Source organism: Marmota marmota, unplaced genomic scaffold, assembly GCF_001458135.2.
Source record: "Marmota marmota marmota unplaced genomic scaffold, marMar, whole genome shotgun sequence".
In the NCBI taxonomy this organism is placed as follows: Eukaryota; Metazoa; Chordata; class Mammalia; order Rodentia; family Sciuridae; genus Marmota; species Marmota marmota.
Window position 1 is genome coordinate 1,095,213 of NW_026000171.1, and position 72,089 is coordinate 1,167,301.

General features: G+C 37.2%; 2 protein-coding genes and 2 pseudogenes across 2 annotated transcripts; 2 read left to right on the plus strand and 2 right to left on the minus strand.

The window, feature by feature from the left end:
- Positions 1–11,049, plus strand: part of LOC107154876 — a 15,237-nt pseudogene extending 4,188 nt beyond the window's left edge.
- Positions 11,050–13,467: 2,418 nt separating this feature from the next.
- Positions 13,468–54,700, plus strand: LOC107154877 (antigen WC1.1-like). Its single transcript, XM_048787560.1, has 15 exons — positions 13,468–13,542; positions 16,151–16,193; positions 17,513–17,821; positions 17,913–18,230; positions 32,238–32,330; positions 33,757–34,071; positions 39,475–39,516; positions 39,607–39,921; positions 40,139–40,171; positions 40,543–40,680; positions 41,080–41,175; positions 41,636–41,746; positions 42,744–42,890; positions 48,491–48,605; positions 54,502–54,700. Exons 1-15 carry the CDS (start codon positions 13,468–13,470, stop codon positions 54,698–54,700), a joined length of 2,349 nt encoding a protein of 782 aa, XP_048643517.1.
- LOC107154915 (F-box-like/WD repeat-containing protein TBL1XR1) lies at positions 29,562–31,657 on the minus strand. The gene is given in 1 exon segment (XM_048787569.1): positions 29,562–31,657. A coding segment is annotated over 1 exon segment (1,545 nt). The 5' UTR covers positions 31,392–31,657; the 3' UTR covers positions 29,562–29,846.
- A 10,439-nt stretch (positions 54,701–65,139) lies between the features above and the next one.
- Positions 65,140–66,159, minus strand: LOC107154916 (annotated as a pseudogene).
- Between the last annotated feature and the right edge of the window lie 5,930 nt (positions 66,160–72,089).

The following is a 72,089-nucleotide window of genomic DNA, read 5'->3' on the forward strand; positions in this document are numbered from 1 at the left end:
ATATATAATGGATTCTTCATACTCTGTTTATTAGAAATAAAATAATCCCTTAAGAACAACACAAAACAAATTTAAAAACATGCTCAAATCTCTGAATAACTTCTGTTGCTTTTTCTAAATTGCCTTTTTGTCTTCTGTAATGGGAAGTATGATGTGAAGAACCCTGCTTATTTTAGTCACAAGAAGCTGGTTTCATCTCAGCTTCCCAATATTTAGTGAGCTATTTTCTTATCCCTAAATTTATTTTCCTAAATGTGAAATAAATATAAATTGTCAGGTTTTGATACACATTGAACTTTTTCATTCATTAATGTGTTATCTTACTTGGAATTATTATCTGTGAATTGAAGATTTCAGAGCATAAAATAATAAAAATTAATCCTAGTCTTTTTCTACACTGAGTTCACATTCCATGGATAGATATGGATCCTATACAAAACAAAAAAAGGAGGTGGATTGTCACCAAAAGTCATATAAAAAGATACCTTTATAATATGAAGAATAATATGTCCATATAAAAGAAAAAGCATATTACACACAAAAATATATATGTTCATTGGATTACAAAATCCATAGTAATTATAAATTCGACAATAATTGTGAAATTTCTAATTTGACATATTTAAAAATGTAACACTCAAATATAAATTTGCATATCATAAACTTAAAGTAATTTAAAATATATGCCAGGTTTCATGAGTACAATAAAAGCCTATAAAATACAAAAAATTATATATGTATGTATATATGTGTGTGTGTATGTGTGTGTGTGTGTGTGTGTGTGTATATATATATATATATATATACATATATATATAACTCTATATATATATAACTCTATATATATATATATATATATATAGAGAGAGAGAGAGAGAGAGAGAGAGAGAGAGAGATTCATTTCTTGAACACACAAATATACATGCTATGTATATGTGTGTTGGCTGGGGAGTGTGTACATTCATTCATTAATTTCTTTTTTTTCCTAGTACCTTATTTTATCACTTGTTTACTTAGTTTGAATTTTATCATAGGAGCCATTTTATCCTGCAGTAAGTACTGTCTAAAGGCCCTATAATTTATGATTTAATACAAATTCACTTAAGAATATCTTTTTTAATTGCTTTTATTTTTTAAATACATGACAGCAGAATGCATCACAATTCTTATTACACATATAGAACACAAGTTTTCTTATCTATTTGTATATAAAGTATGTTCACACTAATTCATGTTTTCATACATGTACTTTGGATAATGATGTCCATCACATTCCACCATCATTACTAACCCCCTTCCCCCTCCCTTCCCCTCCCTCCCCTCTGCCCAATCTAGAGTATTCCTCCCATGCTCCTTCTCCCTACCCCACTATGAGTCAGTCACCTTATGTCAGAAAAAACATTTGCCATAAGTAGGCCCTGATATTCATCATGTGGAATTAGGCCCCAACTTCCTTAATAAGATTCCTATAGTGCAAGAATTAAAACCAAGAATCAATAAATAGGGGCTGGGGATGTGGCTCAAGCGGTAGCGCACTCGCCTGGCATGCCTGTGGCCCAGGTTCGATCCTCAGCACCACATACAAAGATGTTGTGTCCGCTGAAAAACTAAAAAATAAATATTAAAAAAATTCTCTCTCTCTCTCTCTCTCTCTCTCTCTCTCTCTCTCTCTCTCTCTCTCTTTAAAAAAAAGAATCACTAAATAGGATGGAATCAAACTAAGAAGTTTCTTCTCAGCCAAAGAAACAATCTGTGAGGTGAATAGAGAGCCTACATCCTGGTAGCAAATCTTTACCCCTCACACATCAGATACAGCATTAATCTCTAGGGTATATAAAGAACTCAGAAAGCTAAGCACCAAAAAAACAAATAACCCAATCAATAAATGGGCCAAGGACATGAACAGACACTTCTCAGGAGAGAATATTTAATCAATCAACAAATATATGAAAAAATGTTCATCATCTCTAGCAATTAGATAAATGCAAATCAAAACTACTTTAAGATATCATCTCACTCCAGTCAGAATGGCAGCTGTTATGAAGACAAACAACAATAAATGTTGATGAGAATGTGGGGGGAAAGGCACACTCATACATTGCTGGTGGGATTGCAAATTTTTGCAGCCAATATGGAAAGCAGTATGGAGATTCTTTGGAAAACTGGGAATGGAACCACCATTTGACCGAGCTATCCCTCTCCTCAGTATATACATAAAGGACTTAAAAACAGCATACTACAGGGACACAGCCACATCAACGTACATTCATTTCTTGAATCAGCAATCTAGAACAGACTTTAAAACTTGCTACTCCTAAATTTGTCTTCAGACACTTGCTCAAAAAATTCACATTCTGGCACCATCTGTTAAATCCACTCCACATACCCCAAGACTGAAAAATTAACAGATTTCACAGCGTTACCTGTGAATTGTAGCTTCCTACTTCTATTTCCTGATATTTCTTGTTGATTGTTTCTTTCTCCCATAGGATTTGTGCATCTGGATGGAGGACACAGACCTTGCTCTGGGCAAGTGGAAGTGAATTCTGGAGGAGAGTGGATTTCAGTATCTGATGGGAATTTCACATTACCCACAACCCAGGTCATCTGTGCAGAGCTGGGGTGTGGCAAGGCTGCATCTGTCCTGGGGAACCTGCCCTTCAGAGAGAACAGTGAACAGGTCTGGGCTGAAGAATTCCAGTGTGAGGGGCAGGAGTCTGGCCTCTGGTTCTGCCCCAGAGTGCCTTGTCCTGGAGGAAGTTGTCCCCACGGAGGGGCTGTGCAAGTTGTCTGCTTAGGTGAGACTCACAACAGGATGTTAACCTCCCTATGCACTCTGTTGTGGGGGTAAGAAAAATGTGGGATTATGCTAAAATCCTGTCTTCTACCAGGATATACAGATGTTCAGCTCATGAAAAATGGCAGCTCTCAGTGTGAGCGTCAAGTGGAGATGAAGACCTTTGGAGGCTGGAGGTCACTCTGTGCCTCCCACTGGAATATGGCCAATGCCAATGTTGTTTGCCATCAGCTGGGCTGTGGACTCACCATCTCCACCCCAAAGGGAGAATACTTTGTGGAAGGAGGAGATGAGATCTGGAGAGACCGATTCCACTGCTCAGGAACTGAGTCCTTCTTGTGGAATTGCCCTGTGACTGCCCTGGGTATTCCTGCCTGTGCCCATGGAAACACGGCCTCTGTGGTCTGTTCAGGTAAGAAAGGCCAGGGCTGACTGGTACTTGAGTGGCATGTCTCTAAGAGCAGACAGCATGAAGAGCTGACTTCAAAAGTGAGACATTCTGGGATGGGGTTCTGGCTCAGTGGTAAAGTGCTTGTCTAGCATGTGTGAGGCCATGGGTTTAGTCCTTAGCACCACATATAAATAAATAAAAATAAAAGCTCATCAACAATTAATTTTTTTTTAAATTGAATGTGACATAGGAAACACAGCCTCTGTGGTCTGCTCAGGTAAGAGAGGTCAGGGCTGACTGGCATGACATGTCTCTAAGAGCAATCAGTGTGAAGAGCTGGCTTCAAAAGCAAGGCATTTGTGATAAAATATGATTCTTCTCAATGATAATTCATTTTTCTGGCTCTGTCAAGGAGTATTAAGAGGAATAGTTTTTAGTTAGCATTATTATTTACTGCAATTTATGGAGAACACTGTATAACAGTGAATGGTAGCTCTGTCCATTATCTCAACCTGGACTATCATAGAGCATTAGCAGCTCCCAGGAGTCACCTGCACATCCCTCAAGCCACTGTGCCCTTCTCCCCTCCAAAGGAGACCACTCAAACTTCTGCTGGAAAAGAATATTTTTTCAGGTTTTGAGATTTATGTAAAATCATGCACCGTGTTCTCCTTTTGTGTCTACCTTGACTCAACGTTTAGAATTCACCCATATTTTTATTTTTAGCAGAGCCTCATTTATTTTTATTGCTGTAGAGTTTTCTGCCAAATAACACAGGATCATATATTGATTCATTCAAATGATATGGATATTTGTGTTGTTTGCACTTTTTGAGTACCAAAATAATGGTCCTACAAATCACCATGTCAATATATTTTGGTGCAATTATGGATATATTTGTGTATGGTTTTTAATTCTTGCCTTTTTATATTCCCTTTCTTAATGTAGAGTTCTTTCTGGAGTCAAATTCCTATTCTCATCAAATTCATATCAATATTTACTGTATAGTTAATGTTCTAATGTCCTTTTAAGTAGAAATTTGCTACTATAAGATAACAGCAATATTCCCCAAGAGTATTTTATGCATGTTTAGTTACATTTCTTTTACATATAATTGCATAATCTTTCTGGGGTTGCTATTATATATAGTGTGTTGTGTGAAAAAAAGTTTTACTTTATTGTTTGAACATCCAATTGACTCAGAATCATTACTGAAGAGCCTTTTCCCAACTGCTGTGTCACCTTTGATTTACACAGGGTGCCAATATTTCTGACTCTTGCTCCATGCTCTGTTCTGGTCCATTCTATTATTTTCTTTGCTTGTTGCCATGCACACCTCCTTAATTATTATAACTTTATAGCATGTCTGATTAACTTTTTTCAAGATTACTTTTTTTATCTTTTATTGATTTTATTTTTTTAAATACACGACAGCAGTGGAATACATTACAATTTTTATTATACATATAGAGCACAATTTTTTATATCTCTGTATATAAAGTATGTTCACGCCAATGTATGCCTTTATACATGTACTTTGTTTTTTATTGCATTACAATTCTTAATACACATATGTACCACAATTTTTCACATCTCTGTTTATATATAAAGTATGTTGACATCCAATTAAAGTCTTTATATATGTACTTTGTATAAAGATGTCCATCACATTCCACCATCCTTGCCAATCCCCTGCCTCCTCCCTTTCCCTCCCACCCCTCTTTCCCTATCTAGAATTCCTCTAATCCTCCCGTGCTCTCCCTCCCTACCCCACAATGAGTCAACATTCTTATATCAGAGAAAACATTCAGCATTTGTTTTTGGGGATTGGCTAACTTCACTTAGCATTATCTTCTCCAATGCCATCCATTTACTGCAAAAGCCATGATTTTGTTTTTTTTAATGCTGAGTAAAATTCCATTGTGTATATATGCCACAATTTTTTTATCCATTCTTCCACTGAAGGACATCTAGGTTGGCTCCGCAGTTTAGCTATTGTGAATTGTGCTGCTATAAACATTGATGTGGCCATGTCCCTGTAGTATGCTGTTTTTAAGTCCTTTGTGTATAGTCTGAGGAGAGGAATAGCTGGGTCAAATGGTGGTTCCATTCCCAGATTTCCAAAGAAATACTGCTTTGCAAATTGGCTGCACCAATTTGCAGTCCCACAAGCAATGTCTGAGTGTACCTTTTTCCCCACATCCTCGCCAACACTTGTTATTTGTCTTCATAATAGCTGCCATTCTGACTGGAGTAAGATGATATCTTAGAGTAGTTTTGATTTGCATTTCTCTGATTGCTAGAGATGATGAGCATTTTTTCATGTTTTTGTTGATTGATTGTATATCCTCTTCTGAGAAGTGTCTGTTCAGGTCCTTGGCCCATTTGTTGACTGGGTTATTTGTTTTGTTTAAATAACTGTTCTAATTGTGTTGCTTTTGTTGCCCAGTGCATTGGTCATACATGGTCTTATGCATTTCACATAAATTTTACAAACAACATGATATATTTAAATGAATAATAGCATTTAGATTGAGTTGGATTTAACCTAAACATCAATATAGAGTTAATGACTCTATGTTGTATAGATATAGATATATCTCTAATTTTTCTCAGATTTTACATAATTTTTACTAGATATACTTTTGATGTGTTATGGTTTTGATGCTGTTTTATGTGTTTCTTTCAGTGAAATGTTTGAGGAATTAATTCTATTAGTGTTTTAGTTGGCTTTTTAGCTGCTGTGACAATAGGCCTGACAAGAATAATTTTAGGAGAAAAAGTTTATTTTGAAGCTCAACATTTCAGAGGTCTCAGTACATAGATAGCCTATTCCATTTTTGGGGGTCGGACATAAGGCAGAATATCATGGTAGAAGAGTGAATCAGGGGAAAGGAGGTCAGCATATGGCCACCAGGAAGCAGAAATAGCAAGAACTCTTCTCAACAAAGACAAAACATAAACCCCAAAGGTACACCCCCAGGGTGAATCTCATCCAGCCACAACCTACAAGCTTATACTTACCACCCAGTTACTCTTATCAGAGGATTAATGTACTGATTGGATTAAGGTTCTCATAATCCAATCATTGCACTTCTAAACTTCCTTGCATTGTCTGACACATGAGCTTTTGGGGAACACTCAATATCTCAACCATAACAATTCATTTTCATCTTCGATTTTTTGTGGCTTTGTTCTTTTTTTCTCTTTATTTTATTTTATTTTATTTTGGTAATTTTAGAATTCTTACTAAGCTTCAAAGATAGTATAAAATTCCCAGCTAACCTTAACCCAGATTCCCCAATGCTATTATTTTTGTATATTCTCCCCTCATTCTGCCACATTTATCTCTGAATATATAAAATATTTCTGAGTAACTAGTAACTAGTTAAGAGTGGGTGGATAGAATTATATGTCCCTTTACTTTTAAAATATTAACAAGAATATTTACATAACCACAGTGTCATTGCCAAATTTCATAAACTAACATGATGGCTTCCACATATGATGGAGAACATGTGCTACTTGTCTTTCTGTATATGAGTTATTTAACTTCTATCCATTTTTATGCAAATGGCTGGACTCCATTATTCTTTTTGGCTGTACTTTTTACCCATTTTCTTTATGAATTTCTTTGACAATGGGCACTGATTCCATAATGTAGCTATTGTGAATAGTGCCACAATACACATGGGAACATAGGATTCCTGTTTCACAGTAAATGTAATTGTTCTAGATTCTATTGTTTTGTAATCCATCCCCCATTCCCATAAAAATATAACAACAGAAATAAAAAAAATCCATTTTATTTTGCCCATGATTTCCAGATTCATAAATTTGGAAAGGGCTGTTGGCAGTTGCCTCTTGGAGTCTCTGATGATGTTGCACTTGGATCTCATCTTGCAGCTGAGGTCATTTGTAAAGAAAACAAAAGAAGGCAGAAGTAAGGTGAAGAGGCAGAATGGCAGAATAGCAGGATGGCAGAATGGCATAAAGGCAGAAAACCTTTGTCCAAGCTGCCAGCCTTATTGATATCAATAGGTTATTAGGTCACTGGCATCAGTAATACATTATTGTTCATTGTGTCATTAGGCAGTTTACTGAGTTATCAACATTATGCAGCTTATTTCTCGGTTACATACTATAGTTGCAATATGCAAGGAGATTTGTGTAGCTCTTAAGAAAGTCCATTGTTTAAAGTTAGTGTTATGTGGACAGGGTCAGGTTCAGCAGAGCTTGGTGAAATTTTGTGATTGTCTAACAAGAGAGTTCCTTTATTCACAGGAGCTGAGTGCCTGAGATCAAGGTCAAGGCTGATAAGACTCTAGCACAGAGCCTCCTCATGCAGAGCATTGCCACAGCAGCTAGGCATTGCACATCTATTAGTTATCTTACTAGTTCTTGGAGGAAACTGCAGAATATTCCAAGTGTGAAAAACACAATGCCTGTTACTGCCCCCTCCCCCAGGAGTTTGCTCACCAGAGGAACACTGTCCTCTGCATTTCCACAGCCAGAATCCTTAGAGTCGTTGAAGACTTGATCAAGCTGGAAATCCAGGATAGTTCATTCACATGGCTGATAACTTGAAGTTCAGCTGGGGCTGCTGACAGAACTACCTGCAAATGCTCTCCCCATATGATAGTCTACAGAGTAGATTTCCCATAAAGTAAACATCCTACTAAGTCAAAAGGAGGAGGCATGACTTTCTAAGCTAATTCTGAAGTCAAGCCATGCTAGATTTACCACATTCTATTGCTTATGGGCAACTCACTATAGCCAGCTCAGATTCAACAGAGGAAAAATGCACTGCCCAGGTCAGTGGATAGAGTGTCACAGATTTGGGGGGGGGCGGTATTTTTATAAACTACAGGTGGGTTAAATGTCTCATTTTGTGTATTTTCTAATTTATAATTTTGCACCATCAATTATGGCCTTAATGCCTAAAACTTGTAAAGTATATGGGAATGTTAGGTTCTCTCACCATGTCTGTTGATTCCTTATTATATTTCCTACAGTTTTGTCCTTCTGTTCTTCACTCTGTATTTTCCCATATTCTTCCACTTACTATTTCTTTTTTGTGCAAACCTACAGTGTTGTTAGACTCATATTCTGGTTTTTTTTTTATTTTTAGCTACTGACTTTTTATTGGTTCTTTTTATTTATACATGACTCATAAATATTTATTGGATTTTTTATCATTTCTACCAAAACACATATCATATTATTAAACTTAAAAAAATTAATCACGATTATTGGAATTACCTATTGGTAATTACTACCAATCTGTAAAAATCTTTCTTTTCTTTCTCTTTGTCTCCTTTGTTTTCTACATGATCTCTTTTATAAGTGTGGGGCTTTTTGTTTGACAGACATTGTATATGAAAAAACATCCATCCTACAAAAACTTCAGAAAGGATTTTGTTTTGCTTCTTCAATACACTTTATTTAGGGTATATCACCTTACACACACAAAAGTGAAGTGGCTAGAAACTGGGCACCATCTCCATGATGAAAATTATTTTAATTTACAAAATTTGATACAAGTTTCCTGGTTGGTTAACATGATTCCTCCCCTTTGGTCCAACCTAAATTTTACTTGTGTTCTCCGAGGGATATCTGGCAAACATGCTCATATTTTCATAGTCTAATATACTACCTTTGAAAGGTCAAGTGTCTCCAGAGGAAAATAGCTGATGCTAGTTTTCACTTTTCGCTGAACTTGACTCCTAGGTCTTGCTTCCCTGGGAGCTATGCAATACTCTCAAATACCACTGATATATTCACACTTTACTAAAGTTATTCCTAGGACTTTGTTTAAGAGAGAAGAGTATGTCAGAAGCATAAGCAGAAATCTCTGTTAGAATATCAGCTCTGAATATAGGAAAATATTAATCCTGTGTTACAGCTTTCAGATGCCATCACTAGATTATTGTCTAGTTTAATTCAGTTACCTGGTCTCTAACCCCTTTGATAGGAAACCAGGCCCAGATGCTGCCCCAGTGCAATGACTCCTGGTCTAACACAGCAGGCTCTGCAGCCTCAGAGGGCCATATTGCCAACTGTTCAGGTGAGCAAGGCTCCCAGCACAAGAGCCTTCCCATTCCCTGTGGAAATGCCCACTGACATGACCCTGTCTCTCCTCAGACAGCAGACAGCTCCGCCTGGTGGATGGGGGCAGTCACTGTGCAGGGAGAGTGGAGATCCTGCAGCAAGGCTCCTGGGGCTCCATCTGTGATGACAGCTGGGACCTGAGTGATGCCCATGTGGTGTGCAGACAGCTGGGCTGTGGAGTGGCCCTGGAGGCCACCATCTCTGCTCACTTTTGGAAAGGGATCAGGGCCCATCTGGCTGTACAAGAGAGGAAGCCTATGTGTGGCAGTGCCCTTCCCAGGGCTGGGGGCAACACAACTGCAGTCACAAAGAGGATGTGGGGGTCATCTGCTCAGGTCTGCTCTTCACACTGTGCACAGGTCCGGGAGGGAAGGGTAGGGTTTGCAGGATGGTATCTGAGCCACAGCACAGGGGTTGGAAAAGGGCAGAGGGGAAGGATAGTTTCTGTCTTTCCAGTAGAGATGAGGTACTTCCATTTCCTCCTGCAGGAGCTGAGCTTCTGCTCCTTCCTTCCCAGCACTGTCCCCTGACACAGTCATTCTCTACACCGTCCATTTAAAGCTGTCATTCCTCTTCTCTTACCTGTAGGTGCAACATCATGACCCACCGAATCAATTTTCTATTACTTACCATAGACTGAGTGGCTCAAAACAACACAAAATTATTATCCTACACTGTGTAGGTTAGAATTTGACCTGGGTCTATCTGGGCTATAAGCAAGGTATTAGGAGGCTGCAACCCTGAAGCTCTGGCAAGACTCATTTCCTTCCTTTTGCAGCTTCTAGAAGTTGCCTGAATTCCTTGTCTCATAGCAGCTTCCTTCAAACCAACACCAATACAATTCTCTAACCATCATTCCATGTTCACATTTCCCTCTTGAGGTTACAAAAGAATTACCTGCTTTTGAGGTTAGAGGTCTAAAGATATGACTTGAGAGTGCTTACCTATTAATCCAGGATGATCGATGATAATCCATGAAAGAATCTTTCTTAGTCATGTCTGAAAAGACCTTTTGCAATGAAGTAAAATATTCACAAGCTCCCAAAATCAGGGAGTGGACATATTTGGAGCTCCACTGTTCCGCTACCCCTCTATCCACCCTCCTTTTCTAGTATTTGTCAGATTGTTGGTCAGATAGTAGATAGTGTACTTCCTGCAGACATCCGAGGTCAGTGCTCCTATCTGTTTATTTACTAATATTACATTGTTGTAGAAACAGAGAGGTACAAGTTAACAAACAAGTTAAAGGGACAAAAATTTCAGTATTTCTCCTAGTAGGAACATCCTCAGGAGAGGCGGCGATGAGCACTCACTATTTAGGAATAATGAAAAAACAACAGTAAGAGTTGAATGCTCACTGTGCCCAGTTTTCCTCCTCTTGCTTTCAGAGTTCTTGGCCCTCAGGCTGGTGAGCGAGGACCAGGAGTGTGCTGGGTGGCTGGAGGTTTTCTACAACAACACCTGGGGCAGTGTCTGCCACAGCCCCATGGAACCCATGACCTTGTCCATGATCTGCAGACAGCTTGGCTGTGGGGACACTGGGACTCTGGATTTCTTGGTTCCTTCCAGGGAAGGTTCTAGACCACACTGGGTAGATGGAATCTGCTGTCGGGAAACTGATACCTCTCTCTGGCAGTGTCCTTCTGACTCCTGGAGACACCAATCTTGCTCTGCAAAGGAGGAAGCTCATATCACATGTACAGGTGACCTACTATTTCTGTGTTTGCCCTATTCCTGTAAGTTGTTGTAAAATAGGAAAGTTTCATATTTTCAAATATAATGAATTAGTTGAAATAAGTCTACACAATGAATACTGGATAGAGATTACTTTATCCAACTCTAAGAAAATCTGCAATGATAGCAATTTATGTGAAAATTACCAGAGATTGAACTGAGCATATGGCAGCATGAAGTTTTACTCTGATGAACATTCTTAGCAATTAGGTAATGCTGTCTTAGATTATATTAATCAACATATATTTTGTTAGTGAGAGGGTGAATGGTTGCATCTCAGTAATACTCATTGCTTACTATGTGCTATCACTATTTTCCCACACCCTACCCCACCACATGTAATGTGGCTTAATTATCATAATCAACTAATGATATGTACCATGGTGATAATTTATTTCAGATGAGGAAACTGAGGTTAGAAGTAAACACTTCATTTCCTTCAAACTTTCAAGTGAGTGGGAGGCAATTTGGGGAGTCAAATATATTGAGCTGTTTACTCTGAAATCCAGCTACACCAGACAGACAACCTCTCAGGTCATTTTGTTGATGGAAAGAAATGAAGTGACTTTTGGTAGAAACTTAATTCCAGTAAGAGCACAGACACAAGAAAAAAATCACTGCCCCTGTCCTCATGGAGTTTGCACTCCAGCCTGGAGGCACAACCATGCATAAATTTGAGTGTCATGAAGATGCTGCTGAAATTTGTGCTTTGGGGAAAAGAGAAATCATTTTTAGTTTGAGACCTAAAGGAGGAGTAGAGGTCCAGTGAAAGAAGAAAGTAGACTATTTATCAGTGTAAATACTGAGGAGGGAGGTGAATGGTGACCTTGAGGTAGGGATAAAATACCATTATGAACAGAGCAGGAGGGTAAGGAGAGAGTGATGCATGGTTACCTGGATGGGGAAGAAGAGCTTGAGGCCTTCAAGGCATAGCCTCAGTAACAATCCTGTTGAAAAGCTGTTTGTTAATCTTCTCATCTCTATATTATGGGGAATTACTGGGAGATGAGCAGTGGGTATCCTGTAATTTTTTAAATTTATCTCCTCATAGTCCCAATAGTCTTGGTTGATATTACCTCATCTGAACCCTTATCCACATCCTACTGCAAACTAATATGCCCACTTCATCCCTCTCCCAGAAAACATTCCATGGGGCCTATTGGAAATTGGAGCTTATCATCTTCTAAATTTTAAGGCCTGTAATGTCCCCTTCAGTTTCTTATTCTCATAAAAAAATTAAAAACTGGCTGTCCTCTGAAAACAATGATGTTCTTATCATTTGGAGGAGCTATGCTTCCCTTTCAGCAAAGATTTTTATTTCTAGGTCAAATCTTATAATAAGATTGCAATTATTCACCCTAGTCTTAAAATGTTTCTGCTGTGCTTTGTAATTTTTAACAATTTCTTTTCTTTTTCTCCATGTCCAGCTACTTGAAATTTGCCCCATGAGGTGGCACCAACCTTCACTTCTGTTGTTGTCACTCTGCAGCCTTCCAGTCCTCCTCACCCAGGAAGGCTGCAGTCTCAGGCTCACCAGGCTCCTCTGTCTCCTGTTCCTGGTGCTGCCAACATCCTTGACCACAACTGAGATAACATCCTGGCCTTTCCATTCCTGACTTTCTCCTTTTGAAGCACTCCCTCCCACCCCATCTCCATGTATGGCTACAATTTTGACCATCACTAGCTCTCCAGCTTGAGATCTTGATTGCATTGTTCACTTGTCTACTATTGCCCCTTCTCCTTATGGCACATATTCATGATGCTCCTTTTCCAGATATTTCATTCTCATAATGTTTTCCTTTCTTAGTTTTTTAGATTTCCACTCTCCTCATGATTGCACTTTTTTTAACCCTGATTAGACAACATGGTGCCCTATTATAATCCTCCCCCTTCAAGTTCACTAAACTCCCTGGTCTCTTCCATCAGTCCCCGACAACAATGGTTGTGTCATCTACCTAACTCCTGCCTGCCTGCACAAGAATAGGCAAGGACTGCTACTGTATCTTGGACAAGTACTATATCTTGTTATAATGTGAAATTAACCTGCTAATCTCTGAATTTTTAATCCAGCCTCTGAGGGACCATAGACATTGGTCCTATATTCCAGTGTACTTCTCTCTCTGTAACATGTTAATTTACAAATTCTCAGATCTCCCCCACCATATACTTAAATGATGATCTTGCCTAAAATATCCCTGGAAATAGGAACTTTCAGCTTTCTACTTTGTTTTTGCCTCATATGATCATTCTACCTTATTTGTTCCTCTTATTCTGTCTTACAGCTTTGCAGTTTCTCTGTTCAACTTATAAATTTTAGACAAATTATTGGTTGAACCTCAGACTCTCTATTCTTACTTACCTATACTGCTTCCCCAGATGTGCCTTCTAAAGAACATTGTAGGTTCTTTCTCTGTGCCTTCTTTGTCTCATAATAATGGGTTTTGAAACTCTAGATATTATGTCAGAGCCCAAGACATCTTTCTCTGTAGATTTCATACAAGATATCTCTGTAAGTTCAGGCATGTTGTTATAGACAGCATAGAATGTAGGGAAATCTTTCTGTGGTTATTTTTCCAGTATTGTTTTTAGTGTTTGGACCAAGGGAATATGACAGCAACCTGTGCTGAGGTCCTTCAAGGCACTTTTTCCACTACATTTGAATTATTTCTCTCTGGTGTTATTAAGTTGGAGATTGTCCTAGAGCAGGATTATGCCTACTTATAATTGATTCATCAGCTGTGGATTTCTATCTTCCCTATTCATTAAGTTGAAATATCCATGAAGCTTCAGCAGGAAGGACTAGGTCATGGCTTCATTAAGGTGTAACTTCTCTAGATTGGCTGAAGTTATAGCTCAGTGGCAAAGCACATACCCAATATGTTCAAGGTTCTTTGCCTGATCACCACCATAACTCAGAAAGAAGAAAACAGCAATAAACACAACATAAAACTAAGCCAGACAGGCATAGTGGTGCACACCTATAACCCCAGCAGCTAATGTGGCTTAGGCAGGAGTATTGCAAGTTCAAAGCCAGCCTCATCAATTTAGAGAGGCCCTAAGCAATTCAGTGAGACCTTGTCTCTAAAGAAAATACCAAAAGAATGGCTGGAGATGTAGCTCAGTGGTTAAGTTTTCTTGGGTTTAATCCCCAGAAATAAATAAATAAATAAATAGATAAATAAACAAACAAGCTATAGAAATATAGTAATAATCAATTACACTCAACAACAACTAAAACAGCAGTAACAATAGATAAAGGGAAGAACAAACATAAAATGAACAAGACAAACAAAAATTACTAAAAGGAAATTAATTTAAAAAAAAACATTGAAGATGGAAAATAAAAGGGAAGGAAGAAGTGGAATAAAAAAAGAAGAAAAATATTTGTTAAAAAAAAGGCAGGGGGGATTAACCAGGCATGGTGGAACTGGCCTGTAATCTGGAGGCTGAGGCAGGAGGACTAAAAGTTCAACACCAGTGTCAGAAACTTAGTGAGACCCTAAGCAACTTAGTGAGATCCCTTCTCAACATAAATAAATATATAAAATTTAAAAGATCTGGGGATGTGGTTCAAAGGTAAAGTACCTCTGGATTCAATCACCAGCACAATTAAGAGAAAGGAGGAGAGGAATAAGAAAGAAGATGGAAAAAAAATCCATTTGAAAAATTAAAAAACAAATTAATTAAGTACTAGTAAAGGAAATATAATAAAGCCAACGAAAAATATGTGTCAAAAATTTCTCCCAGCCAAAGTATTTGCATTGGAGACACATTTTCAAAGTCATCTAACTTGTGAATCCACCAGATATGTGAGGGTCAGTTGGCTAAAAAGAAACCAGTTGCACTTCCTTTCTCTTGCTATTAAACATGCTGGGATTGGGGCAGTATTTTGGCTATACTGCACTCCTCACTTCCTGTCAAGGAGGTTAAAAGAATATTGACAAAGCAGCCCATAATATCCCTGCAGGTGTTTTGTTATCAAAAGTCAAGTCAGCCCTTCCTTACCATAAACTCCTAGTTTTGAAAAATAGCAACTCCTAAAAAAAAAGTCCAAGTATAGATTCAATTTGTTTGGAGGGAAAAGTAATATTCTATGGTTACCACTGTCAACTGAGCAATGTCAATATCTGACATGATCTTTTTGGGGGGAACTTGCTCAATCTACCTAAAGTGAGTCAAGTTTTGACATTACATATTGAATCTGAACTCTGAAGCATAAAATTACTAGTGAAATATTTTGAGGCAAACAATGGTCCATTCATTTTCTAGTCTCAATGACCAACCATATGATTATGATTTCTCCTGGATTCATGGCTGTCACCTGAGGTTTCTGATGATCTCATCCCAGTTCCTTACTCCATCCCCTGTGCACTGATTGTTCCACATCTCAGACAATTGGTACTCAAGTGTATGTGCTTTTTAGTAAACCAACCAGATGCTGGCCCATTACATTGACACATAGAAATCACTCAGAAAAGACACTTTTAGCTACTTAAAGTAGGAAACTTAACATTTCTAGAATTGTGTTATCAGATCTTATGAAGAACTCTGAAAATAAGTTTAACTCTGATAGCAATTATATAATAACGTCTACATGAGGCATCTAATTAGATTATGTTGTGTTTAATCTCATTTCTTGTTTTTACACAATTAATTCTCCTAGTTGTTTTGGTAGGAATTGAAACATAACTGCTGCACTGGTAGAAACAACTCCATGTCTACACAGCAAGCTCTGCAATCCAAAAGTGGGTCTACTGATTGGTTGGGAAAGGAGTACCACATGACAAGAAGACCCTTCTCATTTTCATCATAAATATAACCATTGGCATGATTCTTTCTCCTCAGGGACTCCACAGCTCCATCTGGTGGATGGGGGTAGCCGCTGTGCAGGCAGAGTGGAGATCTTTCACCAGCATTTTTGGGGCACTGTTTGTCAAAATGGCTGGGACCTGAACGATGCTCACGTGGTGTGCAGACAAATGGGCTGTGGAGTGGCCCTCGATGCCACACACTTTATACAGTTTGGGGAGGGATCAGGGCCCATTTGGCTGGAGAAACTGAAGTGCACAGGAGAGGAGGACTAAATATGGAAGTGCCCTTCTCACGCCTGGGGGCAGCACTACTGCACTCATCAGTTGGACGCAGGTGTCATCTGCTCAGGTATTCTCCACTGCCTAAGAGAATGGAAAGAACCAAAAGTGTGTATCTGATCCTGGGGAAATAAGAGACAAATGAACCCCAGAGGACTACGAGGTCCCCATGAACCCTAAGTTCTCTAAATAGCAGTGAATGGTGGGCGATCAGAAGCATTTTTACCCATATTAGGTAAATTCCATTTTGATAACTTACTTTGAGAAGAAAAATTACTGAACATGTTATTCCAGAGAAAGGATTTCTTTCTTCAGGACATAAACTTACTATTACATTATAATTCCATATTTGTAGTCAGATACCTCCCCAAATGTCTGAACCCATACTCAAAATCATTTCAGGATCAACTTTAATAGACATCTAATGGCTTCTTGGAACTCCACTTAGTAAAAAAAAATCCCTCAAAACAAAACAAAAAGACAAATAAGCATGCTCAAATCTCTTAATAACTTCTGATTCTACTTCTTTTTTTGGGGGGAGGGTGATACCAGGGATTGAACTCAGGGGCACTCAACCAAGAGCCACATCCCCAATCCTTTTTTGTATTTTATTTAGAGACAGGATCTCACTGAGTTGCTTACAGACTGGCTTTCAACTTATGATCCTCCTGCCTCAGCCTCCAAAGGCTCTGGGATTATAGACATGGGCCTCCACACCTGGCTGATCCTACTTATAAATTCTCTTTCTGTCTTCTTTAATGGGAAGGCTGATATAAAGAACCCAGATTATCTTAGTCACAATAAATTACTTTCTATCTCTGTCTCACACTGTTTACTGGGCTCTTTCCTCATCTCCAAATAGGAAATTAATATAAATTGTCAATTTTTTTATTAAATTTTGAATTTTTTTATTCTTTAACAGATGTTTACTTAATTGGAATTATTACCTGTGAACTGAAAGTTTCTGAGGATAAAAGAGTGAAAACTTAATCCTAGTCTTTTTTCTACACTGAGTTCAAATTTAATGGATAGATATATAGCTTATTAAATAGGAGGTAGACTGACATAGACAGACAGACATACAAACTCAAGATTAGGTATATTTTAATACAAGAATAATATGTCCATATAAAAGAAAATACATACACATAATATATATATATATATATATTTTAATTTCTTGAGTCATCCATTTAGAACCAACCTTACAAAATTTCTTCTCCTATAGTTGTCTTCAGACATTTGCTCATAGAATTCCCACTTCAACACTTGAATCTATTCTCCACATCCCATTCCTGAGAAAAGAAAAAATTTCACAGAATTTCCTGTGACATGTAGTTCCCAATTCCAACCCTAGATACTCATTGCACTAGTTATTTTCTTCCAAAGGATTTGTGCGTTTGGATGGAGGAGGTGGACCCTGCTCTGGGAGAGTGGAGGTGAATTCTGGAGGAGGATGGATTCCAGTATCTTATGGAAATTTCACATTACCCACTGCCCAGGTCATCTGTGCAGAGCTGGGGTGTGGCAAGGCAGCATCTTTTCTCTTGGACCTGCCCCTCAGAGAGGCCAGTGAACAGGTCTGGGCTGAAGAGTTCCAGTATAAGGGATGGGAGCCTGGGCTCTGGTTCTGCCCCAGAGTGCCCTGTCCTGCAGGCAGCTGCCACCATAGAGGGGCTGTGCAAGTTGTCTGCTCAGGTGAGACCCACAGCAGGACCTTAACCTTTTTGCACACTCTGTTGTGGTAACAAATGTTAGATGTTACCGGAATCCTGTCTTCTCCTGCCAGAGTACACAGAAGTCAGGCTCATGAAAAATGGCAGCTCTCAGTGTGAGGGTCAAGTGGAGATGAAGACCTTTGGAGGCTGGAGGTCACTCTGTGCCTCCAACTGGAATATGGCCAATGCCAATGTTGTTTGCCGTCAGCTGGGCTGTGGAGTCGCCATCTCCACCCCAAAGGCAGCATATTTTGTGGAAGGAGGTGATGAGATCTGGAGAGACCGATTCGACTGTTCAGGGTCTGAGTCCTTCCTGTGGGATTGCCCTGTGACTGCCCTGGGCATTCCTGCCTGTGCCCATGGAAACACAGCCTCTGTGGTCTGCTCAGGTAAAAAAAGTCAGTGCTGACTGGTACTCAGTTTTCTCCTTGAGTGACATGTCTCTAATAGCAGACAGCATGGAGAGCATACAAGAAAGACATTTCTTGGTGAAATATGGTTCTTCTCAATGATTGTTCATCTTTCAGGCCCTGTCAAGAGTTATTCAGAGGAATTTTTTTGATAGACAAAGGTTATAAGTTTATTATTACCTATATAGCTTAAACACATAGAAGTTTTCTCAAATCTTAAACTTGTACTACAATATTTGCTTCAGATGATTTTATTATATATTTTTATTTGTTCTATCTAGCTATTCATGATAGTAGAATGTATTTTGATATATTATACATACAGGGAGTATAAATTTTCATTCTTCTGGTTGTACAGTTACACCAGTCATGTAATCATATATACGCATAGGATAATAATGTCTGATTCATTCTATTACACTTCCTACTCCTAAACGCCCTTCCCTCCCTTCACTCCTCTCTGTCTAATCCAAAACACATCTATTCTTCCCTAGACCCCTACCCTTTGTTGTGAATTACCATCCTCATATCAGAGAAAAAATTCTGCCTATGATTTTGGGGGATTGGCTTATCTCCCTTAGCATGATAGTCTCCAATTCAATCCATTTACTGATAAATTCCATAGTTTCATTCTTCTTTAAGACTGAGTAATATTCCAGTGTGTATATATACCATATTTTCTGTATCCATTCATCTTTTAAAGGCATCTAGGTTGGTTTCATAGTTTAGCTATTGTGAACTGAGCTTCTATGAACACTGATGTGCCACCTAATTCGAGCATACTGATTTTGAGTCCTTCCTATATACGGTGAGGAATGGGTTAACTGGGTCAAATAGTGGTTCCATCTGTTTTCTGAGGAATCTACATACCACTTTCCATGTCTGCACCAATTTTCAGTCCCACCAACAATGTACAATAGTACTTTTTTCCCCATGTCTCCACCAATGTTTATTGTTACTTGTATTCTTGATAATTTTCATTCCAATTGGAGTGAGAAGAAATCTCTGTATAGTTTTGATTTGCATCTCTCTAACTACTAGAGATGTTAAATATTTTTTATATATTTGTTTGCCAATTGTATTTCTTCATCTGTGAACGGTCTCTTCTGTTCCTCTGCCCATTTATTGATTGAATTATTTGTTGTTGGGGTTTGTTTGTGTGTTAGCAATTTTTGAGTTTTTATATTATTCTGGAAATTAGAGCTCTATCTGAGGTACATGTGGCAAAGACTTTCTCCCATTCTGAAGGCTCTTGCTTCACATTCTTGATTGTTTCCTTTGCTGTGAAGAAGGCTTTTAGTTTGAACCCATCCCATTATTCATTTCTTGATTTTACTTTCTTGTGCTTGTGTCTTGCTAAGGAAATCAGTTCCTAAGCCGACATAGTGAAAATTCGGGCCTACTTTTTTTTTTATTAGGCACAGAGTCTCTTGTCTAATGACTAAGTCCTTGATCCACTTTGAGTTGAGTTTTGAAAAGGATGAGAGATTTAGGTTCAATTAGATTTTTCTACATATGCATTTTCAGTTTTCCCAGAATCATTTATTGAAGAAGGTATCTTTTCTCTAATGTATGTTTTTGGCACCTTTGTCTGGTATGAGATAACTGTATTTATGTAAGTTTGTCTCTGTGTCTTCTACTCAGTACCAATGGTCTTCATGTCTGCTGTGGTTCCAATACCATGCTGTTTTTTGTTACTGTAGCTCTTTAGTATAACTTAAGGTCTGCTATTGGGATACCTCCAGCTTCACTTTTATTGCTAAGGATTGCTTGGCTATTCTAGATCTCTTCTTTTTCAAAATGAACTTCATGACTAATTTTTCTATTTCAATTAAGAATGTCATTGGAATTTTAATGATAAGCATTATATCTATATAGTTCTATTGAGAGTGTGGCCATTTTGACAATGTTAATTTAACTATCCATGAACATGGATGATCTTTCCATCTTATAAGATACTCTTCAATTTTTTTCTTTAGTGTCCTATAATTTTCATCGTAGATGTTTTTCACCTCTTTTGTTAGATTGATTCCAAATATTTTAATATTTGCTATTGCAAATGGTGTAGTTTTCCTAATCTCTTTCAGTGAATTCATCACTGAAGCACAGAAATGCAATTGATATATTTGTTTTAGAAGTTTTCTAGAGGATCTTCTAAACATGGGATCATATCATCAACAAATAAGGATAGTTTGAGTTCTTCTTTTCTTTTTTTTAATCTATTTAATTTCTTTCTTCTGTAAAATTGCTCTAGCTAGAATTTCAAGGATTATGTCCAAGAGAAATGGTGAAACAGGACATTTTTGTCTTCTTCCAGTTCTCGGAGGGAATGCTGTCATTTTTTCTGAATTTAGAATGATGTTGGCCTTGAATTTAGCATATATAGTTTTTACAATGTTGAGATATGCTCTTGCTATCCCTAGTTTTTCTAGTGTTTTGAATATGAAGGGAGTTGTGTCTTGTGAAGTGCTTTTTCTTAATCTATGTTGCACTGTTTTTAATATGTCTTTGTATTCAATTTTCCAGAAATTTATTGAGAATTTTTTTGTCTGTGATCATCAGGGATATTGGTCTGAAGTTTTCTCTCTTGGATGTGTTTTTGTCTAGTTTTAATATCAGGGTGATACTAGCCTCATAGAATAAGTTTGGAAGGTTCTCTCCTTTTCTATTTCATGGACTAATTTAAGGAGTAATGGTGTTGATTCTTCTTTGAAGTTCTTATAGAACTCCTCTGAAACTGTCTGGTCCTGGGCTTTTCTTTGTTAGTAGGCATCTTCTATTTCATTGCTTGAAACTTATCTGTTTAAATTGTGTATGTCCTCCTAATTCAGTTGGGATAGGTTGTGTGTCTCTAGAAATTCGGTGATGTCTTCAAGATTTTCTATTTTATTGGAGTATAAATTTTCAAAATAATTTCTGAATATCATCTACATTTCAGTAGTGTCTGCTGTGATATTTCCTTTTTCATCACAAATTTTAGCAATTTGAGTTTTCATTCTCTTAGTGGCCTAAAATTTATCAATCTTATTGATTTTTTTCAAAGAGTCAACTCTTTGGTTTTTTGATTTTTATTTTCATTGTTCCTTTGGTTTCAATTTCATTGATTTTAGCTCTGATTTTAATTATTTGCTGTCTTCTGCTGTGTTTAGTGTTGATTTGTTCTTCTTCTTCTAGGGCTTTGAGATGTAATGTTAGGCTATTTATTTGTTGAATTTCTATTATTTTAGTGAATAAATTCAATTCAATGAACTTTCCTCTTAGTGCTGCCTTCTTAGCACTCCCAGAGATTTTGATATGTTGCAACATTATTTTCATTTACCCCTAAGCATTTTTTTTGTTTAATCCTTGATTTCTTCTGCTATTCATTGGTCATTTAATAGTGTATTATTTAGTCTCCAGGTGTTAGAATAGCTTCTATTTTTTTTATTTTATCATTGATTTCTAATTTCATTTCATTATGATCTTATAGAATGAAAGGCATTATCTCCATTTTTTTTGTATTTGCTATGAATTGCTTTATGACCTAAGATATGGTCTATTCTAGAGAAGGGCTGTGCTGCTAAGAAGAAAGTGTATTTGATTATTGATGGATGCACTCCTTTATATGTCTGTTAAGTCTAAGCTATTGGTTGTATTATTAATTCTATAGTTGATTTATTTAGTTTTTGTTTGGAGGATCTATGCAATGGTAAGAGAGTTATGTTAAAGTCACCCATTATTATTGTATTTTGATCTATCTGATTCTTAAAATTGAGAAGGGTTTTTTCATGTACATATGTGCTCCATTTTGGGGGGAATAAACATTTACAATTGCTAGGTTTTGCTGATATATCATTCCCTTCTTTGTCCTATCTGATTAACTCTGACTATCTGATATGAGGATAGAAATCTATCTGATATGAGGATAGAAATCCCTGCTTGTTTACATGATCCATGTGAGGGATATGATTTTTCCCATCCTTTCACCTTCAGTCTGTGAATGTCGTTGCCTATAAGGTGAGTCTCTTGGAAAGGGCATATTGTTGGGTCTTCTTTTTTTTTCATCCAATGTGCCAGTCTGTGTCTTTTGATTGATAAGTTTAGGCCATTAATATTATTGAGATATGATTTGTATTTCTAGTCATTTTGATTTATTTCTGGCTTTTAATTTGATTTAGTTTATCCTTTGATTGAATATTCCTTTAGTGTGGTTCCTCCCTTTGCTGATTTTCAGTCTTAATTTTTTTTCTTAATGGAACATTTTGCTGAGAATGTTCTGTAGTGCAGGCTTTCTAGTTGTGGATGCTTTTAACTTTTGTTTATCATGGAAGGTTTTTATTTCATCTTCAAATCTGATGCTTAATTTTGCTGGGTATTTTATCTTTAGTTGACATCCATTTTCTTTGAAGGCTTGATATCTATTATTCCAAGACATCTTAGATTTGAGAGAGTCTGGGTTGAGAAATCAGCTGAGATGCAAGTTGTTTTCCCACTAAATGTAATCTGACACTTTTTTCTAGCAGCTTTTAAAATGCTATCCTCATTCTATATGTTGGGCATCTTCATTATAAAGTGCCTTGGTGTAGGTCTGTTGTAATTTTGCATATTTTGTATATTTGGGGTCCTATAAGTATTTGATTTTCCATTTCATTCTTTAGGTTTGAGAAGTTTTTTTGATATTATTTCATTAAAAAGGTTGTTCCTTCCTTTGGTTTGTATTTGTGCCTTCATCTATCCCAATAAATATTAAATTTGGTCTGTTTTGTTATCTCATATTTCTTACAAGTTCTGTTAATTGTCTCTTAACATCTTTTCTCCATGGTCAACTTTATTTACAAGATTATATATTTTGTCTTCATTGCCTGAAATTCTGTCTTCTAAAAGTTCTAGACTGTTGATCATGCTTTCCATTGAAATTTTAATTTGGATAATTTTTTCCTTCATTTTGAAATTATCTACTTGATTTCTTTTCAGGATCCCTATCTTTTTATTGAAGTGATCTTTCACCTCCTGATTTTTTTCTCTGATTTCACACCTTACATCATCCTTTATCTTGCAGATCAGTTTAACTGTGTACATTCTAAATATCTCTTCTGAAACTTCTTCCACTGTGGTGTCAATGGATTCTATTATTGGGGCATTTTGGTTTGTTTGGGGTGCTTTGCTCCCTTATTTTTTCATATTGTTTATCTCTACCCAAATAGCAGTGTAGATATAGGCAGTACATCTTCTACCCTGTAGATCTGTAGTGTCCTTGAAGGTTTCAAGTACTTTGTTATTAAGGGGGATACAAATAATAACAGTAACCAATGTAAAAAATATACAGCCTTAAGCCAAATAGCTCCTACTAAAACATCTATAGTTTTTTCAAAATAAACAGAAATTATTTGTTCAGTTATTGCCTACAATAAAAACAATAAGTTTTCAAAATGGTTTACAATTTCAAATGATGAACAAAGAGCAAACAGAAGTGGTGTAGGATGTGATGATTATGAGGATAGAGGAGTGATGATAGAAGTAATAAAGGAAGAATATGAAAGAGGGAATAATAGAGATTGGCTGTTAGCAGGAGAAAAGAGAGAAAGAGAATCAATGAAAACAGATAAGCAAGAGAATATATATATATATATATATATATATATATATNTATATATATATATACATACATACATATATGTGTATATATATTTTTTAAAAAATTTAAAAGAAAAAGGAAACTGTAAAAATAAAAGAAATCAAAACAAAACTGAAATATAATTATCAGACATCCTAGTCCTCAATAAATTGATGTATGAAAAATAATTGGTTTCCAAAATTGTGGAAATGTGAGAGAAAAGAGATCCTGATAAAAAGTTGAAAAATTGTTTCCATTGAAGTTCAACAGATTCTCAGCTTCCCTTCTCAGCAGTTAGGTAGGTTTGTCTGGAGTATGATGCTTGCTCCACCTTCAGGGTGGGGTTGCTAGGGTAAGAGGGTTAATCCTGGAGGTAGAACTCCTGAAGGCAGGGTTTGGGTGTAGGTATGCTCCAGTTCTTTAGCTGAATGCCAATTGGTCTGGAGATTTAAAATCACAACACCTCCAGGGCCCAGTAATTACTAATCCATGCTGGAAGGCTGCACCTGGGAATTTCCTTTGGGTTCCACCCATGTGATCTAGGAGCCAGTTCTTAGCCTCCTACTTTGCCTGTGGACCCCATGATTCCTGGTCTCTGATTCTGTTTCAAACAATCTCTTCCTTCCCTGCCCTATCAAATTCTCAGTCAGGTGTTTTTCTCCCTCACAGTCCTGCAAGAAGCTGGATTGGAAGGGAGAGGGGGAAGCCTGTTGAGTTTCCACAAGCAGTGATCCCTATGTAAATCTCTCTCTAAGCTTGATTTTCTCCTGGTCACTTAGGCACACTCTCTGTCATGCAGTATGGCTTTGCTTTTCTTGTTTTTCAAGACAAAGGCAGTCTGCCAGAAATAGGCTCCCCCAGCTCCCACTCCCTGCACTTCAGCTGCAAAATGGTTCCTTCTGCTGTCTTCTGCACACCATCCCTGGCAGAGATGCAGTTTCTTTCCCATATAAGGATATTGTGCAGAGTCCGTGACTGTTTAGTTGGGCAGCAACTTTGATCTCTAAACTCTCTGTACCATTACATGCTTCAGCCCTCCTGATAATGGAGACTCATTCAATTCCCTTATTGCTTTACAGCATTCATGTACTGACCATTCTGGTTTGTGCCTCTAGCCACTACCATGGCTGTAGAGCTAGGAATTTCTTCTTTATCTTATTGTATTCTATCTCCTGAGTCCCCGATCTGTTTTGAGTATCCAGTATTAAATTCCAGTTAATTCCACTCAAATTTTTGCTCTTTCATCCACTTGGCTGAAAAGATGCTTGCCTGCTTTTATTGGTTTCATGCCACAGATCTGACAGTGAAGTAACCCCTCTATCCCACCATTATCTTAGTGTCCTCTCAGAGGAATTGTTCTTTAGAAGCATTATTACCTAATGCAATTCATAGAGAACAATGTATAGCAATGAATGACAGCTCTGTCAAGTACTTTAACCTGGATCATCAAAGAGCATCAGTAGCTCCCAGAAGTGGTGTGCTCATCCCTCCCATCATTGTGACCTCCTCACCTCTAAAGAAGACCACTAACTGTTGCCAAAGAATATTTTTGTCATGTTTTAATATTTATATAAAAGGATTCAGAATGTTCTCTTTTTGTGTTTATTTGGACATAAAATGATGCTTATTATTGTTATTGTTTGCAGCCGGGTTTCATTTAATTTTACTGCTGTAGAGACTTTTGCAAATGACCACATGATAATGTGTTGATTCTTTCAACTCCTGGAGATTTGACAGTTCCTGACTTCCCAAATAATGATCCTAAAAACTACCAGGACAATAGCTTTTGGTGCACATATGTATATATTTATATTAAGTTTTTAACCCTTGTCCTTTTACTTTCACTCTCTTAAAATGGTATTAATTCAGGGCCCAAATACTCATTCTTAATGAAGTACAGATTATGAACCATTCTTGAAACTTAGTGGTCTTATATTCTTTTAAATAGAACTTTTCTACAATATAATCATAAAAATATTCTTAAAAAACATCTTATACATGTTTAATTACTTTTCTTTCACATATACCTGCAGTCTTCCTGGGATTGGTATTATATATGCTGTGTGTGGTATGAAAAATAGTTTCACATTATTCCTTTGGGGTTTTTTATGCAGAATCATTACTAAAAAGCTTTTTCCCCACTACTGAGTCACCTTGGAAATAAAAAACATGCAGATATTTCTTAATCTTTTTCTATATTCTGTTCTGTTTCATTCTGTCATTTTCTAACCTAGTAGCTGTGCTTACCTACATAATTATTTATAAGTTTATAGTATGTCTGAGTAACTTTCTAAAGTAACTCCTCTAACTGTGTTGTTTTTCTTGCCCAATCTGTTGGTCATACTTGATCTATGACTTCATATAAATTTAGAAACGACTTGATACATTTAACAAAAAAAAATCATGATGATTTTAGATTGATATTGGCTTTGGCCTATACACATGAATATACATGACTTACAGGATACACTTTTAATGTCTCTGAAATTTACACATAATTTTTTCTAGGTTTATTCCTAGGTGTTTTATGTTTTTAATGCTGTTAGTATTTCTCTTAGCAAAATTTCCTAAGAATAAATTCCACTTGTTTTCTATGTTGTTAATTTTTTGTTGTTTTTTAAGATATACATAAAAGTAAAGTGTACTTGGACATATTTATACAAACATGGAGTATATCTTATTCTAATTGGGATCCAAGTATTGTGGTTGTACATGATGTGGAGGCTCATTATGATGTATTCATATATGTACATAAGAAAGTTGTGTCAGATTCATTCCACTATCTTCCTATTCCTAGTACATTGGGGTTTTATGGGTTGTTTTTTCTTTTTTCTTTCATTCATTCTTTCCTTTCTTTTCTTTTTTTAGAAAGAGAATTCTGAAAAAGCTTCAAAAATAGTATAAAATGTCCAGATAACCCTACCTCAGGTTCCACAATGCTACTATTGTCCTATATTCTCCCACCTCTTCTGCTACATTTATCCCTGAGTATATAATCTTTCTGACTGATTAGTTAAGAGTAGATGGATAATATTATCTTCCCTTTACTTCTGAAATACTTTCAATAATTTTATACATAACCACATTACAGTAGCCAAATAACATAAGTCAATCTTATTATAATACTATTATATAGTACATTAGTCTTGATCAGATTATTATTAATTTTTCTAAGTATGATATTAACAGTAATGTGCTGCACTCTAGTTCTTGTATTTATATAATCTTCTTTACTATGAAACTCTTGGAATTTGTCTTTGTATTTATTTGACATTGCTTTTTTAAGAATATAAGCCAATAATTTTATAAAAACTCCCCATTTTGATCTGTGGCAATAAGCAAAAAAATTAAGTACTAAGAGAACATGTAAATTCTACATAAATGAAAATTGCCTTTGACATTTTTACAAAGTAGAAATTTAAACTATATATGTTAGAAAAATTAATCACAGAACACAAGTCTTCCTTAACTTTTGCACATGAATTTTTATACCATATTGCACAGAGATAGTGCTATGAGTATGTCCTACAGCCTGTAGCAATCACCACTCTCCATTCCAGTGGACTCACTTGGCTTCCACATATGATAGAGAACAACATAGTCCTTGTTTTTCTGTGTCTGGGTTATTTAACATAGCATAAGTTCCTCCAATTACATCCATTTTGCTAAAAAAGACAGGATTTCATCTTTCTTTATGGCTATGTATATACCACAATTTCTTAATGAATTAATCTTTCAGTGGCACCTGGGTTGATTCCATTCCTTAGCTATAGTGAATAATGCTACAACGAACATGGGAATGTAAAATTGCTCGGTTTCACAGTAATTGTAATGGTCCTGGCTTCTATTGCTGCATGATACATCCTCCAAATAAATAAATAAGCAACACAAATGAAAAATATATTTCATTTTCTCATGATATCCTGACTCATAAATTTGGGAATGGCTCTTGGCAGGTATGTCTGGGAAATATTATAAGGTTGCACTTGAATCTCATCTGGAGCTGAGGTCACTTGAAGGCTTGACCAAGCTGTGAATCCAAGGAAGTTAATTCACATAGCTGGCAGCTTGAAGTTCAGCTGAGGGTGCTGACAAAACCACCTGCATGCTCTCTCCCACATGATAGTCTCTGTACAGTAGACTTCCCATAAAGCAAAATCCTAAAGAGGAGGAGGCATGACTTTATAAGAAAAGTTCCTGAGTCAAGCCCTGTTGGCTTCACCACATTCTGTTGCTTATAGACAACTTGCTATGGTCAGACCAGATTCTAGTAATGAACTCCACAGGTCACTGTATATAGCATCACAGATTTTGCAGATATTTTTTTAAAGTATATTTGTTTTTAATATCTCACTTTGTGTTATGCTTTTAGCACTATCAATAATGGTCTTAAAGACCTAAAACTTATAGTATATAAAGGAATTACCATTTATGTTCTCTCACCATGTCTCTCATTTTCCTGTTTATATTTTCTATCCTCATCTTTCTGTGCTTAATGTATTTTCTTATGTTCTTATACTTTGCTATTTTTATTCTGTGGTAATCTACTGTTTTTATATTCATCTTCTGGGTTCTGATTTTTAGTTGCCAATTTTTTAATTCTCAAATTTTTATTAGATTTTTGTGATCATTCTCTGCCAAGATGCACATCATGCCATTTAATAGAACATTTAATCATGATTTTTTAGATTGCTTATAAGGAAACACCAATACTAATATGTAAACATCTTTCCCAATTTTTCACCTTTTTATTCTTTGTTCTCTCTCTAAACTCCATTTCATGTGGTATTTTTGACCAACATTGTATTTGAAAAACCTTTATTTTTTTTTATTTTTATTTATTTTTTTTAAACAACAACAGAGGTCAACCAGATGTGAACCTCTAGCAATAAAAGCAGGATTTCAAGTGCCAGATACTCAGCATATTAGGTTTCCTACATAAGTCACAGGGTAATAAGTTCTAAATTATCTCTAATGTGATCCAAAACCCTAAAAACAGCTGGCACAAAACCATCATGAATGACTGCCTCTCTGGATGTAAATCTTAAAAAATATTATTACAGTATTATAGTCCCCACTATCAACAACTGGGGTACATATAACAATGTATTGTGAAAATTAAGTGTATTTATTCTCTTTACCTATAGCAAATGCTACTCTACCTTAGTAAAACCAAGACTTGCTTCAATCAATGCTGTTTTGTAAAAATAGCAAAACAACAAATGCTGCAAATCAAAGCTGCATTAACTTGGGTTAAATCAGTTTCCACTTAAACACAGAACACAGGTTAAAATTTTAGCAGTAAAGGCCTCAAAATAATTGACAGAAATAATGTTGTAAATTTGCTAAGCTTGATAATAAACAATTCCTTAATTAAAATCTGTAAGATATAAATTTGACAACTATTCTCTTTCAAATTGACACTCCTAGATTTTTATGTTAATCATGACAAACCCTGTTAATCATACACATAAACATGGCCTCATGCTAACATTTGTCTGTATATTTTACTTTTAGTTGCATGAGCACAAGAGATTTGATGCCTGTTATCTTTAAGAAAACACTTGACATAAACAGAGTAAAAGACATGATAGAGTAGTGATTACTGGAAAAAAAAGAATATAATCCATGGTGTCTGCTGATTCAAAGGGGGAGACAAGGCTGTCATTAGTATCCAAAAACTGGTACATGTATGTATGGTCTGCTTTTATAACGTATATCTCTTTCTTCTGTTTTTCATATCCAAACTTCTAAATGCTATTTTAGGGGCACAGCAGATTAGATTCCAGCACTTGGTGAACAGAATTCACAAGCTGTGACAAAACTCTGTCATCTTCAGGGTGCAATTTTGTTTATATACACTGTATGTATATATTTCTTTTAGATTTGGCTGTAGTGGACTGGCCATGGTCCAAGTGGGACTATAGCAGTACGTGGGTCAGGGACAATCATTTTGGCTATGTACACATTCATAGTCAGTCCATGGCTTCCAACTAGTAGCGCTATTTCCGAAGGTCTAATACACAAACTGAACCATCTGATGCACTGGCTCCAACTTTGTCTCCTGCTGCATTCCAGCAAACTTCAAAAATTCCACCTGTTCCCCTATAGCTGTGAACTAGAGCACCTGTCTGTGTGTTCCAGATGTGCACACATTTGTCAAAAGAACCACTTGCCAGATACCTGCCATCAGGACTGAAAGCTACACTGTACACAGGCTCTTGGTGTTTTGTCAAAGTATGGATGCAAATTCCTCGGTCTACATCCCATAACCTAACAGTAGAATCGAAGGATGCACTTGCTAACATAAGGTTGGCATTTGGATTATTTGTCCCTGGTCCTGTTGGACTCCATTTAATAGTATAAATTTCTTTATTATGTGCTTGCAAATCATGGACACAATTGTCTTGTTTCATACTCCATATCTTCAAAGTCATGTCATCAGAACAGGAGGCCAGGAGATTGCCAGTTGGGTCCCATTTGATAGCATTTACTTCATTCGTATGTCCCTGGAATGTTTTAATAGGTCTGTCTTGTCCTAATTTGCAGACGTGAATGCACATATCTGTACTACAAGAAGCAAAGGTATTGTTGCTTTGCCAGTCAACATCCAATGCCGGTGCTGAATGAAAAGGAAACTGTTGCTTGGCTTCACCAGTATGTGCATCCCAAATAATTGTAGTCTTATCTACTCCAGCACTCAGGATGAAATTTCCTTTTTTATTCCATTTTAATGCAAATATAGGGCTTTTATGCTGCCCTAAGGTGCTAGCAAGATTACCATCTTTAGTCCATATTCTGGCAAATCCATCATATGAACCAGTTGCTAGAAGTGTACCTTCACTATTCCAATCTAGAGATGTCACATCTTTGTTGCTTGGAACATCTTGCCCTCCTTCTCGTATACAATGTCTAAGTACTAATTGTGTGGAGCCACTAGTGCTATTTTCACTAAGATTCCATATTCTTGCTGTTGAGTCACCAGCCCCTGATGCTAGGAGATCACTAACAGGGTTCCAGGCACAGATAAAAACTTCTGATTCATGGCCCCGTAACACGACTGCTTTATTAGGAGGGATTTCAACATCTCCATCCACTTCCATCATATCAGTATGATTATTTGCTATAGTATGTGCTCCATTCTCCTCCCCATTTGCTGTGTTTTCTCCATTTTTTGCAGATCCTTGTTAGTTGGTGGCAGCTGCAGCAGCTGCAGCAGCTGCTGCCTGTTGCTGTGCAAGCTTATCTCTATAAGCTTGTTGTCTTGTTTGTACTACATCAGACATTATGGCATCGATCAGGGACAGAGACTCTATGGGTCGACCATCAAACAAGGTACCATCCTCGTTAATACTAACTTCTGCCTCTACATACTGTAGACCTTTCTGGATGATTGAAATCAATGCAGCAGGTGGGACGAGTGCACCATTTATATTAGACTGACTTATATGGCTTTCTATACCAAAGGTAAATGCTGAATGAGAAAACCCTGACTCTTGCAAGTATCTATATACCAAGAAGTTGACCTCATCACTGCTTATACTCATCTTTATTCCCACTTAAACCATGAGGTCACAACACAGGATATAACCCATTGGCAGTGCATTGATGTAGGGATGCGCAACTGAAGATCCGGTATCACCGATCACAAGAAGCTGTTGCTGATTCTGGAAACGGTGGCCTCCAACACCGCTCCCCCCTCCCGGGAATGGAGGCACAAGGAAATTCCCCTCCTCGCCGCGCCACCGCCTCCAACCACCCCCAAAATAACCCCTCCGGGGGGTGAGAGGCAATTATAACCCCGGCGAGCGGAGGGCGCCTGAAAAACCTTTAAAAATGATTTTATTTAGCCTTTTCCAGGTACTTTATTTAAGATAAAACACCTTATACAAAAATAATTGAAGTTTTAAGAAACTGAGCATCATCCTTATGATAAAATTCTTTTAGTTTACAAAATATAACACGAGTTTCCTGGTTCTTTAACATGATTCCTCCTCTTTAGTCCAACCTAAATTATATTTGTGTACTCCCAAGGTAATCTGGCAAACATGCTGAGATTTTCAGTCTCACCTTCACCTCTGAATGGATAAATGCCTCCAGAGGAAAATAGCTGATCTAGTTTTCACTTTTCTCTGAACATGACTCTAAAAGTCTTGCTGTCCTAGGAGCTATGCAATGCTCTTAAGAAGCACTGACATAGTCCCATTTTCCCAAAGTCATTCCTAGTGCTTGACATAAAGCACAATAGTCAGTCAGAGTCAGAGGAAGAAATCTCCATTAAGAGATCAGCTCTGAAGACAGAAAACTACTGATCATTTGCACAGCTTTCAGACACCATCACTAGATTATTGTCTAGTTTAATTCAGCTTCCTTTTCTCTAACCCCTTTGATAGGAAACCATGCCCAGCTGCTGCCCCAATGCAACAACTCCTGGTCTGACCCAGCAGGCTCTGCAGCCTCAGAGGGCCACACTGCCAATTGCTCAGGTGAGCAACACATTTACACAGCCTTCCCATTCCCTGTGTAAATGCCCACTGACATGACCCTGTCTCTCCTCAGACAGCAGACAGCTCCGCCTGGTGGATGGGGGCAGTCGCTGTGCAGGGAGAGTGGAGATCCTGCAGCAGGGCTCCTGGGGCTCCATCTGTGATGATAACTGGGACCTGAGTGATGCCCATGTGGTGTGCAGACAGCTGGGCTACGGACTGGCCCTGGAGGCCACCATCTCTGCTCACTTTGGAGAGGGATCAGGGCCCATCTGGCTGGATGAGCTGAACTGTACAGGAGAAGAGGCCCATGTGTGGCAGTGCCCTTCCCAGGGCTGGGGACAGCACAACTGCAGGCACAAGGAGGATGCAGGGGTCATCTGTTCAGGTATGTGTTGCACACTGTGCACAGGTGGGAGAAGTGAGGAGGGTGTGCAGAATGGTATCTAAACCTTAGAGCAGAGAAGGGGAAATTGGTGGTAGGGTGGAGGGGGAAGAGACTCCTCCCACACTGTCTGCCACTCTATCAGAGAAGATGGGGTACTTCCATTTCCTGCTGCAGCAGCTGAGCTTCTGCTCTTTCTTTCTCAGCCCTGTTTCATGACAATCTTTCACTTCAGTGTCCATTTGACTGCAGATGGTATCCTTCATTTACTGTGGGTGCAACATCCTGAGACTACTATATTAATTTCCTATCACTGCTATATAATAAATTACCACAGAGCTAATGGCTTAAAACAACAGGAATTCAAGTCTGAACCCAGTCCACCTGGAGTATTAACAAGGGGTCAGCGGGCTGCATTCAGCTGGGACTCTGGGAAGACTCATTTCCTTGTCTTCTCCAGCATCTAAAGTTGCCTATAACCCCCTTCCTTCTTCAAGTCAACCACCTTACATTCCTCTGACCATTTTTTTCATTTTTACATCTCTCTCTGACCAGGGCCAGAAACAGTTGTCTGCTTCTGTGAATACAGGTCTAAGGATGTGGTTAATACAGGATAATCTAAAATAATCTTACCATTAAAAATCTTCATTTGATCTTGTCTGCAAAGTTTCTTTGCCTCACAATATAACCTATTCACAAGCTCCAGGATCAGGAATTGACATATCTGGGACTTCACTATTCTGTCATTTCACTGTCCACACCCCCTTTCCCGGGGTCTGTCAGATGTTTAGTCAGGTAGTTTTTCCTCCCTCCCTTCAAGATCCCCAGTCCAGTGTTCCTGCCTGTTCATTTTCCACTAAAACTTTGTCATAGAAATAGAAAGAGACATACAAGTTATCAAAAAGGGATGAAAGTTTTGTCCTTCCACCCAATGGATATTTCTTCAGCAAAGTTAGCAATAAGCACTGCCTAAGGATAAAGAAAAAACAGCACTAAGGGTTAAATACTCACTGTGCCCTGTTTTCCTCCTCTTGGTTTCAGAGTTCCTGGCCCTCAGGTTGGTGAGCGAGGACCAGGAGTGTGCTGGGTGGCTGGAGGTTTTCTACAACAACACCTGGGGCAGTGTCTGCCACAGACCCATGGAAGCTGTGACCTTGTCCGTGATCTGCAGACAGCTTGGCTGTGGGGACAGTAGGACTCTCAACACTTCTGTTCCTCACAGAGAAGGTTCTAGACTCCGTTGGGTAGATGGAATCCAGTGTAGGAAAACGGACACCTCTCTCTGGCAGTGTCCTTCTGACCCTTGGAAACAGAGATCTTGCTCTGCAAAGGAGGAAGCTTATATCATGTGCTCAGGTGACTTACTCCTTACTTCCATGTCCTCACTCTGTAAGTTGTTAGAGAAATTTCATACCAAAGGAATGAGTTCAAATAGGTCTACAAGGTGAAAGTTTGAATAGAGATTATTTAAGCCTCAAATTATAATCTTGTTTCATGACAGAAATAAGTAAAATTGTTCTGACAGCCATTTATGTGAGAAATGTCATGGATATTAAACTAAGCATGTGGAAGCATAAACTTATCCTCCGAAAATTCATCTAAGCAAATGACTAGTGCATTCTAGGCTATAATAATTACTCTGTATTCCTTGGTAGAGTGAGGAATTTAACCTCAATTATGTAACTCACTTACTATGTCCTATCATTGCATTAGTTTTCACATGTAATGAAGGTTAATTCTCTCAGCAAATTGTTCATAGGTTTTATGGTGATCATTTATCCAGAGGAGGAAACTGAGGTTAGGAGTAAGCACTTCATCCATCCAACACCCTCAGAAGAGTGAGGGACATCTTGGAGGACCCAGTACTACTGTCTGGGTTGCTTTTGAGCTCATGGTCTTTTACTCTGAAATCCATCTACATCAGACAGACAACCTCTCATTTCAGATTGTTTATGGTAAGTAATTGAGTGACTTGTAGGGAGAAACATAATTCTAGACCTGAGGAGAGACAAGAAGAAAATACTGTCCCTGTCTTCATGGAGTTTATCCTCCAGCATGATGACACATACCAGCTATAAATATGAGTGTCATTAAGAAGTGGGAAGTGCTGAGAAAATGTGTAATTTGAGGAAAAGAGAAATTATACTTAGTTTGAGACCTAAAGGAGAAGTAGACATACAATGAAAGAAGTAATTAGAGGATTTTGTCAGTATAAATACTCAGGTGGGAGGAGCATGGCAATCCTGAAATACTGATAAAATCCCATCAAGGACAGAGCAGGAAGAGGGTGGGGAGAAAGACGCATGATTATCTAGATAGGTAAGAAGAGCTCAAGGCCTTTTCAGAGCATGGCCCCAGTAAAAACAAACCTGTTGAAAAGCTGTTTATTAATCTTCTCGCCTGCCACATCATGAGAAATTGCTGTAAGGTACAGGGCCTGGACTCCATTTTCTTGAATTCATCGCCTCACAGACCCAGTGGTCTTGGTTGAGACTGCCTCCTCTGAGCCTTTATCCATATATTACTACAAACCAATATGTCACTTCATCCCTCTACCAGAAAACATTCCATGGGGCTTGTTGAAAATTGGAGCCTAACATCTTCCAATTTTTTAAGACCTATAATGTCACCTTCATTTCCAAGTTCTGATAAAAGCCTGGCTTTCAACTGAAAACAATGATGTCCTTATCATTTGAAAGCTCTATGCTTCCTTTTAAACAGGATGTTTCTGGACCAAATAGTAGAATAAAAATATTTTTGCTCTCACTTATCATTTTAAACATTTTTTTTTCTTTTTCTCCATGCTCAGTTACTTGAAATCTGCCCCACGAAGTGGCACAGTCTACCATTTCTTTTGGTGTCACTATCCAGCCTGGTTGCTCCCCCTTATCCAGGAAGGCTGCAGTATCAGGCTCATCAGGCTCTTCTGTCTCCTGTTCCTGGTGCTGCCACCATCTTGGAACATAACTGAGATAACATCCTGGCCTCTCCATTCCTGACTTTCTCCCTTTAAAGCACTCCCTCACACCCCATCTCCATATATGGCCACACTACTGACCATCACCAACTGTCCAGCCTGTGATCTTGTTGCATTTTTCCTTCTCTAACTGTTGTCTCTTCTCCTTGTGGCACATATTCTTGATGCTCCCTTTTCCAGATATTTAATCTTCATGCAGATTCCAGATATTTTTCCTTATCAGTTTTTCAGTTTCTTCCCTACCTGTACAAGACTAGGCAAGGACTGCTGAATCATGGACAAGTGCTGTGTCTTGTTATAATATGAAATTATTCTACCAGTCTCTTGGAATTTGTGATCCAATCTGTGATGGATCCTCCACACTGGCTCCATATTGTAGTGTGCTTCTCTCACATGTGCTCTTAACCTCTCTCTAACATGACATTTTACAAATTCCCTGATCTCCCTCTCATTGCTATTTAAACTGCATCATACATATGAATTATGATCTTCCCTCATACTTCACTGGAAATAGAAACTCTCAGCTGTCTAATTTTTTGTTTTCTCTTCATGGTCACTCTAATTTACTGATTATTATTCTGTCTTAGAGTCTTGCAACTTCTTTGTTCAATATCTAAATTTTAGACTCTCTATTCTTCCTTAGCTCTTTTCCATCTCTTATCTCATTAGGGTCCATGGCTGTAGATGATATCATTCCACTGACAGCTCCATACCTCCATACCTGGTCTCTGCCCTTAAATACAAACTCACACATTTCATTGCTAATGGATACCCTCACTTGCATTTTTAATAGACCACTCAAATTTAATTTTCAAAGTAGAGTGTTTTATTCCACCCCTTTAAGCCCTGCCTCTACCATTTTCTCCCTGTTTTATTCCCCATCCCAGTTAATGCCACTGTTGTTGCCCAGTTACTTATTCTCAGTCTAAATTCACATCTTAATGTCTTCTCTTTTGCTCTCTCTCCAGTTCCAATGTAGTAGCAAATTCTGTCTCTATCAGTAAATACATCTTAAATCCTTCTTCTCGGATCTTCTCACTCTCTTCTTAGTTCAGGAAAGATCACTTGCAGCTTGGACTCTTCCAACAGTCTTCAGTGGTCTTTGTCTTCTATAATATAATGTCTATCTAATGCTGGGAATATACTCATTTGATTACCAACTTGATTAATGTGTGCTGTGTCACAGGTGAGCTGCCTTTAGAAGTGACACTGGCACATTTCTTTGTGACTCCAAAATGCAGAAACAACAGGAAACCATGTCTCAGGAGTCTGTAATTAGCCTATTAGCAGAAATTCCAGGGAAGATGTAGTCAGCATGTTGTTCTCGGACTTTGAAGGACTTTCCATGGAAAAGGGAGGAGACTGTGAGCCACTGCAGAGGTCAGGGCTGTGACTCTCGGGTACAGATTTCTACTTGTTGGGTTTGGGTTCACTCTAAGTTTAAGTAACACTAAAGAACCTCTCCATGAGAGGACCCCCAGGGAATGAGTAATGCTGTCTATCTGGGCAATGAGCACCGGAGGCATGAAAAGCTGGCCATCCCATCTTCTCTTAAGCTGTGCTATCTTTTTTTGCTTTTTTCACAGAATCGGCCACATGCTTGACACTGGGGGATTTATGTTTTTCCCTCTAGATTTTTTTTTTTTTTGCTGTAGAGTTAAACAACATCTTCTCTATTACACTGAATTACCAAAACATTAATTACTCAATGAAATAAAAAAAGACATGTTAAAATATAAAAGGTACATTAGTGACATTGCTTAACCCTTGTCTGTTCATAATCCCCTGATGTGAATAGGATTAATGGACTGGTAATTACTTTTTTCCCAATCCTCCATTTTCATGGAATCCTATCTAAGCTCATGTAGTGATAAAAGCATTTATCTTATGGTGTCTTTTGTAAGTATTAGATGAACTAATACAGCACTTAGCATTCACATATGTTAGGCATTGTAAGTTTAAAAAGCATTAGTTATTATTAAATATATATATATATATATATATATATATATATATATATTTTTTTTTTTTAAATATATATTTTCTCTCTACTGCAATAATAGTTTGGTTTTACAACATTAGGATTATATCTTACTATTGTTACATTGGCTTTTCTTAACAACATATTATGGATATTTCTCAAGTAGAACTCCCATTTTTATAAAATAACTCCATAATGTTTCATTCTTAAATGATTAGTATTCCAGCTTGCATAAAATTTTGCTACATATTTATAATTCTTTTCTATTTTTCCCTTCTACAAACAATATTGCAATACATATCCTTACACATGTAACACTACATACTAGTAGGCTTGTTACTACAAGATGACTACCAATGTTTATAAGATCACATGATATCTATTTTTGAAAAAGATACTGTCATTACTTTGTAGGAGCAACTGCTTTCAATTCGTATTTCATATCTTGATAGAAAACACCAGCATTTTTTTATAACTTGACCATTCATCTAAATGCAAAAAATCATACAGAACCCCAAAAATCAAAAAAAGGAACAAAACCCACAAACCTCTGCTGAAAACTGCCTGAAATCCAGGGAGAATGCAATGATAGATGATGGTAAATGCTTCAAAAGCAAATGCTTACTCTTCTTTTCCTACTTTTCCACACCTTATTTTTTCTTTTCCCTGTAGAGGCTGAAGGGATAATAAATTATAAGAATATGTGTTTATAATGTTTTTCTCTACAATAGACTCCACATATTTAAATAGTGAGACAACCAGTCCTGAAAGTGAGCAACCACCAAAGACAGGTCCTGTGATCATTTCTAGAGATGTTTTCTGCATAGGGTAGGAGTTGACAGAATATTAGGGACAATGTATACCCATGATGGTGTTTTAGGACAAGTGCCTTGTATGTTTTCTCTGTATTTTTTTTTCATTTTTATATATTATTTGTTGTGTTTTACTTGGCTCCATGTTACATTCTATGTCCTTTCATGTATTAATTATCCTCAGTGTATTATCTTTTTTATAAAAATGTTTCTATCTTACCAGTGAACAATTCTCCACTTATTATCTTTTCTCTGAATTCTACTTGTTTTATTTATGTAAAAAGTACTTTTATTTTATTTAAAAGATTACTTTCAATTAAGTTAAATGAATACTTTCCATATGTTTGTAAGTTTTCATTAACAATATGAGGGTATTTGAGTACAAATCACTTTTGGGATTTTGTAGTACTTATGTTTTAAATGTCTACTATTCATTACCAAAAATCATTAACATTAACTTACATTTCTTTTATTCCCTTTTTGATTAGCAAAAATTTTTTTAAAATTCTTCAGCAGATTTTACTCATCTGTTCATTCATTCAGTCAATATTAATCAAGCCACTGATTGTGGCATTTGTAGAAAGTCGCCTGTACATACTTATAATGAATGCATTCAACATGCCAGGCATTGTCCTGTTTGTAGGAACAGAGAGAATGAGGCAAGGTCCCCTTTCTAGTGAAGTTTTTTCTGGGTTACATGTGTCTGTGTATGTTTGCATGTACACACATGAGCACGTGCATGATCGTGTTTGTATTTTTTCATGTAGTGGGCACAGTAAGAACAAATAAACTGATAAAATAATTTCAGCTGCTGATAGGGATATGCTCTAGGGGATGTCTCAGTAACCCATCCTGTTAGACTATTTCTGAAGCTCCTTATCTCCATCTGTCACCCAAACTGATCCCAGGACTTTAGAGAGCCTTGTCTTGGGGCAGGATCACCTCAGTTCCCCCTGAACCTGTGCTTCCCCCACTGTCTGCTCCTGCAGGAAACAGACCCAAGAGCTGTCCAGCCACTGCGCCTTGCACAGGTACCTCATCCCCTCCCACCATCCCCATGGCTTCCAGGGCCTCCTTTCCTCTCGCCAGGGCAGTAAACGTAGGTGCTGCTGCCTTTTCAGACAAAGAGAAGCTCCGACTCAGGGGAGGAGACAGCGAGTGCTCAGGGCGAGTGGAGGTTTGGCATGAAGGCACCTGGGGCACTGTGTGTGATGACTCCTGGAGCCTGGCAGAGGCTGAGGTGGTGTGTCAGCAGCTGGGCTGTGGCTCTGCCCTGGAAGCCCCAGGAAAGGCTGCATTTGGCCCTGGAAATGGAAGCATCTGGCTGGATGAGGTGCAGTGCAGGGGCAGGGAGCCCTCCCTGTGGGCCTGTGCTGCAACACCCTGGGGACAGAGTGACTGCAAGCATGAGGAGGACGCTGGTGTGAGGTGCTCTGGTGAGTAGCAGGACAAGGTGGGGGGCCTAGGGTTGAAGGAGTGTGTTTGCATCCAGAGGGCTTCCCAGGCTGCCCTGCTACCCTATGCTCTGGCTCTGATGTGCCCAAACTCCTGGCATCTGGGAAAAAACTATGTGCCAGTTTTGGTGAGTGGGACCCAGAGACATTCCCAGACCAACACAGTGTAGTGATTCCATTTTCCTTCTCTTGTCCCCAGGTGAAAGGACAACAGCTCACCCCACCCAGAGAAGTAAGTGGTTCTTTTGCTCTGAACCAGGTAATGGGGAAGATAAGCAGATTTTCAGTGTTCTGCACTATGGAGTCTACACAGTTCTGATGTTCAGGTGTTAGAAGACGCCATCACTTGTGTTAAATTAGAGCAGTCAGAGAGCTCCAAAGCCTCATCCACATTTATTTTATAGAAATCTCTTAAAATCAGACTCAGAAGATAGTTGACACATCCCAGAGCAGGATCTAGGGTGGTAATATCCTGAGATTCATGATATATGATTTCTGAACTAGGGACTTCATGGTCCTGAGGACTGAAGCAAGGACCATGATAACTGAATTCTCCTGAGCTTATGGTCCTCTCTAAAGACTCATGACCTTTTTCTTCTTCAGGCACCAGTTCAGCCTCAGCCACTGTCCCTGGCATCTTCTCCTTACCTGGGATCCTCTGCATGGTCCTGGGAACCCTTCTCTTTCTTGTCCTCATCATCCTGGGAATTCAACTGCTCAGATGGAGACGACAGTGCCAAGGTGGGGCTTGGGAATGCTGTGACATGAAAGTATGCACAGATAATATTGGACCAATTGTGGGGCTTTTTAAAGTACACATTTTAGTCTTATTCTCATTGTATAAGAAACTGCCTTCTCTACCATGGACTTGGAGACTTAAAAGACATGATTTTGTCCTGGGTTAAAAAATGGAGCCCTCAAATACGATGATTTCCCATGTGGACAGTGCTAGTGGAGACTGGGTTTAAGATCAAGGGATGGGCAGAAATCTAGTTCTATCGCAATGAATTACAAGACTAAAGAAAGGGATCCTGGAAGCCCAGAGTAGTCTCTCCAAGAGTGTGCACTGGAGAAGATTTTGTCTGTTGGTAAGGCAGCGACTTCCGTGAGCAATGCCTGAACTCATTCTGCTTTCCATAGCCTTATCCACTTTTGAAGATGCTGTTGATGAGGTCCTGTACCAGGAGATAGATTACCCCATAAATCCAGAGAAGGAGAGCCTGCTGAACAGCTCAGGTGTGTTCCATAGCCTCCTTTGTTTGTATGAGTTTTCCATCAGTGTGGGAATCTTCAGTAAGCAAAGATCACATGACTAACCCAACTTCATATGGCATATTTGGTAGCTTTCTATTACTGAAATAAAATGAATGAAATAATCAAATTATAAAGAAGAAAGATTTATTTTGCTTTAATAGAAAGAGGAAGAGATTGGCATCCTATAATCCTTTTCAAGAGCATGCTCCCAACAACTTAATACCTCCCACTAGTCTCCACACCTTAAAGGTTCTACCTTTTCCAACACCATTTAAAACATGAACTTTTAGAGATATTCCTGGACCACTATAACAATTATCAGCATCCTTCAATGGCAGGAGCTCCAAGCCCTCTCTCTACAAGTATGAAGCTTCAAAATTTCTTCTGAACTATGACATTGAACCTCCTACTGTGTTTGTCTATTATGTTTTCTCCCAACTAGGAACCATTTCTAATGGCTCAGTAAGTAAGCTACCTTATTACATAGGGGAAAATGAGGGGACCCTGAATCTGCCCTATGTAGTAGAGACAAGTCTTCCCTTAGATGGTGGGAGTGAGGAACAGGTTATCATCTGAGAAGAACTTTGTTGATTAGGATGGGAAGGATCTCTCCTTCAGGTTCACAACTACTTTTTCTCTCCACCCACTCTGTCATCTCAGAAAGGGAAAGATGAGATTCTAATTTATTGGTTTCCATAGCTACTTCTGTATGGTCACAGACATACCTCAAATACATCATTATAAAATCCAAGGCCATAATCTTAAAAAGAAAATTTGAACCTGATCATCTTACAAATTCCATGGCGTAAGAGAACTTTGGGAAATATGGATTTGACCCTGAAATACAGGGATGTATGAACCATTTTGTGGTTTATGTGAATACTAAGACCAAAAAAATGAACTTTATAATCCCTGGAACACAAGGAATGTTTGGTGCCTGTATTTATCAATCATTGGGAGCTCTTCTCTACAAAGGACCTAAGAAAAGAGGACATCCTGGACTTTCCCCAAATTGTAAAAGTGGAGAGTTCCAAGGATAAAGCATGTCCAGGAGTGCTCTTTCAAGATTGAATCGTAAGAACAGCACAGCACTAAAGGAGGTTGAAATCCATGCCTCCTGGGATTGAAATTGGTAAAATAGCCTATCTGCGGGAGAGAGAAAGCCAGGCTTTTCTATTGGACATCACTGTGTCTCCATTGCTTCAGAGGCCACATTAACAGCCTGGGTTCTCCTCAGTCACTAAAATGTACATATTTTTTCAGCCCTCTATCATATGCCTGAAAAGAGTGCCTCAAACTTACAACATAATTTTTATTGATTTTTTTTGGCATGGCATGTTAGTAAAATATTATTGAACTTCATACATTGAAATATTTAGATGATTTACATGCTTTCCAAGAATACAAAGAGTCAAATGTATGCCTTTGGGACAGCCTTGGAATATGGTGCCTGTATTTCTCAGCTATTAGAATCTCTGCATTAGAAGAGACTGAAGACATCACCTAGACTAAGAAATATCTTGCTCTTCCTTCTTATTCCCGGTTTTCAGAACCTCGAGGACAGCATGCAGTTGCCACAAGCAATGGTTATGATGATGTTGAAGAGTTACCAGTTCCTGAAATTCCTTCTTCCTTTGGAATGAAAGAGAACAGGTTTTTCCCAGAAGAGGGAAGTAGTGCCAGGTGTTCTAAGACAGGTAAGTGGATAGCTATCTCTCCAGTAGTCTTGCATTATTGTCATGGTAAAGATGGATTTGGACATTTCAATTATCAGTTTTCCTTTAACACAAGAATCTAAGTAGCCTTGTAAACCAAGAAGATGTCATCTCTTCCCTTTTTCTGTTTATTGAAGCTGTTTTATTTCTTCTGAAAGGCGGTACATATTGTGTCCTCTGTCTGCACACACAGGCCATGGGATAGAGACATCTCTGGATGAGCTGCAGAGATTTTGTAGCTTCGTTCCAATTTTCACACAGCAAACCAAGACCTATGTTTGAACAACAAGTATGGTGGTCTTTAAGCCTGTGAGAAGTAATTTGGAGAGCATTTTAGTGTTTTTATTATTGCATTATAATTATTCATCATAGTGGCATTAATTTTGACGTTCATAAATACATATAACAGTTTTTTAATGAATCAGTGAGATATATATATATATATATATATATATATATATATACACACACACACACTTCACCTCAGTATATTTATATATATATATATACATATATACATATATACATATATACATATATATACATAACATAATTTGGTCAATTTCATTCCACAGTTCCTCGTTTTTCACATCCTTCCTCCTTCCGCATCAACCCCCTTACTCTATTCCACTGGTCTCTCTTTTTCTTTCATGAGTCAATTTCCTTCCAGAGTTCCACCCACTTTTTCCCATTCAAGCCTTGTTTTGCTCCAAGTTCTGCATATAAGAGAGGAAATTTAACTTTTGACTTTCTTAATTTGGTATATTTCCCTTAGTATGATGTTCTCCAGTTCTATCCATTTATATGCAAATGCCATAATTTAATTCTTTTTTATGGCTGAGTGTAATTCTGTTGTGCATATTCACCACATTCTTTATATCCATTCATCAGTTGACAGGCACCCAGGCTGTATCCATGACTTGGCTGTTGTAAATTGTTCTTCCATCAACATTGATATGCCAGTATCACTCCAGTATGCTTAGTTTACTTCTTTGGATAAAACCAAGGAGTGAGATAGTGATGAAATGGTTTCAGGAATCTTCATGCTGTTTTCCAAAATGATTGTACTAATCTGCAGTGCCACCAAAAATGAATGAGTACACTTTTCCCCACATCCTCATGATCATTTATTATTATTTATATTATTGATGATTGCCATTATAAAAATGTAGTTTTGATCTTCATTCCCTTGATTGGTGTAGATGTTAAGCAGCTTTTCATATATTTCTTGGTCATTTGTATTACTTTTTTTGAAATATCTTTTTAGCGCTACCGCCCATTTATTAATTAGATTAATTGTTTTAACTTTTTTGAGTTATTTATATATTCTGCATATTAATCCTCTGTCAAAAAAATAGCTGGCAAAGATTTTCTTCCATCTTATAGGCTCCCTATTGTTCCCTTTTTTTCCTTTCCTGTGCAGAAGTATTTTAATTTGATACCATCCCACTTGTTGATTCTTAGTTTTATTTCTTGAGCCTCAGAGGTCTTGATAAGGTGCCTGTGTCAATATGTTGGAATAGTGAGCCTATTTTTTCTGTCAATCACAAAGTTTCTGGTCTAATACCTAGGTCTTTGGTTCATTTTAGTTGACCTTTGTGCAGGTTGAAAGATAGGGGACTAATCTCATTCTTTTATATACAAATATCCAGTTTTCCAAGCACCATTTTAAAAAAGAAAAAAAAAGACTCTTTTTTAAATGTATGTTTTTTGTTCCTCTGGTAAGTATCAGATGAAAATATCTGTTTGGGCTTGTTCTGTGTTTCTATTCTATTGCATTGATCTTCATGTCTATTTTGATGCCAGTTCTATGCTGTTTTTGTTACTACAGCTCTCTCATTAGCCAAACTAGCCAAAAGAGAGGGAAGACCCAAATCAAAAAAAAATAGAGATGAGAAAAAGAGATATCATCACAAACATTTCAGAAGTCCAGAGGCTCATTAGGAACTATTTTGAAAATTTATACTAAAACTATAAAATCTAGAAGATATTAACCAATTTCTAGGTAGAAATCAAACCAACAAAATGTAGAAAACCTAAACAGATCAATATCAAAAAATGATACTGAAGCAGCAATTAGAAGCCTTCCAACAAAAAAAGAAGTTCTGCCAAATATTTAAGAAAGAAATATACCCATCATTCTCAAATTACTCTATGAAATAGAAAAAGAGGAAATACTTCCAAGTTTATTCTATAAAGCCAGTATTACTGTTTTACCAAAACAAGACAAAGACACATTGAGGAAGGAAAACTACAGACCAATATCCCTGAAAAGCATAGTCTGAAAAATTTTATTAAAATATTTCTAAAGCACATTCAAAGACACATTAACAAGGTAGTACACCATGATCAAGTAAGTTAGATGCAAGGGTAGTTCAACATATGCAAATCAATAAGTTTAATTCACCAAAAAAAATACATCTAAGGATAAGAATCACATGATCAATTTGATAGATGCTGAAAATTTTTTGATAAGTTTTAGCATCCATTCATATTAAAACTGCTGAATAAATTAGGGATGGAAAGAACTTACCTCAACATTATAAAGACTATGTATAACAAATGCAAAGCCAACTTCCTATTGAATGAAGAAAAATTGAAAATATTTCCTCTGAAATCAGAAACAAGAAAAGGATAATCACTCTCACCACTCCTAGTCAATATAGTTGTTGAAACTAAAGTCAGAGCAATCAGACAAGAGAAGAAATTAAAGAGATATAAATATGAACAGAGGATAAATTATCTGTTTTCTGAAGAAAGGATCCTTTATGTATTATACTTAATATCTCCATCAAAAGAATTCTAATACTGATTAATAAATTCAGGAAAGTAGGATATAAAATCAGCATTCAAAAATCAATGCCTTATCAATATCCCAATAATTAATATGCTGAGAAAAAATCAGAAAAACTATTCCATTCACAATAACCTAAAATAATTATTATTTATCTTGAATCTTGACATTCTAACTGGGGTAAGATTAAACCTCAGTGTAGTTTCTATTTCATTTCCTTTATTGTTAAGAATGTTGAACAGTTTTTTATGTATTTCTTGGCCATTTTATGTCATCTTCTGAGAAATATCTGTTTAGCTCACTTGCCCATTGACTGGGTTATTTGGGTTATTTTGATGTTTATATACGATAGATATGAATCCTCTATCAAAAGAATAAATGGCAGGAATTTCTCCCATTCCTTAGGCTCTCTTTTTATCATCTTGTTTCATTTTATGTTTGAAATTTTTAAATTTGAAGCTGCCCCAGTTGGTTCTTGGTTTTATTTCTTGAGCTTTGGGAGTTTTATTTCTGTTTGTGCTTGTATTTTGGAGAGTTGGCCCTATGTTTTCTTCTAGCAATTGTAAAGATTCTTGTCTAATTCTTGTCTAATTACTAGGCCTCTGATCCATTTTAGTTGATGTTTATGCAGGGTAAGATATAGGGAGCCCCTTTCATTCTTCTACATATGGATATCCTGTTTTCCCAGTTCCATTTGTTAAAAAGTCCATTTAGTCAGCTTTTTCACTTCTGTGGCTAAAAAAAAAAAAAAAAAAAAAACCCAACCAGCACAATTGTAGAGGTGAAAAGGTTTATTCCGGGGCTCACTGTTTCAGAGGTCTCTATATATAGACAGCAGGCTCCATTCTTTGAGGCTGGAGGTGTGGCTGGACATCTTGGTGGAAGAGTGTGACAGAGGGAAACAGCCTGCAGATGATCCGGAAGAAAAGAGACTCCACTTGCCAGATACACAATACATACCCCAAGGCCATGCCTTCGTGGACCCACCCCCTCAAGCCACACCCTACTGGCCTTCAGTTACCAGGCAGTTAATCCCCATAAGGGGAATAATGCAATGATTGCATTGAGGCTTTTACAATCCAATTGTTTTTCCTCTTGCACTGTGTCTCACATGAGCTTTTGGAAGACACACTACATCCAAACCATAACATCCATCTTTTTTCCAATGTGTGTTTTTACTGATTTTGTCACGACTATACCTGTGTGGGTTTATCTCTCTGTCTTCTATTCCATTGACTTTCATGTTGGTTTTTATAAAAATGCCATTCTCTTTTTGTTAGCACATACCCACAGCATGATTTGAGCTTGGGAATTGTGATGCCTCAGCCTTGTTCTTCTTGCTCAGTATTGTTTTGGCTACTCTGGATCTTTTATTCTTCCACATGAATTTTAGGACTCATTTTTCTAATTCTGTAAAGAAAGTCATTGATATTTTGATTGGGACTGATTAAAATTATAGATTGCTTTTGGTTGTATAATCATTTTATCAATATTAAATCTGCTTATTGAAGAACAACAGATGCCTTTCCATCTTCTATAGCCTTCTTCAAATTCTTTCTTTAGTGATCTATATTTTTATTTTAGAGGTCTTTCAACTTCTCCACTAGGTTTATTTTCATGTTTTTGTTTTGTTTTAGGTTATTTTCAATGGAATACTTTTCTTCCTTTGTTGAGTTTACTACTGTCATATAGCAAAACTATTAATTTTGTTTGTTGATCCTGCTACTTTGCTCTATTTATTTATCAGCTCTAAAACTCTTCTGGTGGAGATTATATGCATAGAATCATATCATCTCCAAATGGAGATAATTTGACAACTTCTTTTTCTCGTATCCTTTTAATTTCTAACTGATATAGCTAATATTATAAAATTATATAGAATAGGAGAGGTGGGGGTAAGAATACTTATCCTACTCTAGATTTATTTTAAAGGAAATGCTTTTATTTCCTCACCATTCGTCATGATGTGATGTATGGTTTGTCATGGATAGCCTTGATAAGATTGAGATAATTTTCTTCTATCCCTAGTGTCTTCAGAGATTGCTAAATTTTGTTGATGAAAATTTTTCTGCATCTATTCGGTTAATTATGTAATTTTTGTTCTAAATTCTATTTATGTGATGGATTACATTTATTGATTTGCATATGCTGAGCCAACCTTGCATATGTAAAAATTTATTTTTACGGAAGCTTGCAACTCATTATTTTTATTAACACTTCACACTTTAATCATATAATGTACAATAGCCTTAAATAGATATATTGAAATTTACATGCTAGAAAGAATAATTCTCTTATTGTTTGAAATAATATATGGTGTCATATTTTAGAAGTGGGCTTTCCACTTGTGCATGGTCATGTGGGCCATAGAAAAAGGAAACTGTTGAATTCAGTTGAGCTGCCATCCTTTCGCATCTTCCAAAGGACTCAAATTGTTGTCATGAATACACTGAAGTCAAGAGTAGTCTGTTATTGAGGTACAGAGGAATTGAGGGAGGTCGTCTTCTGCCTGGAGTGCTTAAGGAATCAGACCAGCCTGGTGTGGAAGAGAGAACTTGCATCTCTTTGCCACTCCTCACCATTTTTAACCCATCCTCCTTCTCATTGTTGAAATCAAGACATTTGCACAGGACATAGTCAATAAGATATAGCTCTATCACTCCTTCCAGAAAAATTCTGGTTACCCATAGATATTTTGTAGCCACTCTACTAGTCTTTTCATTCTGCAAGAGGACTCTGGACTGTCGTTTTTGTCACCACTGAAACCAGGATCCTCTTACTATTTCAGGTATCTCTCTTCAGACCCTCAAAGAAGCTGACAATTCTAACATGGAAGACACAACATCCTTATTGGTCCTGAGACAAGAGTACCCTGGATATGATGATGTTGAGCCTAACACCATGTAGTGCTTTTTGTTTTGTTTGTTGTTGTTGTTTTGGGAGCAATTAAGTCTGTAGAGAGCTCCTTATGATATTATTTACTAATAAAAGAGAGTTCTGTCTTCTTCATTACTGGAAAGTTTCTATGTGTATCCCTTATTAAAAATAAATACTCTGAGCCTCAAATACCAGTGCCATTGCCTTAATGTGAATGCATTCACCCACAGCAACCTCTGAAAATTTAGTGTTCAAATTGAATAGATCCCACATAGGATCACCCACACACTACACACTTGCTTCTTTGAGATGGACAGATGTCTATTCTTCTCTTGAACAGCATAAAACTGAAATGCAGAGCTGAAATAAGAACTTAGTCTTACAAAAATTAACTTAGAAACAACCTTAATATTCAAAAACATCCATTCATGCTTGACTAAAACCTATATTTACTGATTGGGTGGATCAGGTGGATGGAAAATGGCTATGTTTCTAATTTTGCCTGATATTTTATATAATATCAATAACTAAATTCTACTACTGCCTAATAGTCTTTTACTCTAACAGCCTCTTCTCCTTTCTTATTATTCCACAATTCTCTGAATCTCATGTTTCTCCATACAATTGAACTATTACTCATTAAATTCTATTGTTTTTATCATTTTTCATTGTTCTCTACTCCTTTCTCTGGCTCTCTTTCTTTAAACAGCCAATGATTCTAACATCCAGAATTACAAAAGATTTCTAAGTGGATGTGTTTACTGTGAATTATTCCCATCCCAGACCATTCTCACATATTTATTTGAGTTGTAAAGGACTGAGTAAGTGAACCAAACTCTGCAATTCTCTATTCTACAGACTCATTATTATCTATAGCAATATTCAGTTATTTGCATGCAAACAAATGAATGTTTCCACATTTGTATTCTAACTGAATAATTTTAAATCAAGATTTTATTTACTCTGTTTTGTGATTCCTTTATTTTCTTTAGGAGTTTTTTTCTGTTTTTATTTTGTTTAATATTCTTATAGTTGTAGATGGACAGCATGCCTTTATTTTATTTATTTTTTTATACTGTGCTAAGAATCGAACCCAGTGCCTCACACATGCTCGGCAAGTTCTCTGCCACTCAGCTACAGCCCCATCCCCTTCTGTTTTTATTAATGCATTAGAGTTATACATAATAGTGTGATTTATTTTGACAAATTTGCACTTGCATTTAATATAGTTTGCTCTATTCCCATCCCCAGTCCTTCCACTCTCCCTCCTCTCCTCCCTTCCCCCGCTCCCCTGACTCCACTCTACTGTCCTCCCTTATACTTTGCTGCTTTTTGTTTAGTACTTTATAGATACACATAAAGGTTGAATTCACTCTAATTTATCCATAAATGTACATAGCATAATTTTGTCAATTTCATCCTGCAGTTCCTCACATTTTATGTGCCTCCACTGTCCCCCTCAATTGTTTTCTTCTGCTCCACTGAACTCTCATCTATTTTCATGGATCCTCTATTTTTGAACATTATTTCCCTCTATCTTTACCATATGAGAGAAAGTATTTGACCTTTGACTACCTGAGTCTGGCTTTCTTTACTTTTACAACTTAAATATTTTATTTAAAAATAAAATGTATTTTCCTACCATAATATACATAAAGTTACTTTAACAGTTCTAACATTTATGAACCATATGTACAGTTATTTTTTTTGATAACTTCCCATGCACTTCCGTAATTCAGAATTGGGAATCATTTAGCTATATTAGAAAGTGCAAAGGCCTTACTTTAGACTACGAAGACTCCACACTTGGAGGTCTACCTTCATTATTGGACCTCATTAGATATACACTTACAGTCATTTTAGGAAAGAGCAATAGCAACTGTCAGCAATAACAAACTATGTCCTATACACATCAGACACTTTTGCAAATCTGTTTTGTTTTGTTGTTGTTCTTTTCACTTTTATTCAAATAAACACAATACTTGTACATAGACTGATCATATCTCCTTTCAAGTTAATATACCTGGATTTTCAGATGTGCAGTGCTGTGGTCAAAACATGACTATTCTATAATCTGAAACAAGTATTTTGGACACACAGGCAAGTAACTGGGGGTTTTTGGTCAAAAAAAAAAGAAAGAAAAAGAGCTGATAAAAAGCACTGTGATGTCACTTGCCAACTTGAGAATGAAGGAAGCAAAGACAAGTATTTTGGGGGAGGGGGGTAAAAATCTAATGTACCTCTGGATAAAATTTAACTGCTTCCTCTCTTTCTTTCCTAGGGTGGGCGCTTGAAAAATGAGACATTTCAGGAGTGGTCTAGATTGTTTGTTTATTGCTGTTGGATTTGATTTCCTAAGAAACTTTTAACAATATGGAAGAACACTGACATTAGCCTTTGCCATTAGAGATAGTAAGACCCATAATGACTAAAATATTTTCTGATGTGTCCCTCCAGGGACTACACAGAAAGTATAGTCATGCCAGCCCTGCTCTCCCCAGATGCCACAGCCATTCTGTAAAGACAACACAATATATTTTCTAGACCCATAATTCAGAAATGAAGGTGTCGGAGAAATTTCATTCATTTTAAATTAGTCTTGCTTCCCCAGAAATTCCATCTTGAAAACTAAGTAATACCTTTGTTAGTTTGTTTGGCCTTATTAATATCAATTTTACTGAAGAAGCTTGTGTCCTTGATGTGGCTTGGCCTTTGCTACTCCTACATATTAATTTAATTTCAATAAAGTTGTGGCTTCAAGTGCTGAGTGATAGTTTGACCTGCAAGAAACAAGTTTAGGCAGTCACATCACAGTTATCTGAAGCCAGTTACAGTGAATGCAACCTGGGGGCCAATTCAACTAAAAAATTATAATTCTCACAGCAAAAAAGCAGCCAAAGACAGAGGCCTGAGACAAGTGGGCCTATGGAACTGCAGATTGGGGAGTATAGGGCCCATTCCAGGTCATTGTCTGTGTGGATGGTGTATTAGTACAAGCAGGCTGGCCCAGTCCTGGCTGATTCTGGCTGTGTCGCCTTTACAGAATGGCTGTGGCATCTGGGGACAACAGGGCTGGCATGACTGTATCTTCTGTGGAGTCCCTGGAGGGACACAGCCAAGTCCTGTTCCTTACAATTTCCCACACTGCCCACTTTTTTCTTTTTTTTTTTTAAGAGAAAGAGAGAGAGAGAGAATCTTTAATACTTATTTTTTAGTTATTGGCGGACACAACATCTTTGTTTGTATGTGGTGCTGAGGATCGAACCCGGGCCGCACGCATGCCAGGCAAGCTTGCTACTGCTTGAGCCACATCCCCAGCCCACACACTGCCCACTTCTGATCCCCCTTCTCTTGTAAAATATGATTTGGCTCAGCAGCAACTTAGGAGAGTGGGAATAGGCCTGACAGCCAAGGCTGGGAAGGTCATCTAGAAGCCTGACAAAGAGCAAGCCCACTTTCTACAAGTAAAAAATCCCAGTTATAACCAGAGCAGTGGTGCATGCCTGTAATCCCAGCAGCTCAAAAGTCTCCAGCAGGAGGAACTTGAATACAAAGTCAGCCTCAGCAAAAGCGAGGAGCTAAGCAACTCAGTGAGACCCTGGCTCTAAATAAAATATAAAAAATGGCTGGGATGTGGCTCAGACCTTGGNGCGACACAGCCAGAATCAGCCAGGACTGGGCCAGCCTGCTTGTACTAATACACCATCCACACAGACAATGACCTGGAATGGGCCCTATACTCCCCAATCTGCAGTTCCATAGGCCCACTTGTCTCAGGCCTCTGTCTTTGGCTGCTTTTTTGCTGTGAGAATTATAATTTTTTAGTTGAATTGGCCCCCAGGTTGCATTCACTGTAACTGGCTTCAGATAACTGTGATGTGACTGCCTAAACTTGTTTCTTGCAGGTCAAACTATCACTCAGCACTTGAAGCCACAACTTTATTGAAATTAAATTAATATGTAGGAGTAGCAAAGGCCAAGCCACATCAAGGACACAAGCTTCTTCAGTAAAATTGATATTAATAAGGCCAAACAAACTAACAAAGGTATTACTTAGTTTTCAAGATGGAATTTCTGGGGAAGCAAGACTAATTTAAAATGAATGAAATTTCTCCGACACCTTCATTTCTGAATTATGGGTCTAGAAAATATATTGTGTTGTCTTTACAGAATGGCTGTGGCATCTGGGGACAACAGGGCTGGCATGACTGTATCTTCTGTGGAGTCCCTGGAGGGACACAGCCAAGTCCTGTTCCTTACAATTTCCCACACTGCCCACTTTTTTCTTTTTTTTTTTTAAGAGAAAGAGAGAGAGAGAGAATCTTTAATACTTATTTTTTAGTTATTGGCGGACACAACATCTTTGTTTGTATGTGGTGCTGAGGATCGAACCCGGGCCGCACGCATGCCAGGCAAGCTTGCTACTGCTTGAGCCACATCCCCAGCCCACACACTGCCCACTTCTGATCCCCCTTCTCTTGTAAAATATGATTTGGCTCAGCAGCAACTTAGGAGAGTGGGAATAGGCCTGACAGCCAAGGCTGGGAAGGTCATCTAGAAGCCTGACAAAGAGCAAGCCCACTTTCTACAAGTAAAAAATCCCAGTTATAACCAGAGCAGTGGTGCATGCCTGTAATCCCAGCAGCTCAAAAGTCTCCAGCAGGAGGAACTTGAATACAAAGTCAGCCTCAGCAAAAGCGAGGAGCTAAGCAACTCAGTGAGACCCTGGCTCTAAATAAAATATAAAAAATGGCTGGGATGTGGCTCAGACCTTGGTTTCAATCCCTGGTACCCCCCCAAAATGAAAATTCCAGTCACTTTATAGCCTATCCACTAAAGTAAAACAAAATGTCTTTGAAAAATAATATACTTTGAAACTCTGACACATTTACAAAAACAGATCAAGAAATTTCAAACAACATTTTTAGAAGTCCTTTAAAAATGTATCAGTAACCTTCTTAGTAACAAATATGAAACAGTGTAAGACCCTTTATGACTTTCCAGTGGGATACATACACAGTAAGATTTTACTACTAAAATTATCTACTTGGTAAAATCTCTAGGAAAAGTTCTATCAAGAAAATAATTGTTTTGAGATTACTTTTTTTCAGAATGTCAAAAACAATTAGGGCAAACACACATACTTAAAATGTTAATACAACAATGTTAGTTCAGTTGAATAAATAAAAGAAAGTGGCACCAACTTTATGGCAATTTTTCAAGACTAAGATGTAGCTCAAGGATATTTTAAACAAATAATTTCCCCAAACAAGAATGATCATTCTCAGCACAAGACAATAGCATTAAAAATAAAGTACTATGAGAAAAAGTAGCTCCACAAACTTCAGCTTATTCACAGATGAACAGAAATGTTATCTTTTTTTAACAGAAATGTTATCTTGATATTTAGGCCTGACATATTCATCATGAGGAGAAATTCACTTTCACAAGAGGCCTGGCTTGGGGCTGTCTTTTGCCATTTTTTCCCCACCTAAAATGTGCTTAAATCTTTTCTTCAGGGTATTATAAACTATTGGTTCATTTTCAGAATCAAAATTAACCTTAGTGAAAACCTTAACAGTGTGGCCAAGGCAAGCTTCCTCCACCTCCATGGGAATTGTCTATAGGTTCACTATGCACTGCAACACTCAAAGGATCATCTGGTGCTGTCCCTTCTCTAAAAAGAACAGGGTTTCAGTGGCACCTGCGTGTCTGTCAACCAACGTGTCCACATCCTTTTTGGTGATTACAGGCTCCTTTAGTTGCTCCACCAAAGACCACAACAAAGCAGTCAGGATGAAAGGATCTCTACCACCCACATGTTCTTTCCCATACTCCATTTTGGAAATTTAGTTCTTTCTGTCACATTTCTACCTTCCTTTTCACTTGCTCCTTTTCTACAAATTCATTTAAATTTTCCAGGGCTTTGGCTGCCAGTATCCTCCTTGCTTCAACAGTCAATTCAGATGGCAAGTCAGCACGTGGCACTACCTCAGATAGACCTTTGCTGTTCTGGGTTTCTCGTCCAACCAAGAATTATGTCTTGGGACTGAAGCCACAGTCCAGAGAGCTGAAACAAGTCTTCCTCTTCCACAGAGCCTCGGTCCCAATCACTGTGTGATTCACAATGACAGTGGGTACTTGCTGCTGAGAAGGGTTTATTTCTTTATAGACATTTACAAAGTTGGTGTAACTGGTTCCCCAGGATTGGATGAACTTGAAATACACAGAGAATATTCTACTTCATTGTACTTCCTTTGGAATTTCTCTCCTACAAAAAAGAGGTGGTTCATCATCCTTGGGTCTTTCCAAACCTCCACACTTAAAGTGACTCCAGAAAGAAAATGTGATGGCAACTAATGCCTGGCTATCGCCAAGGTGCTACCTCTGAGGGTCTGCAGAAGCAGACCTCCAAGGCCACTCTTCACTACCCGGGATGGGAAGTGAAATCCAACCCAGTACATTGACAACATCCTCTTCTGCAGGCCACACACCTGCAAATCTGTGTTTATACATGTCTCTGGAATGGCCCTCTGTACTCTCCAGTCCTTTTTTATCTGGTGTATCTAGGTCAGGTTTCTCAGTAGGTACAGTCAACAGTCATCTCAAGCTGGTGTGCAGTCATCTCAAGCTGAAGCTGTTGGGGAGGACCCACCATGAGCTCCTCACCTTGTTCTTGGTGGTGTTCAGTTCCTCCTTTGTGGCCTCTCCATGAACTGACAAAGAAAAACTGGTCTCAGTTGTGGGGATGGGCTGGAATTGTTGTGTTACCATCTTCTTAACATATAATTGTTGCAATCTGGAAGATGTAGACTTTTGACTTCTTTGTCTTCTCTACTAGTTGTACTGTCTGCCAGGAAGGGTCAGGATCTTGCTGACCACACCTGGCTTCCCTTGGAAGTATCAGGCATATTTCTCTCTTCAATAATCCTCCTCTTTGCCTAATGTATACTAATTGACTTACTGATGTGCACGATCCTCATGATCGCCCTGAGCAGAACATTGGATGATTCACCAGGTTTGCACAGCCTTTAGAAGTGTTCTGTCATTCCCTGTATCCTGGATGACTTTAGAATGCAAGGGCCTAAATATTGGCATTGGCAGCTCTTTCCTTACTCCTTATACTTTCATGGCTTTGGTCTCCAAGATTTGGTTTAAAACATTGAGGTCACTTTTACCACTCTTGAAATGGAAGTAATAGTTTTAGCTTTAATGCCTATAATTTTTACAGTTACCCCTTTTCATTAATTGGGGTCAGTATTAGTACTGAGGGTCAGCATTATATTCTATTTGTCCTGTAGGTGAGGGTGTATTATCTCAAATTAACCCAGATTGTTTTGTTAGCGCTAGTACTTCTGCAAAATACTAAAAGGTAATGGTACTGATATTTTACAAGGCAAGCACAAAGCAAAGTTATTATAAGCAAAGCAAATCCAGTTTGTATAATAGTTTTGAAAATCAGATGGAATACATAAAACATCAGTTAAATTTGTCTTGTTGGCAGATTGTTGTTATTATTATTTTAGGTTATCAATGTCCAATCTATTAATCAGGGTATTATGGTTTGGAAAGCCAAGTCTTTGGACACCTTTAATTATTTTTTCTTAAAGGTGATGGTCATAATGCTATTAGGATCACAGAAATATAATCCTGGAAAATTACTAATAATTTTAGTTTGGAAGACACTTGTTTTGTAGTGTGTTTTCTTAAGCTTTTTAATTTTAATAGGCATAATACATATGCAGTAGATGTTTCAATAAGGAATACATTCTAAAATAATGGTGAAGTAAATACATAAACAAGTAGAGGGTCCTTTACTATCATTATCAAGCATTATGTACTAGACATAATTTAATGTGCTATGCTTTTATAAAACTGTCAGGACACTAGGTTTGTTTCCTCCATTACCAGCACAGACATGAGTAATGTGCTGCACTGTGGTGTAGCTATAATGTCACTTGGCAATAGGAGATTTTCATTTCCATTGTGGGATCGACATCATATATGATGCCATCCAGCATTGATCAAAACATCATGTGTTGCATGCCTGTGTATACATAAGAATTTATTTCTCTTTTTTAAACTTATCATTTCAGTGTTTGTACTTCTCCATGTTGTTATTCTTAAAGTATCTCTAATAGTTTCATTCTATTGTGTTAAGTGAATAAATCATAATTTTGAAAACAATTCCCTTTATGCTAAACGTTTGGAATTATTTCTTCATTTAACAACTATCAACCGAAAATATTATACTGAACAAAGTTGGCAAACTCTCCTGGGGCTTAAATGCTAGGGGTTCTGAGAGGGACTAATAATAAACAAATGTCAAGTGTTAATAAATGCCATAAAAAAAACAGGGAAAAGAATTTAGAAGACAACAAGGTTTGCTGTTTTACATAGACTGGTTAACAGAAATAAGGTGGCAATGAGTAGATTGGCTCATAATGCTTTTTACTTTTTAAAATACTTTTGTCAAGGTAGTTCCCCAGAGGAAAAAACTACAGTCAAGGAATATGAAAATTTTGTGTTTGTTTGGTATATATTGGTTATTACAAATTCAAAAGGTTATAGCTACTGTATTACCTACCACCTTTAAGGTAAGATCGTTGAGTATTTGTGCTATTTTATCAGCTTTGCTTATTTTAATTTCTTATTTAATTGAATGAGGTTTTTTCTTTTTTTTGTTTGTTCTAATAGTCATACATAACAGTAGAATGCATTTTGACACATAATACATAAATGGAGTATAATTTCTCATTCTACTGGGTGTACATGATGTAGAATTACAGCAATCATTTAATCATATACACATATGGTACTAAAGTCTGATTCATTCTACTATCCTTCCTACCCTCATACACCCTCACTTCCCTTCACTCCCCTCTGTATAATCCAAAGTAACTGTATTCTTCCCTAGAACCCCCTGTCACCTTATTGCAAATTAGCATCCACATATCAGAGAAAATATTTGGCCTTTAATTCTTTGGAATAGGTTTATTTCACTTAGCATGATATTCTCCAGCTCCATCCGTTTACCAAAAAATGCCATAATTTTATTCTTCTTTAAGTCTGGATAATATTACATTGTGTATATATACCACATTTTCTTTATCCTTTCATATGTTGAGAGGTACCTACATTGCTTCCATAGCTTAGCTATTGTGAATTGAGATACTATAAATATTGATGTGGCTTCATCACTATAGTATGCTGATTTTAAGTCATTTGGGTATAAACTGAGGAGTGGGATAAGTGGGTCAAATGGTGGTACAAAACATTCCAAGTTTTCCGAGGAATCTCCATACTTTCAAGAGCGGATGCACCAATTTACAGTCACAACAAAAATGTATGAGTGCACCTTTTTCCCCACATCCTCACCAACATTTACTGTTCCTTGTATTCTTGATAATTGTCTTTCTGACTGGAGTGAGATGAAACCTCATTGAGTTTTAATTTGCATTCCTCCAAGTGCTAGAAATGTCGAACATCTTTTCCTATATTTGTTAACCAATCATATTTCTTCTCCTGTGAAATGCCTGTTCGGTTCCTTTGCCCATTTATTAATTGGAGTGTTTGTTTGTTTGTTTGTTTGTTGTTTTTAGGGTTAAGTATTTTCAGTTCTTTGTAGATCCTGGAGATTAATGCTTTATCTGAGGTACATGTGGCAATGATTTTCCCATTCTCCAGACTCTCTCTTCACATTCTTGATTGTTTCCTTTGCTGTAAAGAAGCTTTTTAGTGTTATTCCGTCCCATTTATTGATTCTTGATTTTACTTCTTGTGCTTTAGGAGTGTTGTTAAGGAATTCAGTTCCTAAGCCAACATGATGGAGATTTGGGCCTATTTTTTCTTCTATTAGGCACGGGGTCTATGGTCTAATGCCAAGGTCTTTGATCCACTTAGAGTTGAGCTTTGTACACAGTGAGAGATAAGGATCTAATTTCATTTTGCTACATATGGATTTCCAGTTTTCTCAGCACCATTTGCTGAAGAAGCTATCTTTTCTCCAATGTGTTTTTGTTCCTTTGTCTAGTATTTATGTGGGCTTATCTCTGTGTCTTCTATTCTGTACCATTGGTCTGTGTGTCTGTTTTGGTGCCAGTACCATCCAATTTTTGTTACTATGGCTCTGTAGTACAATTTATGGTCTAGTAGCAATGCTTCCTGCTTCACTTTTCTTGCTAAGGATTGCTTTGGCTATTCTGGGTCTCTTATTTTTCCAAATGAATTTTATGATTGCTTTTTCTAGTTCTATAAAGAATGTCATTGGCATTTTAACAGGAATTGCATTAAATCTGTATAATACTTTTGGTAGTATTACCAATATTAATTCTGCCTATCCATGAGCATGGAAGATCTTTTCATCTTCTAAGGTCTTCTTCAATTCCATTGTTTAGTGTTCTGTAGTTTACATTGTAGAGGTCTTTCACTTCTTTTGTTAGATTGATTCCCATTTTTTTTGAGGCTATTGTGAATGGGGTACTTTTTCTAATTTCTCTTTCAGTGGATTCATCACTGATGTAAAGAAATGTGTTTGACTTATGGTGTTGATTTTATGTCCTGCTATATTGCTAAATTCATTTTAGTTATAGAAGTTTTCTGGTGGAATTTTTTGAACCTTCTAATTATAGAATCATGTGTGTCTTTGGCAAATAGTGATTGGGTCCTTCTTTTTCTATTTGTATCCTTTTAATTTCTTTCTCCTGTATAATTGCTGTGGCTAGAGTTTTAAGAACAGTGTTGAATAAAAGTGGTTAAAGAGGGCATCCTTGTCTTGTTCCAGTTTATGAGGGAATCCTTTCAACTTTTCTCCATTTATAATGATGTTGGCAAGGTGCTAAGCAACTCAGTGAGACCCTGTCTCTAAATGAAATACAAAATGAGGATGGGGATTTGTCTTAGTGGTCAAGTGCCCCTTAGTTCAACCCCTAATACTAAAATAAATTAATTAATTAATTAATAAAGCAAAAGTCACCTAGTATTATTGTGTTGTGATCTATTTCATTCTTGAAATTGAGAATGGTTTGTTTAATGTACGTAGATGCTCCATTGGAGTATAAATATTTATAATTGCTATGTCTTATTGATATGTAATTTCATTAAGCAGTATGAAATATTCTTCTTGTCCCTTATGATATACTTGGGATTTAGGTCAACTTTAACTTGTCTGAGGGTAGAAACACCTGCTTATTTACATGATCCAGGTGAGGAATATGTTTTTTCCCATCCTTTCACCTTCATTTCATGGATGTCTTTGCCTAGAGGTGTGTTCATTGAAGACAGCATATTATTGGATCTTGTTTTTAATCCAATCTGCCAGTCTATGTCTTTTGATTTATGAGTTTAGGCCATAAACATTCAAGGATATTACTGGGATATTATTTGTATTCCTGGTCATTTGGTTTATTTCTCATTTTTAATTTGAATTAGTTTATCCTTTGATTGACTATTCATTCAATGTAGTTTCTCCCTTTGCTGATTTTCACTTTTTTTATTTCATCTTTATGGAATATTTTGTTGAGAATGTTCTGCAGTGCAGGCTTTCTAGTTGTGAATTTTTTTAACTTTTATTTATCATGGAAGGTTTTTATTTCATTTTCAAATCTGAAGCTTAATTTTGCTGGATATAGAATTCTTTGTTGGCATTTATTTTCTTTCAGAGCTTGGTATATATTATTCCAGGACCTTCTAGCCTTCAGGGTCTGGGTTGAGAAATCAGCTGAGATACAAATAGTTTTTCACTGATACTTAATCTGATTTTTTCTCTTACAACCTTTAAAATTATTTCCTTATTCTGTATGTAAGGCATTTTCATTATAATGTGCCTTGGTGTGGGTCTGTTTTAATTTTTTACATTTGGGATACTATAAGTCTCTTGTATTTGATTTTCTATTTCATTCTTTAGTTGAGAAGTTTTCTGATATTATTTCATTGCAAAGATTGTGCATTCCTTTGGTTTAAATATCTGTGCTTTCATCTATCCTGATAAATCTTAAACTTGGTCTTTTCATGTTACCTATAATTATTGGAAGTTCTCTTCATGGTTTCTTACCATCTTCTTGGCATGGTTAACTTTATTTTCAACATTATATATTTTGTGTTCATTGCCTGAAACTCTGTCTTGCAAGTAATCTAATCTGTTTGTGATGCTTTCAATTGAATTCTTAATGTGGTTTATTGATTCCTTCATTTTGAGGATTTCTGCTTGATTTCTTTTCAGGATCTCTCTCTATTGATATGATCTTTCACTTCCAGAAATTCATCTCTGATTCCATTCCTTACATCATTTTTTATGTCACAGATCAGTTCAATTATGCACATTCTAAACTCCTTCTCTGACATTTCTTCTACTGTGTTGTCAATGGATTTTATTATTGGAGTATCTTAGTTTTTGTTATTACCTAGTTTTTTTATGTTGTTTATGTGTCTGCCCATCTGGCAGTATGGACCTGAGGCAATACAGTTTCTTCTCTTTAGACTTAAACCATTTCTGAAGGGTTTTAGTACCTTGCTTTTAAAGGGGGAGACCAATAATAACAGCGCCCAATGCAAACAGTATACAGCCTTAAAAAATTACTTCCTATTAAGATGTCTACAGTTGGGGCTAGGGTTGTGGCTCAGTGGTAGAGTGCTCACCTGGCATACATGAGGCACTGGGTTCGATCCTCAGAACCCACATAAATGTAAAATAAAGATATTGTGTCCACCTAAAACTAAAAAATAATATTTAGAAAAAGATGTCTATAATTTTGTTGCAATGAGCAGAAAATATGTGTTCAATTATTGTCTACAATACAAATAGTAAATTTGCAAAAGTGTTTTATAATTTTAAATGGTGGACAAAGAAAGAATAGAAGTGGTGTAGGATGTTATGTTTATGAGGTAGGAGGAAAGAAGATAGAAGTAAAAATGATAGGAAGAGTGAAAAAGGAATTAATAGAGGTTGGTTGTTAGCAGAAGAAAATAAAGAAAGAGAAACCAGTAAGTGATAGTAAAAAATATATATAAACTAATTTTTTAATTAAAAAGAACAGAAAAAAGTAAAAATAAAAGAATACACAATAAAACTGTAACATACTATTCAGACATCCCAGTTCTCAATAAACTGATATATGCAAAATACTTAGTTTCAAAAATGGTAGAAATGTGACAGAAAAAAGAAAAAAAGAATCTTGAAAAATTAAACAATTGTTTTCACTGCAGTTCAAAAAGTTTCTCAGCTTCCCTTCTAAGCAATTAGGTCTGGAGTTTGATTCTAGCTCTACCCTCGGGATGGTTGGGGTTAGTATGGTGGGAGGCTTAGTCCTAGAGGCAGAACTCCTGGAGGTGGGATGTAGGCTAGGTATGCTCTAGTCTCTTTGCTGTGTGCCAATTGGTTTGGAGATTTGATGTCAGCACACCTCCAGGGTCCAGCAATTGCCAATCCATGTTGGAAAACTACATCTCAGGATTCTCCTTTGGTTTCCTCTTGTATGGTATAGGAGCCTGTTCTTAGCCCCTTATGTCACCTGCAAACCCCACAATTCCTGGTCTCTGACTTAGTCTCCCAACTCAATCTCTCCTGCCCCCACCATTTTGAATTCCTGGTCAGGCACTTCTCTCCCAGCCAGTCCTGAGGCCTGGGTGCCAGGATCTGTGTACCCTTTGCAGTGCTGTATGCTGGACTTGGCAGATAAGAGGCATGTGGGGCCCAGGCACATCAGGGACCCAGCTATTCTGTCAGGTGTATCAACACCAGGCACTGACACCTGTAGGTCAGGTGCGAAGCTATCAGTGATGAGTTAGTCTGAGGTGTATGGAGGGTTTGGGAAACTGGGGACTGGGTATCTGGATGGCCCTATTGGGTGCTGGACTGATGCCAAACCTGGTGGGATCAAGGGACTGGTAGGTGCTGGACTATGAAGGGAGTCAGGGATAAGAATTGTGCCAGGACCCAAGAAGTGCCAGTCTGAGTGGGCCCAGAAACCCAGTGGGTGATGGACCAGCCTCTGGACTCAGGGAGCTGGGGAGAGCCTAGCTTTCTCCAGCCTCTCTAACCTGTCTTCCCCTGGGCAAAATGCTCCCAGTTTCTGACTTTCCCCAGAATTGCTAGGATCAGACAGGCCCACACCAACCTAGTGACAAACTCACAGATCTGCATTTCAGTTTCCATAGGATCTGCCAAACTGTAATCTCAAAATGGCTTTCAGATTGAGGACAATTGATAAACTCCTGTGGAGAGGTTTTTAGGTTTTTGTTTTGTTTATTCGATTAATGAGTCTTGCTGTCTTGGTTAGGGCAGACTGCCCCTCCAGACTCAGGAATTTTCATTCTAATCCTTGGGGAAAAATGGGATTCCCTCTATTTGAGTTCTGGGTAGCTGAGTTAAGAGAAATGCTGCCTGACACTAATCCACAATCTTCCCTCTCCTCAATTGAATTTCTTTGCTGAGTTTTAAGTAGGTTATTTGTCTACTTAAAACTATTGTTGAGTTGTAATAGGTTTTATGTATTTTGCAAACAGGTTCCGTATAAAATACATGATTTGGAAAATTCTCTCCATAATGTGGATTTTTTTTCTCTACGTTTTGCATATGACATTTGGGAACATTGTCATTTGAAATATGAAACATTTTAATTTTAATGAAGTTGAATTGATCTACTTTTTCTTTTATTGCTTCAGTTTTTGGTATCATATTTCTTGCTTCAGATTGTCAAATCCAAGGCTGTGAAGATTTACACCCATATTTTCTTCAAGGGTTTTTATAGTCTTGGCTTGGCTGTCTCATTCATTGGGTTAATTTTTATATATGATGTGTGGTATAAATCACCTTTTATATTTTTGCTCATGAATTGTCCATTGTCCCAGCATTATTAAAAGCAAAATCAAACTACTCCTTCTCCATGAAAGCAAATTGATACCTTGTCAAAAATCAAAAGATCATAAATGAAAGTATATATTTTCCTTTATTCAATTGATATTATATGTCACATTGATTCTTAAACCTTATATTCTTGAAATAAATCTAACATGGTCATGATGTATATAATTCTTTATGTATACAACTAACTTCAGTTTCTTAGTATTTTGTCAAGGAGACTGTGTGTGTGTGTGTTGTGTGTGTGTTGTGTGTACACAAATATATAGAATACATATATTCTTCAGGGATTTTGGTCAGTTGTTTTTATTTCTTGTGCAGTATTTGTCATATTTTGGTATGAGGAAAATACTGGCATCATAAAGGTAGATAAGCTACAAAATCATACCATGTTCTGTTTTCAGGTTATTCTCTTAACTGAAGTTATGAGTCATCTGAGTGAGTAATCCAATTCCTAATATGGACAATCTACTCCAAGAAATAGGGCATAAGATAAAGTTCTAATGAATTTTTCAGGATGCTTGGGCTGCCTTTTCAGTTTGGAAAAGTTGAGGCACATTACACAAGGGTACTTCATGCTCATCCACAATATCTTCCTCCTGGGGCTCCACTGACAGCTCACCACAAAGAGCAGCACAGGAAACCACATGAAGACCATTTGATGTCACAGAGTGCAAGTGGTGATCGAACAGCAAAGCCTTTCTTCTTATGGGAAGCAAAAGTTCTGTGTCACTAAATGAAGAACTGCAAACCTTTACTTTAGGGTACAGACAAACTCAGTGCTTCTGAAGAAGAAGTAGAAGCAAAACAAGTCTGCCTCTTGCTTCTTTTCTCTTGTTTAGGGGTGAAGGAAAAATTCTCTAGCAAGGAGTTGGTAAGAAAAAAAAAAAAAAACTTGGATCTGGAAACCAAAACTAATACTAACCAGAGGTCTGCTCACTACTGAGGAAGTAGCATAAAACAGCTACAAAAGATCAACCACAGGTACATTTCAGTTTGCTCCTGTGGGGAGAAGCAGCACAGATGCTGAGAAGATCCACACTGTAAATTCAAACACAAAAGGTATTTGCTCCCACAGTGAACTTAACACCAAGTAATAAGAATGAGATCTGAGGGAAGAGAGAAGCCAAGGCTATCATAAAATACCGTAGAACAGGTGGTTTAACTACAGAACTTTTCCCCTCACAATTCTTTTTTTTTTTTAGAAAATGTCCTACAATGTGCATTTTATTTCATATCTTTATAGAATGTTTACATATAGTTATAACTCTCAAGAAAATGTATTTTCTTTACCAATTGTATGTAGTGCCTAAATCTTTCACTTTAACATGGACAATGGGAAAGAGTAGAAATCCACATTGAATGCTATTCTACAGAAGTTGTAATGGGCTGCAAGTGTGCCAATCAGAAAGGAATGGAAACCTTAGAAGAGCAGTGTGGCTTTCAAATCCTTGGCTTCAGTGAACACAGGCATACTGGATCCATAGTCTCATCTTGCAGTAAAACTCAAGACAAAATAGTGTTGGGACAAAATTCTAAATTGTACAATATTGAACAAAAGACCACAGGGGACATTTTGTTTAAAGTAGCACCAATCCACAACTGATTGTCTCCGACATCAATCTTCCTGTTGCCCCTATCATTGGCACTTTGAGTGGAAATCTTTCTACTTCAGTAAGGAGTCTTCCACTGACTAAGCAAACTGTGTGGCTAAACTCTACGTAAAGTGTGGCAATGTCAACCTGGGAAATGGCACATTTAAACCATTATTGCCCTAACATAGGCTTGCCGTTTTTGGTGTTTTCTCCCTACCTCCTGCCCTAGCTGGTGTTTTGTGGATGTTTCTGTGACGGTGGTAAAAGTAAATAAAAATGTATTTAAGGGGTATCATGGTAAGCAGGTGTTTAGAAACAAAACAACAAAAAATAAAATAAAAGAATGTGGCCGCAGCTAAGGAGGTTTTCTCATGTTGTTTAACTCCAGCAAAGTCTGATCCAGCATCTGATGCATACTAAGGTTTTCTTCTTTGGCATGAGCCAAAAAGATGTCTAAGTCATCAATGCTTTTCTCCAATTTAGTTACTGACCTCTCCGCAAACTCAGCCCGAGTCTCAGCCTCCTTCAGCTTGTCAGAAAGGACCTTGATCTCTTCCTCATATTTGTCTTCCTTCTGAGAGTACTTATCCTCTGCAGCCATTAATGCTTTCAAGGTCTGATCCATTATTCTTAATTGTTCTTCCAGCTGTCGAACTTGGCCTTCTGAGAGCTCAGCCCGCTCCTCTGCACGTTCCAGGTCACTTTCAATGATGACCAGCTTACGGGCCCCTCTTCATATTTTCGGTCGGCATCTTCAGCAATGTGCTTGGCCTCTTTCAGTTGGATCTCCTGAATTTCCATTTTTTCTTCATCCTTTTGGGCTCTACTTTCAATGACTTTCATGCCTCTCTCGCTTTCATCTGCTGCTTTTTCAGCCTCCACCAGCTTCTGCAAAGCTGTTGCCAGACGCTCTTGAGCACGATCCAACTCTTCCTCAACCAGCTGGATGCGTCTGTTCAGAGAAGCTACATCAGCTTCAGCGGTCTCCCTCAGCTTCCTTTCAAGGTCCAGCTCGTGCTGCAGGCTGTCCGCCCGCTCCTCCGCTGTGTCCGCCTGCTACTGTAGGCTCCGGATCTTTCTCCGCACCGCCTCCAGCAAGCTGCTCGCCGCCATCGCAAGGGAGGCGGCGGCCAGCGGGTTGCGGTGGAGAGGCCGGCTGCTGCGCTAAGGCCACCAGGGCTGTTGCTGCAGCCGAGCGCCGGTCCACCCCGCCCAGGCCGCTCTGCGCGACGGCGGCGCCCCCAGCCGCCCAGGAGCCCCCTCACAGTTCTTAACCACAAAAATCAAAGGCGAGGAATAAATCCTAACTAATTCTATTAGGCCAGCATTACTCTAATACCAAAACCAGAAAAAGACATTGCAGGAAAAGAATACTACAGACTAAAATTTCTCATGAATGTAGTTGCAAAATTCTCAATGAAATATCAGTGAAAGGAATGCAAAAATGTATTAAAAGAACATGACCAAGTGAATTTGTCCCAGGTTTACAAGGCTAGGTCAACATTTAGAAATATCAAAGTACTCCATCAGGTCAAAGAGATAGACAAGGAAAAAAAATATGCTGACAAGGTATTTGTCAAAATATGATACCCATTCCTTTTTTATTTTTTTTTTAAATTTTTTAATACTGGGGATTCAATTCAGGGGCACTCAAACACTGAGCCACATCCTCATACTTTTTGTTTTGTTTTGTTTAGAGACAGGTTCGCAGTGAGTTGCTTACCGCCTTGTCATTGCTGAGGCTGGCTTTGAACTTGGGATACCCCCTGCTTCAGTCTCCCAAGACACTGGGATTACAGGTGTGCACCTGCCCACCTGATATCCATTCTGGTTAACAAATAAACTCTCAAGACAACCTAGAGTGGAAAGTTCTTCAACTTGATAAAGAAGTTCTACAAAAGAAACCTAGAGCAAAATCATACTAAATGGTAAAAATCTCAAAGCTTTCTCACTAAGATAGAAGAAAAGACAAGGAATTCCACCTTCATCATGCCTATCATCATGCCATCCTAGAAGTCTTTGATAATGCAATAAAACAACAAAAGGTAAGTAAAAGTATACAGATATGGAAGAAAAATAATTCAAACTCTATTTGTAGATGAAATAATTATCTGTGTAGAAAATATATCAACAGAGTCAACAACAAAAACAATAATTTCTGGAACTACAAAGTGATTACAGCAAGGCTGCAGGATGGAACGTTACTACATTAAAGCCAATCACTTTCCTATTTACCAGGAAAGAACATGAGGAATTGTACATTAAAAACACATTAACATTGACAAAAGCACCCACAGAACAAAGACTTAGATATAGATCTAATATGTAGTAGATGTATAAAAGGAAAACTATACAAGTTTAATTAATAATAACAAAGAACTAAATAACAGAGATACTCCATATTCTTGAGTAAGAAGTCTCAAAAATATTAAATGGAAATTTTTTTAATTTTTTGTGAGTTTTAAATAGAGGGCCATTCTGACTAGCATGACAAATTTTTGAATCATTTCAATTCATCCTATCAGAATATGAATCATCCCTTTCTCTAGTGCAAGGTACAAGATATTTTGAGAGTGAGAGAGACCGCACTCACATAAATTGTATTAAACTATATTGTTATAGTGTTTTATTTCATTATTAGTTTTGCTATTAATCTTTCATTGTACCTAATTTATAAATTAAGTGTAATCATAAGCATGTACTTGTAGGGAAATATAACACATGCAGAGTTTGGTACTATCCAGTTTGGCATTCACTGAAGCTCTTGGAATGTGGTCCCATGGATAAAGAGGGACTATTTTATCTTCTCAAATAATAAGATGAAGTGAGAAGTTGATAACATAAATCAGAACTAGACATTTCACAAATTTGTTGAAATTGACCAACATACTTGATGAATGGATGAAAGAAGAAATCAGAATGGAAATTACAAAATATTCAGAGATGAAAGAAAATGAAAACACAACATGCCACAATGATGAAATCATGAGAGCAGTGCTAAGAGGGAAAATTCTATAAAGTGAAAATTTTTAAAAAAAAAAAAAGATCTTGAATCAACAACCTAATATTACAACATGAGGCCCTAGAAATAGAAGAACAAACTAAATCAAAGTCTAACAAAAAATGGAAGTAGTGATGAAAGCAAAAATAAGTACAGTAGAGACTAGAAAAGCAAGATAAAGCTAATGAAACCAAAATTTAGGTCTTTGAAAAGATGAAGAAAACTGAACTGCCTTTATCAACATAAAGTAAGAAAAAAAACAAGAGAAGACATCGATTATTAGATGTTTAATTGAAAATGGGGCACTATTGCCAATTCTATACAAATAAAGTGTGAAAGTACTGTAAACAATTGTTAACCAAAAAAAATTGAATAACCTAGGTAAAATGGATAAATTCCTAAAAACACAAAAGCTACCAAAATGAAATATATTGGAATATTTTCTCTATCATCTTTTTGGTTTTTTCTTTTCTTATATAATAGTACTTCTTCCTTGCTAGCTTGATGAAACAGAATAATATAGAAATCTAGACATATGTTTTACTAAAGTTAACCTTTGAGAAACATTTTAATTCCCTGATACTTATTGTTTAATTAAGCTCATTATGTCTGTTTAATTTAATAATTTGTGGTACAAAGGTGTATTAAGAATTGTAATGCAAAAATAAATAAATAAATAAATTTTAAAAAAATAAAAGCAGCATCATATATATTTTATAAAATTGTGAACTTATTTAACTGATAATATCCTTATACCTCGGGAATGACTTTCTAGCCTATGTATAATTCTAAGTTCAAAGTTATTGCTTTTTAAGATTTTATAAGGCTTTCTCTATTATCTTCTTATAAACACTTTTGCTGTTTAGAGTCAATCTGATTCACACTTCCTGGCAGATCACACATTCCCTTTCACTTGGATGCTAATTTGGCACTTTTTAGATTTCTATATAATTTGGCCAGGTATGGTTGCTTTTAATTATGGCAATGTACTAGTGTTTTCAAATTGAGATTGCATCTCTCCTTTTTTTTTCTTCTGTGAAATTTAATCTGTTAGTTCTAAATTCTTTCTTTTTCACCAGCTTTATTTCCTTTCTTCTGGAATTTCATATAAGTAGATGCTATCTCTCTGTCCTTCACCATTTCACTGATATTTTCTCTCATCTTTTCTCTTGCCTTCTTGGTAAAATTTATTCCAAGTCACTATTTTTTTACTTTTTGTTGTTTCATTATTTAATTTCTTATCTTAGTAATATTGGTACTTCCCTGATATGAGTCATAGACCCAGCAATGAGATTGGTACCAGAGTTCTGTGGCTATAGGACAAGGAATAAATGGGGAAATGAAAGGTCACAAGATTCACTATTTTGGCAGGAACAGAAATTTATGAATAGAACACAAATTGTCCCATTTAAGAAAAAAATGTTTAGAGAACATAATACAAGTGCTCATAATTTTTGAGCCAAACTAAATGAAATAATATCAATTAATAAATCAAATTCAAATGTCTACAACTAAATGCCCCTTTTATCTCTGAAATTAATCAATGGTGAAGCTGCTATGTTAGAAGATTCTAAACATACTACAGATCTTTTAGAGTGATCCAAAATACACAAACCACACCATAATTTTCATCAAGGTTTCTTGCATTGCTGTTAATCAGATATGACCAAAAATGCAGGATGTGTTTCTGTTTGTCATTATAACCATTTGCGTTTGTCACCATAGTGGTATATAACAGGAAGGAAATTTTTGCCCTAATAAGAAAAAACGTAAGTTGCTTTTGTACTCAGGAAATGGGGGTGGGTTGTAGGTAAGTAAGAGTTAACACTATGTGTGCTGTACTACAGGAGGTTAGTCAGTGCCCAATCATTATGACTTGGTTCATATTTCTAACAGTAAACCTACTGTGTATAATGTTTTTTCATTAGTAAAGTCTTTTACAAAGACTGTGACCAGAAGTAGATAAAATTCTTCTGACTTTAATAGAGGAATAATATTTTACTGGCTTACTCTCCTGTTAAATCTCTATATCCAAGCCTAAAAGGGTCAATTCAAGAGGATTTGTGGAAGCCAATTCAAACCTTGCAAAAGAAAGAAACCAGGAAATGTTGGGAGAGAGAGGGGGAAATCTATACAAAGTTATGGAAACAATTAGGGTGAAAATGGAAAGAAAGATGAAGAGAAATACCCCCAGAAGAAAGAAACATGGAAGAACAGAAATGGCAAATTAAGGGCTGGGGATGTGGCTCAAGAGGTAGCACACTCACCTGGCATTCGTGCGGCCTGGGTTCGATCCTCAGCACCACATACAAAAACAAAGATGTTGTGTCTGCCGAAAACTGAAAAATAAATATTGAAATTCTCTCTCTCTTTAAAAACAAAAGAAATGGCAAATTAAAATTAGGTCCATATGCTTATAGTTACATTGCACTTTCATTTTAAGAATAAATATTTATCAATGTCCACTACATAAAATAAACTTCCAAGAATAATGTTTTGAAGAAAGAAAAAACCACAAAATGTTCACACATTAAGTAAAATCATGCAGAAAGAAAATAGAAGCATAGGAAGAAAAATAGAGTCTAAGAATTCATCCAGAAAACACTTACAGGCTGTGTTAGACACACAACAGCCAGGACACACCCAGGAGCCATTAGAAATACACCAGAGTGTACAGAGAGCTAATGCTTCAACTACTTTAAGTCTTGTGAAATTGATAAGATAATTTGGACTTGTTATCTGCAGATGTTAAGTTTATGCCCAGCAAACTTGCAAACTCTAATGATTTTCCCAGGAAGCTCAGAGTTTAGCAAGTCTGACCCTACTATCTGCAGTGTGTCATCCTGTTCACACTACCACAGCAGGTCAGAAATAAACAGCCTCATTCTCCTTCTCTTCCATTGATAGGCACACATTGGGATGGAATTAGGGATAAAAGTAAGCACTTTTAATACTTAAGAGTTGATCATTTGAATTTCTTGTACCCACAGCTTAAACCTAGAGGGTTACTTCATTTCTTCCAAACACATAATTCAAATAGGAATACAGAATAATTTAGAGAGAATATAACTTCTTACAAGAGAACTATTTTCCAAAAAATTTTGTATCATATCTTCCAGGATATGAGTTAAGAAGAATATCCACATTCATCATCGTTACATGATAAATGAGGGAACAATAGCCTAGATACCAACAGAACATCATTAACCCCAGTCCTAATTCACTTATAGCACTATTTGTGTATGTGCAGGCGCACACGCCAGGGATTGTCCCTAGGGGTGTTTAATCACTGAGCCACATCCCCTGCCTTATTTATTTATTTATTTATTTATTTATTTATATCTTGAGACATGATCTTGCTCAGTTGCTCAGGGCCTCACTAAATTGCTGGCTTTGAACTTGGAATCCTCCTGCCTTAGCCTATGGAGCTGCTGGTATTACAGGCATGCACCACCACACCTGGCTCTAGCAATATTTTTACTCACCAAGGGACAGAGTTTATGACCTTTTCCCATAGAGAAAATGACAAGAAGAAATAAAAAATTGTTGCCTCATACAAAATCTATGTGTGTTATGAGTTCAATTGAATTTGTTTACGTCATAAAATCACAGTAGGTATAGTGGTATATCACAGGGTTAGAGTCCTTGCATACAATGAATGAGGTTTCATTCCCAGCAAAGCAAAAAAAATATGTTTTTATTACTCATTAGCACAGATGAAGTGCCAAGCACTGTAGTTAGACCTAAAAAGACAGAATTGATCTTGGAAATGAATTGGGGTCTGAGATCTCCATGGTCAACGTTTCAAAGTTAAGAATTTAAAAATCTGATTCTAAATGACTTCCGCAGCTTTTTATTCCAATTTCAGATTTTATTTCTATTATTTTGAGGTTAATAATTTTCACTTAGTTCTGTCACAACTGCATCTTTTTCCATATAACCAAATTCCAGTCATTGTGGGAGGACCCAAAATGACATGAAGAAAAGAATGTGTAATTAGCACAAATGTTTCCGGACTATTCGGGCATTTTAAATGTGAGGTCATCTGTGGGGAAAG

Excerpts from the sequence above, each read along its gene's own strand:
- LOC107154877 (XM_048787560.1), top strand. The coding sequence starts at position 13,468 with ATGGGTTTTGAAACTCTAGATATTATGTCAGAGCCCAAGACATCTTTC. Across the intron at positions 18,231-32,237 it reads AGCCTCTGTGGTCTGCTCAG|GAAACCATGCCCAGCTGCTG; the intron begins GTAAAAAAAGTC and ends CCCCTTTGATAG. Across the intron at positions 48,606-54,501 it reads GATGTTGAGCCTAACACCAT|GGCTTTGGCTGCCAGTATCC; the intron begins GTAGTGCTTTTT and ends TAAATTTTCCAG.